Here is a 71,435-nt window from a genome sequence, read left to right as displayed (position 1 = left end):
GACTTAGATTGGGTTGGGTCCATTGGGATTGGCCGATGGGGATTTGGGAGGAAATATAATTTTTTAAAATTTTCACCTTCTATACTGACGGGCCGATTTGGGCCTGAAAGCCCGGCGGGCTTTGTGGCCCGCGGGCCGCATGGGCCGGGCCAGGGAGGCCCGGATTTTTTTGGGCCTTGAAAATCCTAGCCCAACCCGGCCAAAATTATGGGCGGGCCAAACGGGCCGGGCCATTCTCGGCCCATTTTGACAGCCCTACCTATAAAGCACCCCAAGGGGATATTATCAATTCGACGCATCAAGACATGATTTTATACAATAATATAACACCAATCCTCAATATTAAACTACCAATTTCCAAGACACCTGGTTTATTGGATTATGCTTTAATCTTCACCGTGGTAAGTTAAGATAGTGTATAATAAAATATTGCATGCACAATATTAGTAATATAAATTAAGAAATAATAATTTCTCGAGACTTCATTCTAATTCCTATTAGTTGTTTAGAACTTATCTCACTGTGAATCTATTTCAATATTATACCACAAAAGTAACAACAATTAGCCAAGACATGTTAATTTCACAACTTAATGTCTTTACCAATAGATAGCCCAATTCTATCTAGACTGTGAATTTAGTTTATTCCATAACAGATTATCCATGTGATCTGCTATTATCATCGATCACCACTTGATCTTTATATAGAGTCTGGACCTTTATTGCAATATAATTGTAATTCAAATTATGTGATAAAAAATGTTTATCCTCATTTATGAGGATATAGTGTTAGTACAAGCATACTAGCAGCACCTAGCATCCCATCCAGTAGGTATATATCCAAAGAGTTATCTTCCTCTTCATCAACCAAATATCGAATCCCAGTCGATGGCAGACGGATCCTCATTGATCACATGACATGGTAACTAAGCCCCCTAGAATAACAATGTCTAAGGCTATGTAAGTATAAAGACAGCCTCGACCCAATCAAGTAATGTAAAGCATAAAGAGAAAGCATACATATAAGGATGATTCACTTATGTGTACAGGTACGACTCTATTGCCCAATATCATTTATAAATTTAAAACCATACTTATTAGATCCCGGAAGGTCAGGATATGTGTATGGGGGGGAAGGAATACACCTATAGGCTATTTTTCAAAACACAAAACAGAACAACCTTTTCACTGTTGAAAGAGTTAAAGAAAACTTTAGTTACAAAGGTTGAAGACTGATACTAAATCTCTCTTCAGTAAAGAGATATCAGTTAGGCGCAAGGTTTTAACTAATGTTGGAAATCCTTGACATCATCTAATGATACGCAGCGGAAATAACAGTCAAGGAAAAGATCTAGATTTACAATTGAATCATGTGTAGAGATTACAAACACACAACAACAGTTAGAATAACTTACTTGTTGTGTTGCAAACAATCCTGTAGCAATTCTTCTAGCAATCCTGCAGTTGAATCCACTACTATGGTATCCACGCATATTGCAGATTCGATGCAGGAACAATTCCCGATGCACAATTCAATCTTCGAAAGCTAGGAAATCTCCGATTGAATTCTATAGTGCTCTAAGTGTTTTCTCTTTTGTGTTTTCACGTGTGCTTGGATCGCAGACAAAAGAAATATATTCCTATTCTTATAGAAATAAGACACGCCTGTAAACCCTAAGTTAAACAGGCCGGGCTTTTCTTTTGTCTCCAATTAATTAATCCAATAGTCAAACTATTTACTAATTAATTAAAGCTAATTAGAATATATCAAATATATCCTAATCTAGTCCATATGTCTTTCAATCTCCCACTTGGACTAGCATTAGATTAAACACCAAGCACTATATTTGCACCCTTGAGCGAATCAACAATACACATAAAGTGTGACCCAATAGGCCTCCATTATCGTCGATAATCAAATTAAAGTCTACACAAAACTCCTAGACTGCGTTGTGTAGCGAACTCGATATATGAAGAACGTTTACGTGGATTCTGTAAACAAAACCTTTATGCGAAGATATAGTAACATCCTTTCATTCACGAACCACTCGATAGAGCCTAGAATTTGCCATTGTGTCTTTCTAATAGCTCTATCAATTTATCTCATCTTTATTAAATGACCTCCATTGATCATGTTCAACTTTTAAAGTTCGAACATATCAATTGCACTGGCCAGTGACTTAACGGTCAAGTAATATAGAGAAACTGAGTGTTCTTCTCGAAATGTTAATCGAGGAATGAATCCTATCTTGGCACAACTACCACCTTCCCTTATATCCCGATATACCCAACACAAGCCGTATCTACCCCTTTGGTTGGAGTGCAAGCATTGTACTTGGTCAAAGTATACCATTCAATAAGTAAGATAAGTATTGCCCTCAAGTCAAAGGACTGTCACAATCTCCACACACCAATAATCATAGACACCAAAACAAATGATATATTGGTAGGGTATGCCAATACTCTCTAAAGTATCCATGCATCTATCACGAGTATCTAATATCTCATAGTCGTGAGAACAACTACATTCTCTAAGAATGTGATACAGATCGCATGCCAACTTATAACATATCATCAATATCCCAATCTTGATGATCCTTAGTTGGGGTGCTTTAAGAGTTATACTCTATTGCTAACCTCCCACTAAATTAGCAACAATATTAACTCATGGGAACATTTAATTGAATGAAAACAAATAATCAAAGTAATCAATCAAATAAATGCATAATGTCATTAGTGACATCAAATGTCATAAATGTGATCAAGTAATAAGTCTCAACACAGATTATTTCTAGACATATTACTTTTACTCCCACTGACTAAAGCCAGTCTCGAAGATATCCAATTCCCAAACACTCAAAGTGTTTGTTATGATTCACAATGCATAACAATTGGTCAAAAGGATTAGCAATGTCCTCTTATGTGGGAACATGCTCTAACATAATCTCTTGTTTCTAATATCTCTTAAAATCTGCCAACGATGCTAAGCACATACACTACACCCTGTGTAATGAAAATCATGACATTCATGACTATCCTATTGCCCTAGCGTTAGGATCATTCTTTGTGCATTAAATCTCATTGTCATTAGAAGGACAATCCTTCCTTGACAAAAAGATGCCATATTCCATTGGTAGATGTCCTTTCGGACTTCTTCATGGAATATCGCCTTAACATCTTGTCTATGTAAGTGGATTTTGATAGCCTAACAGTCTATTAGCTCAAACTCAATAGATCTGGATCCCAAGGATATAATAGGCTTTATTCAAATCCTTCACCATGAAGGAAATTAACAACTAGTCTTTCATGGATTGCATCATGAGTACAATAATTTTCATTTTCGATATGTCATACATAAATGATGATGAAAATTGTGTTCTCATTCTTGTGTTTCCTATAAACACAATACTTTCTTTACTTTTGACCAAAATCAAACGATTTGATTTCTTTGTCAAAACATTTGTTCCATATTCTAGAAGCTTGTTTTAGTTCATAACAACAAGTAACATCTCAATGGACTTGACTTTTGCAATTGGCGAAAAGATTTCATCATAATCAATGCTCTCGCACTGACTATAATCTTTTGCCACTAACCTTGCCTTGCAGGTTTGCACATTATCATTAGCATCAATTAGGTATTACCCCAAATGATATCTTATTTATGGTCTAACCGGTCCATTCAGATTTTATGGCTTCTTGCCACTTCTAAGAATCTATGACTATCATAGTTTCGCATAAATTCTAAGATCATTACCAGTTTCAAATTCTTTCTCGTATTGATCTTAGACCAATAGATTAATTCTTTGACTGGTTTACGTTCTCTAGAACTTATACGACGTTGCATTTGTGCAGGCTCTTCGTTATTCTGAACTTGAGGAAGTTGATCCGCTATATCATGATGAAGAATCTTCGACATCCAATGTCATATCTCCCCCCGTATTGAAGAATCTTGCATTTCTGCAAAATCTTCAATACTGGTCTTATTGGATGTAGATGACGCTCTAAGTAGTGCATCAATACCAATGAGATCATGAACAGCTCCCACTAAATCCTTGTTTAGACCGTCTAACAAGTTTTCTTCCTCCATGTTGACTTTGTGTCTCTCAAATCTTGTCAAGATCTAAGTCATATCGATCTTGTTCTCTATAGACCAAGTCTTTTCAAGAAACATCGCAATCCTAAAACTGAGAACTTATATTTTCCAAGAAAATAGCAGTATTCTCGTGTTTTCTTCGGATATCCCACAAAGTAACACTTCTCACTTTTGATTCCAACAAATCAGTGAACATTTTCTCTACATATGTAGTGTAACCCAAGGTTCACACATGTGTAAAACTATGCTTCTTTCAATATCACATTCATATGATATTTACTCAACTAATTCAATTGGAACTTGGTTCAGAATATAAGCAATAATAAACAAGGCATGGTCCCAAAGATGTACCGGAAGTTTTGATAAGTTCATTATGGATCGAACTATATCTAATGAAGTTCGATTTCTCCTTTTGGATGTCAAACTCAAATGAGGTATCCCTAGAGGAGTCCATTGTGAATGGATTCCATATGACTTCAAGCAATCGACGAACACATGGCTTAAGTATTTCTTTCTCGATCTAATCTTAGAGATTAAACACTTGTCCAAGTTGTTTCTTGACTTCTAACTTAAACTCCATAGATTTCTCAAAGTTTCTGATTTGTGTTTCATAAGATACACATTTCCATACCTTAAGAAATTGTCTGTGAAAGTTGTGAAGTACGAAAATCCACTTTGTGCTTGAGTTGAAAACGGTCCACATATCACTATGTGAATCAACTCAAGTACTTCTTTAGCTTGTATTCTTTTCCTAGAAAGTGGCTCGTTGGTCATTTTAACCTTGAGATGTGATTTCACAAGCACTTTAAGACTTTACGTCAAAAAGTGTGAGATAGTCTAACTTTCTCGATCTTGTTATTCATTTCTCATTAAGTGACCAAACCTACATGCCAAAGTTAAATCGGACTATTCGCATTGCTTGTGATAGTTTATTTTACATACTGAGGATATTTTGTTCGCATTGAGAAAATATAAAGTATTCTCAAGTGAAATATTTTCATCTCCATTAAGCAAAATAGAAAGAAAAACTTCAATGTCTAACACGAGAATGGAAATTATATTCCTCATAATTTCAAGAACAAAATAACAATCTAACATGTCCACAAACCCAAAGATAGATCAAATCCATAAGACCTTATGCATTTAGCAACAACTATTGCTCAAAACAAATGCGTAAGTCAAATTTCCTTGGTCTCACTCTCCTGTTTTAGTTAGACAATACACATTTTAAAATTGTGTGAACTATAACTCGTATCTAATACCCAGGAGCATGAGTTGTTAGTGGACATGTTCACCTCAATGATAAACATATCAAATCCTGCTATCAAAACATCCAATATTTTGAACATCAAGCAGTATCCCTTCCAGTGTCCTTTTCTTGACAAAAGGTATTTCATCTTTGGGTAACTTCTGCTTCTTTTGGTTTCCACTTTAGGATGCAAAATTTAGTTCTTTGATCCTTCTTCTACCTTTTCTTTCCTTTTGGGTTAGAATTGGCAGAAGCATTAATCATAAGAACTTATTTGTCATTAGTGGAAGACGATTCAAAATCGTTCTTAACATGTCATGAAACTCATGGCAGTGTCACTGTTCTATTGTTCATTTTGAATTCACTATGAAGTTCTCAAATGAGACAGATCATTACTGCAAGATTAAGTTGATTGAGACAAAAATCGAATAGTCTCGTTCCAATCGTGGCCAACCTCTCAATTAACTCAATCTTTTTCAAGACATCCATAGAGACTTTGTCTACTACATGTAGATTAATCCTGAAGAGATCCATGAGTATCTTATACTTTATGGTCTTTAGCTTCTAAAGCATTAACACTCTTCAAGTGTATCAACATCTCAATCGTAACATGTGATCATGTTGTTTATGTAGTTCCAAACTCATTGACACAAACATGACACATTTAGCAGAAGCTACATCATCCATATGTTTCTTATAACTTTCAATGTCGAACATTTTGAAAGTTTCTAAAGTCACATTAAGGATGATGTGGATTGATTTCTCTAAGACATAATCAATCATATCTAGCCTTAGCACCAAATGCAAATTGCATGGTCAATCCAGAAAGTTTGACCTAGTCAATGTACCGTATCCAACAAACATATCTATACAGTTGCAGATAAAACAGAGATAAAAGAAAGCAGAAAAAGGAATCAAATCAAATAAGATCACATTTATTTTACTAATCAAATAAGGCATTTTTGTTTTGATTAGCTCCCACTAATTTTAACATATCTTATGCCCCCAACATAAAATACGGATTTATAATCAATATAAATCTTAGTGGTCCAAGATCCAAGTCAATATTATGCAGCCTCTGCTTTGCTGATGACTACAATAATATCACTTAGTAGGCCTCTAAGCCAATTGCAACAACAATTTGCAATTCTTGGTTGATTAATCTAATTAATCTGCGTCCTTAAATCATTCTTGGTCGCTTTGCGTTCCAAAATAATTTAAGTAAGTCAACCCCATCACACGGTGCCAACCTATGAATGAGCCTTGGCCTTGTAGATTAGAGCATACAATTTTATGTAAATACTCTTGATCGAAAAGGATGGGTTGCTCAGACAATTATGATGGACGACGCGTTTTGTGCTTACACAAAGACTTATATTTAGTGAGGATTTTGTATGTGATTCTAATTGCTTATATTTAATATCAAATATTAAATAGCAAAAACAATTACTGGGTGCCGCCTACCCAGGCATACGAAATGCGGACCACACTTATTGGGTGCCGCCTACCCATACATAGTAACGCGGACTACATATACAGGGCGCCGCCTACCCAAGCATTAAAGCGGTCTCTAACTACTATAGTTAAAAATAAGCATAAAATCAAATAACATGCTTATCACAAAACAACATAAAATCTCTACGAATAAAATTCCTTAATCCAATTAAAATTTTATTCTCCAATTAAAATATGGGCTAATCAGTTTTGTATTAATTCCAAATTAATACAACATTATTATTTCAAAAATAATAATTTCATATATTAATTCAAAATTAATATAAAAACTCATCAAATATTATTATTTCAAAATAATAATAATTCATGGTTTAAATCCAATTAATGAATTAGTCAATATATATCAATTCCAAATTAATATAAATATACATTCAATATTATTATTTCAAAATAATAATACTAAATAAAATTCATTAATCTAATTAATTTATATTAATTCCAAATTAATATAAACACACAATGATTATTATTATTTCTAAAATAATAGTAATCAAGATTTATTAATCTAATTAATAATCTTAATTCTGAAATTGGGATTAATATTATTAATTCTAAATTAATAACAGATTTTTTTTTTTAATAAAACTGTTACAACCCTTGATGGGCTGTAATTAAATAAATTTCGCAGGAAACCAGCAAGAAGTCAACCAGTAGCAGCCCAACAGTCCAAAAGAAACAGGCCCAGCCTAGGGCCCAAGACCCAATCTTAGTAGCTAGGGTTTGGCAAAAAGGGGTTTGCAGCAACAGCCGCTGCCCCCTTTTCCTTCCCGTCGCCATGCCCGGAGCCCCGGAGCCACGCCGCCGCCGCTTGCATCTGCGACGCCGACGACATCGCGTCCTACCGGAGGTCTCCACGCCGGTAGCGGCTCGAAGCCGCGTCGGAGGGAAGCGCCTTACAGCGGAGGAAGCAGCGGAGTTCTTACCGCGACAGAGCAGTTCCGCCGCGCGAGAACTCCACCGGCAGTCGTCTTCCCGTCGCGCGCCGCTCGAAGCGATGTCGTCGTTGATACAGTGGTCGCGCGCCGCCGCCATTCAGCCACCATTCCCGCACCACTCCGGCGTTCGAGCTTTTGAAGTGGGAAACAGTTTCGAAGGGACAGAAGCACGCCGGCTCGAAGCCGCGACCCAACGCACGTGGCGGAAGACGGTCAGGAGACGCACAGCAGCGAGCCCCGAGCCGCCTGTCGCCGCCTCCAGCGGTGGTTGACTCAGATCCGGCGATAGGTTGGACAAAACCGATTATAGATATGCCCAGCAAGTTTTCACCCAAATTCAGAAAACCAATTCTCAAAATCAAATTTCGAAAATTTCTAATTCCAAATTAAATTTCAATTTCGAAATCAGATTTCAAAAATCAAATAATTAACCCATGATTAATTAGAACATAAAACAATTATAAATCGAGCCCCGGGCTCTGATACCACTGTTGGAAATCCTTGACATCATCTAATGATACGCAGCGGAAATAACAGTCAAGGAAAAGATCTAGATTTACAATTGAATCATGTGTAGAGATTACAAACACACAACAACAGTTAGAATAACTTACTTGTTGTGTTGCAAACAATCCTGTAGCAATTCTTCTAGCAATCCTGCAGTTGAATCCACTACTATGGTATCCACGCATATTGCAGATTCGATGCAGGAACAATTCCCGATGCACAATTCAATCTTAGAAAGCTAGGAAATCTCCGATTAAATTCTATAGTGCTCTAAGTGTTTTCTCTTTTGTGTTTTCACGTGTGCTTGGATCGCAGACAAAAGAAATATATTCCTATTCTTATAGAAATAAGACACGCCTGTAAACCCTAAGTTAAACAGGCCGGGCTTTTCTTTTGTCTCCAATTAATTAATCCAATAGTCAAACTATTTACTAATTAATTAAAGCTAATTAGAATATATCAAATATATCCTAATCTAGTCCATATATCTTTCAACTAATATATGTGAGGCTTCAGTCTTGTTGAAAAAAAGAGGAGTGTTATGAATCTTACTGACTATTCGAAGATTTATCAGTTAGACTAATAACACTAGCAGCGGAAAACTTTTCTTTTGAAATAGCCTTTGTGATTAACACGTTGTCAGGTTAAGGTTTCACTTTGCGATTAATCAGTTTTAGTTAAAGAGACGTTTGTGCACAAATAAGAAAGTAAAACTGAAAGCGATAAAAGACAAAGGATTTTTACGTGGTTCGGAACAAGTTCCTACATCCACAGTCAGTTGATCACACTGCCAAACACTCTGGACTTGTGCTTACGGGTGCACAGCAAACCTTACAAAAATCAAATTTTCAGTACCAACACACTGGGTTGGATTTCTCGCTCACTCTTAGCACGCTAAGACACTACAATGCCTTTGCTAACTCTAGCTAAGATCTCTTGGAGGAGTCAGAACACTGGTCTGAACTTCGCTCTACTCAAACACTCTTTTCGCTCAGTTGAAAGGAGGTTCGAAATACCAACTAGATCACAGAGAACATGCTCTCTGTAATCGGAACTTAGGCTTTGGATATTACAAATATTTGCCTAAGGATCTCAGAGAATGTAGGTAATCAGTAGTCTGATTTTGGCTTTGTGTATTCTCTTCTTCGATTCAAACTTTGATGGCTTTGAATGGCTGAGTTGCAATTTCGGCAGTGCTTCAGCTTGTGCTTTTGAATCGGTGAAGATTGAAGTGATCCTCGAGCTCTATTTATAGGAGAGGTCTTGAATATATCCATTGGTAGAGATGGTCTTCAAGAATTCATCCGTTTTGAGAGTAATTTGAATTTGGGCTGAGGCTTCAATCTTCGAGGTTCCTTGTTTGGTGAGAAACGGCATCTCGGGTACAAGAGGTAAGGCGCATCTGAAAAGGTAATCACCAAAAAAGAATGCTCTGCAGAGAAAGGACGATCCTTTGTATCTCTGCATTTAATGCGGCTGTACTTGGAATGCATGGCTTCCTTTAAACTTCTAGAGAATCAGTCCGATGAAGAATGTCAACTGATACTTGACTTTAGTATCAGTCCGCTAAATCCACGTAGCCAGCACTAATGAATCAGTTATGACTGATTCTTTAGTTGAGAAGCTCGCTCAGTCAAACATTCGTATTTGACTTTGCCTTTAATTGCAAACATCAGTTGAGTTCTTATTAACAATTTTCAAGTATACACAACTATCATGGGAAACCCTTGTGAACCCTATACTTAACATATGTTCATCAAACTTTTTGTACCATTGCCTACTAGACTATTTTAATCCATAAAGACTCTTCTTATGTAAGCATACTTTTCCTTCACAATCAGGAACCACAAAACCTTCAGGCTGACACATGTAAATGGACTCTTCTAAATCACCATTTAGAAATGCAGTTTTAACATCAAGTTGTTCTAAAATCATATCATACTGAGCTACCATTGCAAGTAATATTCTAATAGAACAATGCTTGACAACAGGTGAGAAAACTTCATTAAAATCTATACCTTCTTTCTGTGTATAGCCCTTTGCAACAATTCTTGCTTTAAATCTAATGTGTTCTTCTCCCTGCTCTGTCATTTCAATTTTCTTTTTATATATCCATTTTCATCCAACTGATTTCTGGTTGTTAGGTTTGTCCACAAGTACCCAAGTTTTATTCCTTATCAGAGAATCTATCTCCTCTTCCATAGCTGTGATCCAATGTTGCTTATCTGAGCTTCTGAATAGCTCTTTAGTTCACATTATTTTACTTCTTCTGCTAGGCTGAGATCATGAGCTATTTGGTTTGCTTCTCTATATCTTATAGGAGCAACATGGGTCCTTTTTACTCTATCTTTGGTAAGCCAATAACTCCCTTGATTATTCTCAGTCACATCTGGATTTTCTTCAGTATCAGAGGTTGAAGAATCACTTCTATCTTCATGAGAATCCTCCTGAAACTCCACTTGAACCTGAGTGTTTTCTCCACCTTGCCTCTGATTCATTTTCTTTGTTTGATCTGTAGTTTTTAGATAAGGTATAGTGTCTTCTCTGGAAACCACATCCCTGCTAATTAGCACCTTATTGAAACCTGGTTCATAGCACCAAAACTTATATCCCTTGACTCCTTTTGGGTATCCAATGAGTATACATTTGAGTGCTCTAGGATCAAGTTTGTCTTGCTTGATGTGAACATATGACAGACACCCAAAGACCTTTAGATTTGAGTAGTCTGCAGCCTTTCCATTCCACATTTCCTTTGGTATCTTGAACTTCCTCGCCTTCGTTGGACATCTATTAATCAAATAGCAAGCAGTAGCCATAACATCTCCCCGGAATTTCTTTGAAAGCCCTGAGCTACTAAGCATACACCTTGCTCTTTCCAACAAGGTTCTATTCATCCTTTCAATGACACCATTTTGTTGTGAGTTTGCTGGGACCGTTCTGTGTTTCTTGATTCCCTTTTCCTTATAGAAAGTATTGAATTCTTCACACACAAACTCCAATCCATTATCCGTCCTCAAGCATTTCACTGTCATATCCTTCTCATTCTCTACAGCCATGCACCATTCTTTGAAGTTCTGAAAAGCATCATTCTTATTCTTAATTATGTATAGTCATAATTTTCTTGAGTAATCATCAATGATACTCAGAAACCACCTTTCTCCTCCCATGTTATCAGTCCTAGATGGCCCCCATAAATCTGCATGAATATACTCTAAAGGTTTGCTTGCACTGTAGTTGCTTTTACCATAAGGAAGATATTGACTCTTACCCAGAATGCAGTCATCACAGGTGCTGATTTTTATTGCAGTAGAGTTCTTTAAAGCACCTTGTTTCTGAAGCTCTTGCAGAGATTTCTCCCCCACATGTCCTAACCTTCTGTGCCATAGGTCTGAATCATCCTTAGTACTAATTTCAGCGTTTCCAATTACAGTCTTTGCTTCAAGAAAATACAGCCCTCTACTTCTTTTGCCTTTCATAACCACCTTATTATTCATGCTGACTTCTAGTATTCCCTTTTCTAACTTCTATTGACAGTCTTTTTCTTCCAAAGTTCCCAATGAGATGAGATTTCTTTTAAGTGAGGGAATATACCTTACTTCTGTGAGGATTTTGGTGGATCCATCATGAACCTTTATCCTGATTGAACCTATTCCCATCACTTTGTAGAGATTATCATTCCCTAGCATAACTAAACCACTTTGCTTCATCTCCAACTCAGAAAACTAGTCCTTATGAGGACACATGTGGTAACTACATCCAGAGTCTAGAACCCATTCCTCTTCAATGTTGACATCTGTAACATTTAACAGTTGTGCATCATCACATCCCTCTGCTACATCAGCTGAGTCCTTCTTCTGACCCTCTTTGGATTGTAGTTTCTTCCATTCATAGCGATTTTTCTTGATGTGGCCAGTCTTATCAAAGTGAAAGCATTTCCTTGTTTCCTTGTTTCCATCCTTCTTCCACTTTGTCCGACCAACTTTCTTGTTTTCTGAGTTGCCCTTCTTTGATTTAGGCTTCTGATTTTGCGGTTTGCCTTTGACATTCAAACCTTCAGCCAACAGATCAGATCCACCCTTTTCATATGCCTTTTGTAATTCCTTTGATTTCAGTGCAACTTGAACTTCATCTATTGATATAGATTTCTCCCTTCCGAACAACATTGCATCCTTTAGATTTTCAAAGGATTTAGGCAGTGCGTTCAAGAGGATTATGGCCTTATCCTCTATTTCAACTTCAATATTTGCTAGATCATCCAGCAACTTATTGAACTCCTCCAGTTGATCTGTCATTGGCTTTTCATCAGTAATCTTATATGCGTTTAAGCGTTGCTTCATGTACAGGCAGTTGACTAAAGATTTAGCCATGTACAAGTCTTCCAATTTCTTCCATACATCTGCCGCAGTTTTGCATTTAGCAACTTCTCGCAAGACCTTATCACCCAAACACAGGATGATCGCACTGTGAGCCTTCTCCAGTATTTCTTCCCTCCTTCCCTTGTCTTCTTTCTTCACCGGCTTATCATCTTTGAGAGCATCGATCAGACCTTGTTGGGTTAAGATCGCCCTCATCTTGATTCGTCATAACCCAAATGGTTCTGCCCCGTGAACTTCTCAGTTTCGAACTTTGTCGTGGTCATCTTCTTCAATTGGCAGCTGAATTCAGCGGTGTTGATCATCGTGATTTCGATTCCCAGGGGACGGCGCCACTTGTTGGAACTTAGCACAGCAAGAATCACCAATAATGAACCAGCAAGAACAATCAAGAACTTCACTAAACAAAGCTTAAGCAATCAGCCAAGAACGGAAAAACAAGAAATCGACTTAAGGGGTTTACGTGGTTCGGTCTTGAATGACCTACTTCCACGGAGCGTCAACAATCTTCTATATTGATCATAAACCAGAGACTACAAATTTACAGCAAGAATTGGAAAAAACTCAGATGAGAAAATAGGAACAAAACTAGCCCTATCTCAATCACCTCTCATTTTCTTTCCTCTCTTTCTCGAGTAACTTCAGTAGTATTTTTCTCACACTCTAAGTATTCTAATCTTAGAGCTTATATTTCACTCATCAGAAACTAATCTCAACCTTTAAACTAAAAGAGCAAAAGGCCAGATTCAGCGCAAGCAGCAACAATGCAACAAAAATTAACAGAATAGATATTCTATTATTACTTTGCATATTAGTCCCTCTTTATTTGCTGAGAATTCCTTCTGAAATTCTTTACTTTACAATTATAACTCACAAGATCCATTTGCTGGAGAAACTCAGAGCTACACGGAGTTTGAGAAATGTAGTTTGAAGGAGAAGCTAGAAAGTAGTTATAGGAAATGTAAGGAGTTGGATAAAAGGATTCTCCAAATTTCTAGTGCAGTGCTTCTTTTTCTTCATCACTGAGAGGTAGAGAGAGAGAGAGAGAGAGAGAGAGAGAGAAGTAATGGATGATGGCAACAACTGGTTGTTGTTGATGATGGCGCCTATCCCTGGCGACTCGCGGATGTGAATCGAGTAGCGCTCTGGCGACTCCGCTCTCTAATCGAGCACGATGAGCTCGGTCGTGATGTCGCGCTCTGAATTTGTGAATTTCAAATAAAATAAAAAGGAAATTAATAGGCTGTAATTGGTGGGTTGAGAATCTTTTATGGATTTGTCTTCTGCGGATTTACATGAAAATTGAGGTGAGTTTGTCTTGTTAATATTCTAAATTTTGAATTCACAATTAGTACTAGTGTTGATTGTGAATTTGAATTTTAAACATTGAATTCACAACCAACAATATTTCTAGTTGTGAACTCAAGCTTTAAAACTTGAATTCACGACTATGACTAATTCTAGTTGTGAATTAAAACTTTAAAATTTACAACTAGTATTATTCCTCGAGTTTTGAAAGCTTGAATTCACAACTAGAAATATTCTTACTTATAAATTATAGCTCAAAAACTTGAATTCATAACTAAAAAATTGGTAGACAAGTTTTTAATTTTATGTATGAGGATAAAATGATAAATATGGCTAATTTTTAAATTTTTTATTTAAATTTTATTTTTACTATAGCAAAATTGATATTATCAAAATCCACTCTATATATTTACATATAATATGTGTATATTAAATGGTCCATTGAACATCGAAATTTCGGTAAAATCACAAATCATACTATCCAGCTCCCCTCTATGAGATTGGTATTGTATTTTTACATCAAATGGAACAAAATAGCTTTCTCATGGGATTCTCTGTATTTGCATGAATCGCCATCCGCAGTTAGCACCACCAAAATTTATCTCCTAATTTAGGGAGATTAGCAAAGGCACCATATGAAGCTCTCGTTGTACAATGCACCACTCAATCTTCCTCGCTGCCGCCTCTCGACCAAATCAATGCACAAGTATATGTGAATGTTTGGAGGCATCTTTTGGTTATGCCTAGTTCACAAGAGAAGGGCTGCTTGAGGAATTTGATGCAGGTGTCCAGAGATAAATCACTAGGCCCGCGACAAGGACAATAGCGCCTGTTACAAAGCCAGGAGGAAGGGACGAGGCGACCCCAAGATATGGCAGCGGCAATGTGAAAAAGTACACCGATATTGGCACTATCAGCAGAAAGTGCAAAACAATAATAAGATGTAGATAAAGAAACCATAGAAAGAAAGAAAATCATTTCAAGGTAAGATATCAGGCCTAGTGCAGATAATAAGGAGAATTTGTTAAAACTTAGTAGGCCAGTAATTTTTTTGCCGTTTCTTCTAAGAAAGGGATTTTGCAGAAACATGAGTTAAGTATCAGATTACCCAACATTTGGCCTTCCAAAGTTCAAAATGAATGCGTTGACTAACTACCGATGGATAGAAAGTTAACATGGATAGTCGCAGGTGTAGTTGAGGGTTAAAATGCTCAAGTTCGAATAATCAACCAACCTGAAACTGTTGATGCAAGACAAGATACCACAGCAGAAGAGATCTTGAGCAGATGCAACAATGATATGTTGAAACCCATATTGACAATGACAAATAGCAGCGGCAATAAAGGTGCACCATTACATCCTGTGACCAGAAGCAGTTAAACCTTTTAGAATAACACTTGACCAGCAAAACAGAATACACCTATGCATCATGTGCGTACGTATGTGTCCATATATCATCTTCATCTATTCCTTGTCATTCTATATTTCCAGGAAACAACATTTTTATCTTTGTAGTTTCCAGGTAATGGAGCAATATTTGAACTTTGGACTTGCTAAAACATTGAAAGGAGGGTTTTATTTGTTATTACTAGGCAAGGCAAACAACAGGCATATATATACATATGGCTCAGGAATTACTCTTGCATAATTAATCATGAGAAGACCATGACTTACGATTTAACATGGCACCGGTATTCAAAAAGCAGGCAGCACCATCTTTGAGATAACTCGGCAGTTGACTAAATGGAATGCCCCATAGGTTTGACAAGAATGGGAGGAGGAGGCAAATGAAAACAGCCTGTTCATGCACTTGAAAGTGTCAGGCTTGTGGTAAAATTGAAGTACATGTATCCACAACTTTATACGGCTCCAACTCTATAACACTTAAAAGCTAACCTGGTAAGCAGATCCAAAGGAATTTACAACAAATAGATCCATCGAACCTCCCTGCCATCAGCAACAAATGTCACATAGATTAACATTGAATGTTACATTAAGTAAAATCAGAAATCAGATTCTTGAATGCTTCTTATTTTGAAAGCATGTTAACTGGTTACTTTTTCTGATATTAAGCCTTCAGTTACTTGAATTCATCTACCAACAGTCACATCTTTTTGTCTTGTAATTTACAAATTTGTATTAGGTGAAGAACATACTGAAATGTGTACCTTTAATCTTTTGGCAGCATCCAAAAATATTATTTCCTGCAAAAAACGTGAACATCTTGAGTAAGAGAAATAACACAAAACAACAAAATAGGACAATGTTATTGCCCAAAAAGGAACGCTAAATTACCTTCATGACTGTATCAGCAGCTTGTAAGAAGAACGAAATAATCATTAAAATACTCCAAAATAATCCGGTTGTCATCAGGGATCCAGGCCCTGATCCACTGCAAATGCAAATAGTGATAATTTATAATTAATTGATGATACATAGACGTTAATAGTGTCGACTCCAGGACTATCAATGAATCTGTTAAAAGAGGTAAGTGGCCAACTCGTACCATAGTTTTAAGGCATCTAAGATATGAAGAGTGGTGATATATTAATTACTTCATACTATGGGTAAATTTAAAACAGAAAGGTGCAATCTATACACATAATGTGTGTAAGTACACCCAAAAATAGAAAGTTATAGTTTATATGCCTAAATGCACTTACTAATCTATACAAAGTATTATATAAAAATTACTATTATTTTATCTCCACGGACCATAAAATAATTTTAACTATTAACTCCAAGGTTTTTAATATACCATAATATTGTTTCCACTAATTTTTAAATATATTATTATATTTTCTTACTAAATATATGAATGTGCTCTATATATTTGTTTATAATATTATTATCATTTGTTTTGTGTATTAGATATGTTGACAAAGTACTTTTTGTACTTCACTTACTATATCTTACATACAATTTGATACTTCCGTTTAAATGTCCTATATCATTAACAACAAGATATGACATCATATTATATTAGAAAAAATAAATTGAATTTAAACACCTCAAGAAGTATTGGAAGTATGTTTATAAGCATGTTTTAAGTCTAACAATTTGTTACATTTTTCTTGTACAACTATAAGTTTTATGTTTGATTTTGTAGGTGTTATATGTTATAAGAATTAAATAATAATTATATCTATAGAAGTTATGAGATAAAATAAAATAAAATAAAATAAAATAAAATCTTATATTATATTATTTTATGAAAAAATCTAATTATAGAATACTAATTCAAGATTTGTTTCAAGTGATTATCATATCTTTCTGAAAAGAAACAATTAAGGTCCTCAGTAGACAGTAGTCAGTAATAGATGATATATAATACAATGATCTAAAGGTTTATAAGTATTTAAGAATTAAGAGAGCATTAAATAGACTGGATTTTGGGCTTCTAATATTTATAACCAAGTCTCCAGGAGCTTTCTGCAGTTACTTGCCTACATTTGTAAGTCTTATATACTTTCTGTAATCTGACAGAATAAAATGAAGTACCTTGCAACAGTTACTACTACTCCAGCTGCTACCAGAAAGCAACCGAACAACTGATTGAATCTATATTTCCTTTTGAGAAATATATACGACAGACCAAGTTGCCAGACAAGAAAACTCTGCAAAGATTACAGATTAAACAAAAAATCACATGCCATTCGACATTGTTCTGAAAATTGTGTCAAGCAAATCTCCACACTCCCCGCCCCACCCTAAGCACCAGAGGGAGGGGGGGGGGGGGGGGGGGGAAGGGAGCGAGAGAGAGAGAGAGCAACAATAACAAAATGTACAACATAAACATCCACACACACAACAAACACATGCATTGTTACCAATCGGTTTATCTGTCAACTGCGTACTATTGCCTAACCTAAATCGAGACTCAGATATTAATAAGAGCAACATCACCGTGGCTAATTTTAAATATGAGTGTGAAGTATATCAGGACTTCTATTTGGAGACTATTACTATGAAAGCAAAAAAGTTTCATTGATAATCCCTCCGTCCACGAAAGAACTTCCTAGGTGGGAGTGACACGGGTTTTAAGAAAAAAGTTGTTGAATGTATTAAGAGTGGAGAAAAGGTTGTTGAGTGTATTAAGAATGGTGAAAAAATGTTTTAATTAGTATTGAGAGTGGTGAAAAGGTGAAAAGTAAGTATAAATGAGATATTTATAAGTGGTGAAGTATAATCCAAAATAGGTGGGAAGTTCTTTTGTGGGTGTTCCAAAAAGAAAAAGTAGGAAGTTCTTTCGTGGACGGAGATAGTATTATAATTCTCACAGATCTCCATCGTTCAGTGTTGTATGCTAATTTCCTATTGTATCCACAAGGCTACAGTCAACAATCTGAGAGACCATTCAGCATGTAATGATCAATGCAGAGCACAGAACACTCACTTCATCAGTTATGCAACTTATATACTTGATGTCAACAGAAAATGAATAATCAATTTAGAGTTACCTGAGAAAGTATGGGAATCGCTGCCCCTGGAAGAACAGCTGTTGCAATAAGGAAAAACCATTAGTATGCACTAAGTCAGCACAAATTCACTTGCTAGTTGCTTTTAACGAAGAAAAACTCGAAACTATTAAAAAAATTCAAGGTAAAAATTTTTATATGAGCACACGATAGGAAGATTTTCATCTATTGATTACAATTTTTAGAGGAAAAGAGAAAACCATGTGCCTGATAAATCTAAGCATATGATCGTAACACTTGAATAAACTGCAGATTGCTCGAGGCAAGCAATCAGCTTTCATGCATAACCCATCTTTATATATGCATATGGATTGTGAAGAAAAATATATGAAGTTTAAACTGCCTAGTATGCATATTCTGAGGCATGTAAACAACAGAAATCAATGCACTAGGGTAAACCCAGAATAATTCAAGTCACGAAGCTGGCGACAGGTAAAAGAACTGCATTACACTACCAGAAGATGGACTATAAACCATTGAAAGCATCATTACATCACAACGGTTGCCGGAATAAGGATATATGATATCTCAAATTATCATAAAAGAATTACCTCCTGATGCCATCCCAGATGCTGCTGCTAGAGCCTCTAACAGGCCAATAGCAATTAATGGTAATTTCGGCAATGATAGCATTTCATCGGTAACCTTGCCAGCTTGATACCGGAGATACAAGATAGAGAAATATACAATTACATACCTGGAATGTGAATGGATCGCAATTAGTAAAACTACGATTTACATTGTCACAACTCACAAGTGCGAGAAAAATCATGAGTAGATTCTAGCATTCATCCATTAATTATTTATCCAGATTCTGTACAGGATCTTGTTTCTATAAAGCCAATAGTAAACAAAATATTCTGCGCCTAAAAATCAGTTCTGCCAGTTCCAGTTGGTAGAACAAAATGCTTAAAACAGAGAACGCTTAATCGATCCTCTAATGATATAATCGCAGTAATGGTGCAGATATTGCACCTTATTCCTAAAGTCTCCGGCTTGTCTTTAAGTATTAATAAGAAAGAATGCTACATGAGTGTCAATAATATTGTCTTATATACCATTAGTCAAAAAAGTAAAATATGCATTAGTTCTTCAAAACAAACATCTTATCACTTCTCAGCGTGGGAAGTCCGCCACTAATTATGATTGTCACTCAATAATATCCTTTCTTGACAAAGAGAAGTATGTGGACAAATCAACCAAAGCATATACCGCATATATAATGCCGTAATCAAAATTAGTATAACTAGTTAGATTGTGACATTCAATAACGAGATTGAGAGGCATGGAATTCGGAGAATGGAAAGAGCAAACATCTTTTTCAGGTACCACATGCCATAGAAGTATAGAGGCTGACTTTTAAGAAAATATGAAGCACATGGAGAGGAGAAAATGCACAGGGAATCTATGTAGCTGTGCTTTGTGGGGTTACACAACTCCAAATCCGACTCACCACCAACGGTCCTGCTTCAAAGGGGACCCCTATTCAGCACCATCCTCATATAGGCAAACTCTCGTATCCTTTTCAAATAAAAGTGCACGAAAACCAGACTTAGCCTTTGCTAAAGCGAAAAGGCCTTAATTGTATACCACAAATCAAAATTATACCCAACACGGCAACACCTACAAACAGCAACAGCAGCAGCGATATCAAACACCTATTATAACATAAGAGTTCAAGGATTCCTGAATCGCGGTGTAATAGAACAGCTCTACTTGATTAATCAAGAATACTAATAAATGACATTCCCACATGTCTAATCATTGTGATTATTATTAATTTAATCCAAAAACGAAGGGTTAGAACAATAGCATCCATAATTAAAGCCATCGGGCACGCCCACCACCTCTCTCTCTTTCTCTCTCTTGGTAATTGGGGGTGGGACTAGCGAGAGAGGCGCAATCATTCATAGCACTTGACAGCTGACAGTCGACACACTCCCTCCTCGCGTCAACCAAGAATTTCTTTTCGCTTGATTCCAAATATCATGAGTAGCAAAAAGACAAACATACCCTCACACGTGTTCTCAATTTTTCGAACTTCAATTTCACCGGCCGCGGTTTCATTTGTCACTTCTCATTCCCTTTCCTTATTCTCACGCGATTTACTTTTCATTTCCATTCCGATCCGATGCAACAATATTCCAATCTATCTGTTAATACTAAGTAATTTTTAAATACTTTCCAAAGTAAGCAATCAGATTCCGCAAAACATGTAATGTATACTGTAAATACACATTAAAATTAGAATACAGAGCCCAAACAAATTCAAGCTAACCAGATTTCCTGTCAAAATTCTGATACTCCCTCCGTCCACCAATTCAAGGCCTAGGGGCCTTGAATTGGTGGACCGAGGGAGTAGCATTTACTTTCATAATAAATTATTTGCTGAACTAAAATGAATGTGGACTCGGCTTTTCCAGAAAACACCGTGCACTTGACTCAACTCAACGATCAATTTCCGAAACAAAACTTGTTTAGAATCTTAAACTTAGAATTCGACGTTAAGAATTTTTTTTATTTAAAAAATATTGAGAACTGTAGAGTTACCCGAAAGTGGCGAGCTGAGCGAGAAAGAAGGGGTAATGCTTGAGAGGAACTAATGCGAGCTTGTAAAGCACGCGATTCCCCACACCGAGAACCACCGTCGCCACCGTCGCAATCACCACCTCCGTCCTCCGATCAACGCCTCCACCCGCGACCACCGCGTCTCGATCGAGTGAGCAGCACCGCGGTGGCGGCTTCCCCTTCTTCTTCAGTACATCCTCTTCCCGCCCTCCCGCCGCTGCCGCTTCGATCAGCAGCCGTCTTGACCGCAGCACCACCTCAACTGCGTCTCTCCTACGCCAGGATTTACGATGATTAACTTGTAAGCAGTTGGTGGACGACGACGACGAAGAAGTCCGCAGTGGAATGTGGTGAACCACGGCGGCGGCAGGGGAGGTCAGACGGCGGCAACATGCTGACATATTTTGGGTATGTAGAGTGAAATGATTAGCCAAGATCTGTGTGCCTATTTTATTTATAGAGGAAAGAGAGAGAAGACAAATTTGATTTTTGATACGTGACTGTGAACGTCACTTCCGCATTTTGGATTTTCTTTCAGGGATAATTTTAGTGGGAATGTTTAAAACTGCCCTCCTTCCAAAACAAACTGCACAAAATGTTCATCCGCACTTTCAATTTAGTAAAATTTTATTTTATTTTATTTTTTTCTCTCCTCTTTACTTTCTATTTGGGGGTTATAAATACACAAATTATTTTCAAATTTTAATTTTTAATTAAATCTATTTTTATTAAAAAAATACATAAATTTTAAAATTTTTAAAATGTGATATGACTCCAAATATTTATTGACCAATAACTTAATCAGCTAATTGTTTGAAATTCGATTGATAATTTAAAGATACCGTTGGAAACATTTTGATAATAGTTCGCTAATGATACACATATTGTTGAATTTTGATCATTTAAAATGGTCGAAGAAAAGAAAAAATATAGAGTTCCGTGATATCAGCTTTCATGCTATTTTTTTTTACCACTTTCGATGACCAAAACCCAACAATATAAGTATCTTTAGAAAGATAACGTCAATAACTTACCAACGGTACCTTCGGATAGTCCATTGAAATTCAAACAATCAAGATATTAGCCAACGAACTTTGGACTTGGGGATGTTAATCTAGCCCGAGACCCGTGGATTGGCCCGATTAACCCGCCAATCCAAGAAGGTTAGGGCTGAAAATTTTCAATCCGATAAAAATTACAACCTAATTAGCCTGTAACCGAATAGCCCGGCACCCGATAGGGTCGGCCCGAAATTAACGCGAAACTCTATAGGGTTGACCTGAAAATAATGTGTTCGCTTGATTATATAAAAAAAATCTCGTTATTTGATTTTTAGTTCATTACTTTGCTTATGAAAATTAGTATAATAGAAAAAATTCCAAAAGTTTGTGAAATGTATTTTGATTCAATATTAAACAGTTATATTCATCATTTCACTTCTTTGTAATTTTTTATCCAATACTTAACATAAAATATTTAGGTGTAAAAATTAAAAATGATACTTATTTAATAAAAATATTGCATCTTTATATTTCTAAGACTTGCATATTAGTTATTATGTAAGTCGATGTTGAAATGTTACTTATTTATACGTGTATTTATTTATTACAAATATAATATTGTCAAAAAAATATATTAGTTAATTTTTTGAGCTCGACTAGCCCGATGGTCTAGCCCGAAACCCAAACATTTAGAGTTAGGGTTGAAAATTTCTAACCCAAATTTTTTTTCAATCCGATTAACCCGCACCCGAATAACCCGTAACCCGACAGGGCTAACTCGAAACCCAATGAATTAGCCCGATTGACATCCCTATTTGGACTCGAGTCAAAAATTGATATCTAATAAAATAGAGAAAATGAAATAAAATAAATATAAAAAGGGTTAATTGCATGAAAATACACGAACTTTAGTCACTTTTTCATTCTGCACACCGACTTTGAAATTTACATTTTAAACCATGAACTTTGCATTCGTTCCATTTTTTCTTTAAAATTCACCTCCGGCCATCGAAAATCTGAGGTGACGCCTTTTGGCGCCACGCGTATGTGACACGTCATTAATGTGTGCTGACGTGTCTTTAATTTAATACTCTCTCTCTATCTACTTCTCTCTCTCTCTAATATTCACCTCCGTCCCCGCGCTTCCCTCGTCCCACACAACTCGAGGCCACCGCCGCCACTGCCGCCGCACGGACCGCCGCCGAGACCCGTCTCCACGTCGCCGTAGACGACGTCAAAGAAGCCCACAGAAGGACTCCAAACCCAAGCACCGACGCCAGCAGCAGCTTCGTTGTTCTGAAGATTTGTTTGCACGGAAAAAATCTGGTAGATTGTACTGAGGCTTACTGGGGTACTTTAGGAGCAGCAGAACAATGCTAAACTCCAAGGTTTGGATTGCGAGCATTAAGTATGCCTGTGCTGCAAAGAATCAGACGAGGTCAATCATATAAATATAAAGATCCGAATAAGGGAATACATCCTCATAATCATATTCCAAACTACGAAAGAAGTTTATTTGCTACTGACATGAAATTTGGGATCTGGATTTAGACTGTATGCTAAAAGAAGTTAGCCATTAGATTATCTGAACCACTAGAAGATTATTGTGCATGCATGTGTACTATTTTTAATATTACGGCGACGTTGATTTAAAGGGTTTTCGTTGAGAGTTAGTGCAGACGCTAGAATCCATGAAATGGTTACATTTTTCTGTTTCTGCTTGAGCTTTAAGAATGGCTAGCAAGATTGTTAAGTGTGTGATGAAGTCTGTGATTAAGAGTAAGGGAAATCGTTTAGAAGTGAGATGCTCGATAGAGGATGACTACATAATTGTGTCACGAACAAAATGGAGCATCAAAATAGCATCTATTGAGATAGTAGGGAATTTGCTCACTGTTCAAAGAATTGGTAAAATTGGTATTGGTAGTGAAATTTGGCTCAAAGTTATGAAACTCGCGATTATGTAAGGCTGTGTAATTTCACGTTGTAGATAGTTCTTGCTAGAGTCGATAGGGAAAGATATTGTACACTTGAAGAGACAATTTTTGTCATTCTTATTTTTTTGGTTGATTATAAATGGTGTTCATATTGTTGTTACAACGTGTGTTTTTACTCTCTTTTGATGGAATGAACTTTTTAATAATCTTTTTTGTGAAGTTGCTAAAATAATTAACTTTTTACCAGAGATGATATCTCTTAATCTATCATCTTTTTGTTTCTTCGTCAACTTTTATCTTTTGTTAATGATCTTATCCATAGCCTGCAGTTGCTACCTTCTTGTACGGAGCTGCACACGGTGAGGGGAGGTCGCTCGACACAATCAGGAGGGAGCTCGGCTACTTCAAGCGGAATGTAGATGGAAATCAGTGGGTAGGCAGCCTCCAATCCGAAACTCTGCAGCCGAAACCCGATGAGGGCCCTCCTCGTGCTGTTCCGAGGAAAGGGGTCGTTGTCGTTGGAGCCACACAGTGGGTCGAAAACTACAACGTCCCAATATTCTTGACTGACATGGCTGTTGTTCGGAGAATAGCAAAGAGAATCAGCGGCAAAGACGGCGGGCTTCCATCCGTGCAGTCTATGGCTCTTGCTCACGGTAAAGGTATGATCGAGGTGGATTGCAACCTGTTGGATACGAGTAAAGCTAGTGGCGAGGATGTGCAGCGAGCAGTCGAGTGCCTCGCCCGGGAAGAAGGTATGGACGTCGGAGAGGGATATTATACCGATCTTTCTCAGAACCAAACGAAGTTTATTTGCTTCTTTGACGTCGTCTATGGCGACGTGGAGGCGGGTCTCGAGCTGCGTGGGACGAGGGAAGCGCGGGGACGGAGGTGAATATTAGAAAGAGAGAGAGAAATGAAAAAGAGAGAAAAGTAGATAGAGAGAGAGAGTATTAGAGAGAGAATTAAATTAAAGACACGTCAGCACACATTAATGACGTGTCACATACGCGTGGCGCCAAAAGGCGCCACCTCAGATTTTCGATGGCCGGAGGTGAATTTTAAGGAAAAAATGGAACGAATGTAAAGTTCATGGTTTAAAATGTAAATTCTAAAGTCGGTGTGCAGAATGAAAAAGTGACTAAAGTTCGTGTATTTTCATGCAATTAACCCATATAAAAAATAAAAAGAAAAAAAATCGTATGTTGAACATTAATAGGAAGGAGAGAGAAAAAAATAACAAAGGAATAGAAAATAAATATTTTAAATTTTTCATCACTTATTCGTTTTAAATTCATGTTTGATGATTGTCATATCATATTATAGATCTTGTCACAAACATAAATTTAAAATTTATATTTATTTTTTTATATATTATATAAATTCATAATTCATTAAAAATAACTTTTGGCAGAATTTTTTTTTTGCTTAATTTGAATGCATAATGCTAGAACAGCAGTTTAAAATAAGAGGAAATTACATTTTAGATGTACACTGCAACCATCTAATCAAACTTTTATAATATTTAATTAAAATTTGTTAATCATTATCAAAATTTTAAAACGAATATATTCTAATAGCATCCGCAATGAGCTTACTTGATAGTGGGGGATCACATTGAGTAAGTAGTGCTGCATTGGAGTTACTTGATAGCCTACTTGATAACATTAGTTTTGATTTTTATGTTTTTCATTTAAATTTAATTGCTCAAATTTAAATAACACAATTTATTTCAAATTTAAATTGCATCAATTTTAAAATTCTAAATATTACATAAAACTTTAATAAAATAAAAATAATTTCTAAAAATTAACTACTCTGGTCCTAGAGGTCCGAAACGTGCCCAAAGGTGCTCCATCAAATCATTTCGGAGCTGAGCATGTAGATGTCTATCTCGGAGAATTGTATCCCTTCGCACATATTCCTCGAAAGACATCGGTGTTTGTCCAGCACTCTCCGTCGATGCACTGCTAGACGCCCCGTCATCATCTCTCCAGTTGAGAGCCGCTTCACCTTCGTGCTCCACAATCATATTGTGGAGAATGATGCAACACAACATGATGTCCTTAAGGTGCTCTACGTACCAATTGCGCGCCGGACTTCAAATGATTCCCCATCGAGTTGGAATCTTTCAGCAACTCTACCAACTCCATGAACCTTTCAGCTACTTCGTCGGAATCAGGTGAAGAATCATGTTGGGGTGACGCCATTTTTGGAAGAACAAAGATGATATTTTGCAAGAAAAATTGAAGGATGAAGAAGGAGTGAGTTGTGATGAATGAGGGAGGGAGAAGTATTATTTATAAAGAGAAAAGAAGAGAAAAAAAAATAAAAAATAAAAAAAAAGTTGTCAAAAGGCTAAAAGAGCCGTTGGAAAAAAAATCAAAAAAGCCATTGAAATATATATATTTTTTTAATTGAGGCACGTGCACAGCATGCGCCGCTCGAGTGCTACACGAGCACTCGAGTAATGCTCGAGTAGACCCCCCCCCCCCGCAATGCCCATACACGATGGCAACGCTCTACTCGAGTAAGCCATCGAGTAGAGCGTTGCGGATGCTCTAATTCCTACATTCAGATGCACCAAAATATGCCTCCCTAATTAATCATATGATCGAAACCAAAAATGTAAAATTATAAGGGCGTGTTTGCTTTTTATCCTTTTAAATGGATGGATGATAAAAATTTATGTCTTTAAATATCTTCTTTCTTATCCCATATTTTACGCAAAAGAGAAGTTCACCATTTTTTCTTCCTTATTTTCACTTCAAGGAAGAAAAAATGGTGAACTTCTCTTTTGTGTAAAATGTGAGATAAGAAATGAGACATTTAAAGACATAATTTTTTGTTATCCCTCCTTTTTCCATCCATCAAAGTGAACGCACCCTTATTTATAAGGGGTATTCATATGCCAAAAAAAAAAAAAAGAAGAAAATCGACTTCTAAAATTTAATAGTATGACTTTATAGAATTTTCTTTTTTGTTCGTCCTATAAAAATATGCATAGTTCATTTATAGTAATAATTATTCCACTAAACATCACAATTATTGTGGGACACTTTCTCCACTCATACAACCATATTACACTTTACAAAATTTCTTAAAATTCGTATCGTCTCATGCTATGCATATTTTTATGGGGTGAATGGAGTATCAAATTTCAGAAAAAAAATAAAAAAAATTATGTATTTACAGGCCAACACCCTATAATAAAATAGTAGGTCAAAGGATTTTAGTTACTAGAGAAAAGATACCGAATCACGGTGCAAATAAAAAAGGTCCACTTGATTACTTGTGTTAATCACACATGTCCAGCTTGTAACCATTGTGATTATTTATCATTTGAATCCAAGAGGTTAGACTTTAGAAGAATAGCATCCAAAATTGAAGGCATCCGCACAAACGACACTGCTCATGAGTCTTTCCTCTCTCCTTTTCTCAAAAGGTGAGAACGATTAAATTCTCAATTACTCTTCATATGATTAACAATGAACATGCTTTAAGATGATAAATGAATACAAAATATTTCTCCCAAAATCAGGCAACCTTATAACAAAGATCAGAAAACATAGATATAGCCTTTGTATTCTAAACTAGTGAGCTTGGAGTCTCCTTAGCAACTCGTCGCATGGGATGCTACTATCATCGACCTTCTCTCGACTAAAACTCGGTAGAAGATCCGCAATATAATGGCCTTCGGGTAAATCACATATGCACGTCAAGATAGTAGAAGTCAGCTCATCATCAAGAGCAACACCTGCTTCCTCCATTTTCCCAACCAAATTGATTATCTCTTCTGCATTGCCCTCTGCTCTCAAGCCCTTGAGCAAAGAATCATAAACAACAGAATGTGGCCGGAAGCCAGCAGCTTTCATCTTTTCAAGCATATCTTTGGCCTCTCCCATCATTCCCAATTTCGAATAGCTATTAATCAAAACTGAAAAGCTCAGAGCATCAGGTCGCAGACCCCTGCGCTGCATATCAACCACTAGCTCATTGGCAGACTGAATATCCCCTGCTTTTATGGTGGACTCGATCATTATGTTGAACGAGACAACATCCGGTTCACAACTGCCACTGACCATATCTGTGAACAAAGCTCCAGCTTGCTCCAAACTACCCTCCCTACATAAGGCGGCCATCAACACGTTGTAGTCAAACGCGGTAGGACTAGGACCCGAGGTCCTCATTCTGTTAAAGATACCTTTTGCAATGTTCATACAGCTACATTTGCATAAACCATTTATAAAAGCACTATAAGACCTTGAATCAGGAATGAACCCTAACCGTGGAATAGCCTTCCAAGTATTCAGCGCTTTCTTAACCTTTCCTTCCTTCAGATAAGCTCCAATCAGCACGGTGTATGGTGCAACGTCAGTCGACTTCTTTTGTTTAACCATTTCACGAATAATCTGTTCTGCCTTTCCAAGATGACCTTCCCTGCACAGCCCATTGACTAGGGTACAAATAGTCCGATAATCAGGCTCGACGTGGTTTGTGTTTGATACCATAGAATCATAAAGTTTCACGGCGGCATCAACCTTCCCAACTTCACAGAGGCCTCTTAATACAATATTGTAAGTTACAATATCAGGATTCTTTTGCTTCTCCAACATCACTTCCAGAATCTTGAAAGCATCATCGAAAAGTCCTGCCTTGCACAATCCATCAATTAGAATGTTATATATTGTATTAGTGGGCTCCTCTCCCTTGTCCAACATGAAATTGAACATCTCCACTGCTCTCTCCACCATCCCAACTTGGCAAAGCCCGCCAATTATACCTGCAAACGTAACAGCATCAGGACGGATGCCATTTTTCAACATTGCATTGAACAAGCGCTTCACTTCTTTAAGATTCCCCTTCTGGCAGAAACCACGCATCAAGCAAGTGTAAGAAACTCTATCCGGAGAAATTCCTTTATCCAACATCTCATTTAAAATCTCCCTCGCTCTACTAACATCTCCTTTACTACAAAAGCCATTTATAAGTGTGTCGTAGAAGAAAACATCGGGTTCCAACCCTGTTGTCCTCATCTCTTCCAACAACCTCATTGCTCCATCCACACGATCCTTCACAAAATGAGCATCCATGAGAATGTTATATGTGATCAAATTGGGAGCAATATTTGCAGACTCCATTATTCTTTTCACACTCATAGCTTCGTCTAATCTCTTCTCCCGGCACAGCCCTTTTATCAAAGTATTGAAACTAACTCTATCTGGAGACACATAATTCCTATCCATCTTACCTAAGAACTCCTCAGCATCGACCACAAATCCATTACAACAAAGGCCATTCAACAAGACATTGGCAATATATAGGTTAACGGTGTACCCTTGCTTCAACATCAACCCAATTGCTCCCAGAGCCAATTGGGGCACGGAGAAATGCACCAAGCACTCAACCAAAGACGATAACGACAAATATCGCGGCAAAGCCCCAGCACACACCATCTTCTTATAAATACGGAAAGCCAATCTGTGCTCCTTGTTCTTGACAAGGGTTTGCAAAAGAAGATCGCTGGAAGGCCCCGATGGAACGAGACCGGTTTTCACAGATTGCTCAAACAGAGAACACGCATTCTGCAAATTTACGATTGAATTGGGTTTTTGACATAGAGATGTGATTTTGGTTTCCACCCGGTCTAACTCTTGGAGTTTGGTGCAATTAGGGTTTACGAGTGGGTTTGTAGCGAAATGATTGATGCGTATGAGATTTTGTGGGTTCAAAAACAGGTTCTTTCGCATCATTGACAACGCCATGCCTAATTCCACACGGATTCACCATCTTCTGAATAAGGAAGAAGATATTCTAACGAGAGGAAGGAGGCAAGCCCCACCTCTATCGAAATTCCCATCGCTACTTTCTTCTGCACACCCTGACTATCAGGCAATCTGACCTGACTGATCACTGAAGCAACCTCAAGTCTATATATAGTCAACATTAAACCATAAATCATAAATCCTTTAAAAGCAAAAAATAATCCTAAATTCCTAATTAACAAATAAGAATCAATTTTTATTCGAGAACAATTTTCACCGAGAAATCAGATGTTGCAAATTTACACTATTTTTTCTACACAAATACCGTGCAACTGGTTTCTAGAATGACACTACTTCATTCGGGAAATGATACTTGAACATTTTTCAATGACGCTACTTCAACATACAAATGACACTTGAAGATCTTCAAGTGTCATTTGTATATTGAAGTAGTGTCATTTAGAAACTAGTTGCACGGTGCAACCGGTTGCACGGAAGAGTGCCTCTTTTTTCTATTGCCGTAACGGGTCGATAGACGACAACCCTAAACCTAGTTTAAATTGTATTCGAGATTCTAAACCCTAAAATACCTAGCGGCTGGCTGGTCTGGGGGCGGCGGTATGGTGCATTGGAGACCGACGGGCGACAGTGACCGAGCACTAGCAACGGCGGGAGGATCCACAACTTTTAAATTAGGGTTGGAAAAATATTTTCATAAACATGAATGTAAAAAATAATATAATTTTAAAAATAATACTCGATCCGTCCCATAAAAATATGCATAATTTTTTTTGGTTCGTCCCATAAAAATATGCATAATCTATTTATAGTAATAATTCTCCCACTAAACATCACAGTCACTGTGGAACCATTTCTCCACTCACACTACTTTTTTAAGATTTCTTAAAACTCGTGTCATCACATACTATGCATGTTTTTATGGAACAAAGAGAATATATTTTAAAATATTGTTCAAAAATATATAATAAAATTATGTAATTATTTATTTATCTTTGGACAAATTTTTATTTCTTTAAAACTAAACTATTCACAAACATAAACAAATTTTCATATTAAACATGCAAAAAATGTAATTTACAAATGAATTATTCATTGAATCAAATATATTATATGCACTATACAATTCTTTTAATTTAAACAAAAAAATTATATAATAATACCTTAAAATTGGATGAAAGAGTTGAATTCTAAAAACTTGTTTGATAGGTATGATATGACCATATTAGGTAGGTATCTTGGACTTTTTAGTTGTTTAGTAGGCTGGATAAATACTCCTTTCATCCCAATATTGTTGGCTCGTATTCTTTTTTGGATTGTCTCGTGTAATATGGCTCATTTCCTTTTTGAGTCATAACTAAGGGTGGATTAGTAACTTAATTAAAATATTATTAAAGCTTAAATTGAACCCTAATTTCTAACTCTACCGATTCACTCCCAATCTCTGCTCTTAGTTGTCCTTTCTAGGGGTGAGCATTCGGTTATATGGTTCGGTTTTTGCTAAAACCAAACCAAACCATATTTTAGTTCGGTTTTAAAAAAAACCGAACCAAACCGAAAAACCGAATTAATCCGAAGAAAACTGAAATTTTCGAAAAAAAAACCCGAAAAAACTGAAATTTTCGGGAAAAAAAAACCCCGAAAATTCCAAAAAAAACAACTATAAAATTAAAAAAATATTAGAAGTTAGATATTATAAAATTATAATTAAAATATTATATATATATATTTATATATATATATATTATAAATATAATTCGGTTTTTCGGTTTTGTTCGGTTTTAAAAAATCCGAACCGAACCGAACCGAAAAACCAAAATTTTATGAAAAAAAAACCGAACCAAACCGAAAAACCGAAAAAACCAAACCATATTTTAAAATTCCGGTTTGGATCGGTTCGGTTATTCGGTTTCGGATTTTTTATTTGAATTTGTTGATGTGTGTTGTTAATTGAGGAGGTGTCTCCTAATTAAATTTAAAACTCACTTAAACATGTAAACTTTCTTTTTTTTTTCTCCCTAATTTAACTTTCCTAAATACTTGTGCCTAAAAGAAACGAGTCATTAATATTAGACGGAAGGAGTAACATTAAATGCAGAACCGCAGCTCGACCTCAGATACAGATTCAGAACGGCTACAGTGTTCCTAGTTATATTGTTAGGTTACAATTTTATCCACAATTCCAATTAAAATATTTTTAGGTTGGGTGAAGAATGCATTATTCTAGAGTGAGCTCGTCGATGTCCGGTTTGAAGAATATTGTTCGTCCTGAAATCTGAACAAGGTAAAATTATTTTTTGGCTGTCATATTTCTTATATGTATCTCTTACTGCGAGAAATCTGAAGAAGGTACAAATTTCTATCATGCGCACTCCAATCCTCGAGAAGTTTCTAGGGTTTTTTCGTGTGCACTACATTTTGTGGAATCTCGAATTAAAATTCATCTCATTGCTCTAACAACATTGTTTTATCGAAACTAATTGAATTTTTATTTGAATATCGAGACCCAATTTTGAAGGTATCAAGCTGCTTCTAGGGACTGTTCTCGAAATTCTTTGGCTGCTTCTCCAAAGATATCCAATTTTAATGGGCAAGTATGAGGTATAATTGGTTGATATACATACGTGGATATACTTCCGTTTCTCATTTGATGATATTGTCGCTCATGTGAATGTGTGCATCCGCTGGTGTTTGTGTGAATCATGCATTCTTATGTTGTAAATGTTCTTTTCAAAAATGTGTATATATCATGTTGTGGTGAATGATGAAGAGTTTTTAAATCGGACATATGTCGATTTTCTATTCATCTAATCTACATATCTGTTAATGCACATAATGAAAACTTTAGGGGGTGTGCAACTGGAAAAATTTCATGTCTGCCAAAACAATCCATTTTTGACATCATTTAATTTTCCTTTGCCTTAAGTAAGGCACCATCTCATAGAACAACACCATGTAGATTCGCAGTTGTAACTCTATTTGTAAAGTTTTAATAGAGCACATGTGAGTGGTTTGGTGTGAATTTTTTTTGGTGAATCGTTTCCCATTATAATGCAGATAAAATCATATTGAAATCACTCAGAGAAGAGATGTCGAGTTCTAGTTATAGAAATGTTGCAGTTAACCTGTTTATACAAGAGATTTTACATCTGCAATTACTCCAACTTAGTGATGTCCAGTTCAAACCGGACCCAACAGTTTCGGCCCGAACCAGCCCGGGGTCAACGGTTTTGGCTTGGCCCGTTGACCACACGCCTAAACCGAAATTGGAACCGACAGAAGGGGTGGTCCATTTACGGGACCAACTTTTCAGAACCGAGAACCGACGATTAATCGCCGGTCTCGGCCCGCGGTTAACCGTCGGTTCCCTTTATGGCAGACGAGGCAGCAGGCTAGGCGCGGACCGGCGCGATCTTTCAGGCAAAAATCACGGGTTTTGGGCGGTTAACTTATAAACATGCATTTTAACCTCTTGGTGTTTCATATTTGATGTTTAGTTATGAGGATTTTGTGTGTTTGATGGTTTATTTGAGCTTATATTGGTTTATGGTCAAGAACTTGTCACTTGCTTGTTGTTTGAACGAATTTTCAGAAATAATGAAGCAAAATTTGGAAGAATTGGATAAAATACAAGTTGTAGTTCATCTCGAGAGGAGTTCGTTAGCGCAAATGAATCGTAAATCGGAGTTCAGAGGAGAGAGAACGAGCAAAAAAAATCACTGCGCAAAGCTATCAGGAGTCCGACGAATTTTCTGTTTCGCCATGCGGGCTGGGCGCGCGGCCGCGCCTTGGGCCGCGTGCCAGCTTAGATTTTGCGCGATTTTGGAGTTATTTCATCTATTTTTCGATCCTACACGGTTTTGACCTATATTTTGAGTCCTATGGCATATAAATACTCCCCAAAAACATATTGAAAATGGTTTTTTAATCATATTTTATTTTTCCTAAGAGCTGTGAGAGACGGAGGACGGAGCCAGAGCAAGAACTGAAGAATCTCGATTTTACTACGGTTTTATTGTTGAATATTTTTCTATTTTATTGAGATATTGATTCTAGTTCATATGTCTATGTGTGGCTAGAATTCTTTTTTCCCAACAATAATAAGTTAAAAAAAATAGATTTATTCAAAAACAAAGATGAGAGAGGAGAGAGAATTTTTAAAAATTTTAATTTTTAAATTTCACACATTAGAATCCAGTCATCGGAAAAATTAAATGGAAGAAACAATAATAAAAAAACGGCCATTACATTTGACTGATTACATATGTCTCCACTTCAATATTATACTTGTAAATATTAAATTAATTAGGATTAATTGTAAGATATATATATATATATATATATATATATATATATATATATATATATATATATATAGGGGAGGGCTAGAATAAAAACACTCTTAAGTGTATAAAATATAAATGATTTTCAGCCCTTAGATTCGTAACCATGTTGGATGAATTCGTGGTCCCGGGTTCGAATCCCAAAGGTAGCAAAAATTTATTTTTCGCAATTCGTAACCATGTTAGATGAATTCGTAACCCTATTGAATAAAATTCGTACATTAAAAAACGTTTATATTTATATTTTAAGAAGTGTTTTTACTGTAGCTCTCCCATATATATATATATATATATATATATATATATATATATATATATATATATATATATATATATATATATATATATATATGTGTGTGTGTGTGTGTGTGTGTGTCTATGAAGTACCCACTTTCATAAGATGTCTATGAAAAATACCCACCTATATAATATATATCTTACAAAACACAATTGATGTTGATAGGTTTGCATGAATTTTTGTAAAAGTTCTTACACTTTTCTTACACAAGTACAATTGTGTAAGAAAATGTGTAAGATAGGTAGTTAAAAATGCACAAAATCTGATAAATGTGCAATTATTGTAAAGCCACGTGACCTTGTAAGCCTAAAATGCCCTAAGTTTGAAAATAATGAAGATACGTTTGTGTATAATAAAATAGTAATACGAGGGCCTAAAAATTCTAATTTAAGTATATTTGGAATCACAAAAAAATTCTGAACCTAATTCATAAAATAGCCGCCTGTAAACCATAGCCGCTCACAATAGCCGCGGGTGTTTTATCCCGACGGCTATTGTGAGCGGTTATGTTTTACTGGCGGCTATTTTATCCATTAGGTGCAGAATTTGTTTTTGATTCACAATATACTTAAATTTGAAATTTTCAGCCCTCTTATTACTGTTTTATTATACACAAACGTATCCTCATTTTGTATTTATTTTTTTAAAATATATTTTCTGAAGTAGAAATACATAATAGAGAAGGAGATTGACAAATTTGGATTATAGTGGGGTAATAAGTCTCAATTTTTTGATTTTATTTCATTTAACATGAATTAATATAGCGTAACACATAAAATAATAGAAAATGTTGGATAAAAAAAATTCTAAACTCATATATTATGAAACAATAAAACATTAGATAGCTTACCACCTACGTAGCCGCCAGAAATTAGTATCCGAAAGCAGTAGTCGCGTGTAAGAAACCCTTAGCGGCTACAGCCAGCGGCAAATTTTTACTGGCGGCTTCGTATACCATTTCATTCATAATTGTTTTTTATATCACAATATACATAAATTTTATTTATTTGACTTCATATTAATGTTTGTTGTATTTTTTTCAAATTTGAAGACCTAAGTCTAAGTCATGCGTGATTGGACAATTCAAACGGCTAGGGGGAAGCTTTATAGGGTGGGAATTAGGGATGACAGTGGATCTTGGACCCGATCTAGATCCATAGATCCAGATCCGTTTTTCAGGGTCTGGATCTCAATTTTTTGGATCCGACGGATCTGGATCTCAATTTTAAAAACGGATCTGGATCTGAATCTGAAAATTTTAGATCCGAATCCGACCCAGATCCGACCCATGGATCCGTTTTATTTAATATATATATTTTATATTTTATATTTATTTTATTAATAATATTAAATATATTAAAAATTATAAACAATACGCTATCATTTAGAATTAGAACTAAGAACTAAAAATTTATTTTTATCTTTGTATAGCATGAATGTATTTTGTGCAATATTTTTCATGATGAAAATTAAATGTTGATTTTGTTACTTTTTTTTAATTTAATTTAAAAATAGTAGGTCCATGGATCTGGACCCGTAGATCCGTGGATCTGACGGATCTGGATCTGGATCCAAAATTTTCAGATCCGCGGATCTGGATCTGGTATTGATGAGATCCGATCCAGATTCGGCCCGTTGCCATCCCTAGTGGGAATCTATAGGCTTTGCAGCAAATTCACGGGTATTGGAATTTGGAAGCATGAATTGAGCGGGCACGACTTTTGTAGAATTTCTTTTACCACAAAATGAAGATTTGATAAGGCCTAAATTGGGTATGGCCCATTAACACTATATTTTATGTTAAATTAGGGTGTTGGGGTCTCATGAAGCCGCACTATCAAAGGAAACGGCTACAATTTGAGAGAGAGAGAGGAAGGAATAGACGACAATTGAGGGAGAAAGGAATAGACACCATTTTCGCCGACAAGGTAAGGTATCGTGTTTTTCTATGCAATTTTTTGTCGAAAACAATAGTCATGTTCTAACTTCTAATATTGTGTTATGAAATTTGAAGTGTTTTTGGGACAATTCACGGCTATTGTTTGTTCTTCTTCAAAACCATTCACGCCATGGCTTCTTCTTCAAACCAAGTAAGTATACTACATTTTAAAGTATTATTTGGTATATGTTTAGTGAATACATCGGTGTATATGTTAGATGGGTTTATTTGTTATTTGTTTTGTATATGTTAGATTTTGATTTAGATATAGTATTGAATTTTTATATGTTTTGTATAGTATTGAATTTTGATTTAGATATATAGTATTTATTTTTTATTTCGTATATGTTAGATTTATTTATATGTTTCGAATTTTTATATGTTTTGTATAGCATTGAATTTTGATTTAGATATATAGTATTTAATTTTTATTTCGTATATGTTAGATTTATTTATATGTTTCGTATATGTTAGATATAGTGTAGTTGAGTGTTTTTAGAATTTTTATTTCGTATTGTATTGTGTATAGATTTTTTATTTAGATATATGTTCTCCAGTGTTAGATATAGTGTAGTTGAGTATAGTTTGAGTGTTGTTAGAATTTTTATTTAGTTGAAGCATATTTAGATATATTTAATCATTTATTTAGATCATTAGGTGGTTATTACTGTATTACATAAAATAATAACGTTTTTTTAGGTTATTCAGAATTTAAAAATTTATTACATATTAATAAAAATTATAGAACCACAATTAACCCAGTAGTCGTCAGTAATTAATTGTTTTAAGCAGTAGCCGCTGGGTATCATGTTTATAGTGATTTAATAATTAATTATGCATTATTATTAGTTGATGTTTGTTAATTAATTATGTTTTGTAAATTGAGTTATTTTTTTGTATTGAATAGGTCCTTTATTCGAGGCCCGAGACGATCAATCGTCCAACTACTTAGATCAGTACGTACTACAATATTAAGTACCTGTCGACAGTAGCGGGGAGACTAAAGGACATTGGGGGTGTTGCACTGGAGAACACTTTCAGGCAGGGGTGCTTTGGTATGTTGTTGGATTGGGCGCCGGGCCAGAAGTGCAACATTGCATTGCACCATATTGTCTCTCGTCATCTTAAGATTAGAGCCGACGACACGGATGAGGACATGTGGTTCTACATCAACGGGAGGAGGGTTTGCTTTACTCCGAGAGATTTCACTCGGATTGCCCTTTGGGGATGATCCTTTTGATACTTTGGGTGAGCACGATCTGAGCCTGGCTGTAGCATTTAAACGATTTTGCCACGGGCAGCATATGACAGTGCAGGCGTTCAGCGATAAATATTTCGACCCGGTCCATCGAGTGGTGGACTCCGACAGCGAGTTCTACCTCTGTGTGGCCCACTTGTTGGTGCTACACGCATTTGTTTTGAGAGTGGACTTGCGACGACCCGTGCAGTCCTGGACTTGGGCTTTAGTGGAGGACTTGACGGCTTTTTCCAGATTTCTTTGGGGATCATGCGCGTATAGGTGCTTGAACTTAGGGCTGTAAATAAACAGAGCTATTCGCAAGCTATTCGAGATTCGGCTCGAAAAAAGCTCGTTCGGAGCTCGATTTGATAATAAACGAGCCGAGCTCGAGCCTAATTTCGAGCTCAAAAATTTTATCGAGCCGAGCTCGAGCCTGACAGTGCTCGGCTCGTTGAGTTCGCGAACATGTTCGAATTCGATTGTTCGCGAACATGTTCGCGAGCCTGTTCACGAACCTTCAGTCGAGCCTTCAATCGAGTTAGTACACGAGCCTTAAACGAGTCAAACTCGAACTCAAGTAACATATTAATTAAGAAGATTTTCTTAAATTTATAACAAATTCGAGCTTGAACATCATATATACGAACATCTAACGAGCTGAGCTCGAGCTCGATTTTGAATTCGACATTATCGAGCATCACCCGAGCCGAACTCGAATCGAGCTCGAGCTTAGTAAGTGGGTGACGAGCCAAGCTCGATCATCAAGATAAAAGCTCGAATCGAGCTCGAGCCGAGCTCGAACACCCGAATATTTAAACGAGCCGAGCTCGAGCCTGCTAGTATTCGGCTCGGCTCGGCTCGTTTACAGCCCTACTTGAACTACATGTTGAAGAAAATCGTAGTTAAAATTGAAAGAATCAAGTACCACTTCTATGGTTCTTCTTGGGCCCTATTCGTTTGGGGTCTTGAGGTTATTCCCGACTTAGCCAAAGCCGTAGCCATATGTAATGCGGGGATATACCCTAGATTCAAGAGGTGGACGTTCGTGAAGAGCAACATAGAACAGTTACAACCTTTATTTGAGACAAAGGTAATAATTTACGTGTTTATTTGTTAATATTATTTTATTTTATGAATATTAATGTTTAACTACATATTTTTTATTCTAGGCCAACGGGATTTGGGAGATGAGGCCCGATGAGTACGAGGCCACGACGCATTACTGGCTATTGGTGGCAGGCGTCAATGATGATTTAGGGGTTCAATTTGCAGGTCCGGGAGTCTTCGGTCATAGGCAGGCTCGTGCGCGCTATAGTGGTGGGGACCACAACGAGCCTTCTATTGAGCATGTCGAATGGCGTCGCAGTTCGAGGCAGGATCATGGCAAGCGCCCGAGAGGACAAGTAGTGGACACCTCATCGAGCAGCAGCCATCACGATCAGAGCGGGGGAGATCACCCCGTAGATTCTGGTCGAAGGTCTCACAGTCACAGAGCCCCGAGGCCTAGGTACGGGGATGAGAGTAGTGCTCCTGCGCCATCACAGTGGAGCGAGCAGGATTGGCAGCGCATGCAGCACATGATGCGCGAGAGTGAGGGCCGGATAGCGAGGAATGTGGAGGAGAGCCTATTCACGAGGATTAAGAATTGGTTCGAGGAGAAGTTGGATGTTATGCGTTGTCGATGCTCGCATAGCACTGATGTTCATGTGCCCAGACCTGCTCCACGATCTCACTCAGAGAGGAGACGCGAGCCCGAGCCCGAGTCCGAGCCGGCGCAGTGTGTATCCTCAGAGGCCCCATCGCATCACGGATCCCCTACACACGGATCCCCTGCACACGAGTCCCCTGCACGAGAGGTGGGACATCCTACTGGTGATGGTATGCACACCCCGCAGTGGCAGCATGATCCGTTTGGTAGCCCGACTACTTTTGGGGATGTGCAGACTCCACACATGGGTGTCTAACTGATAACACTCATATTTCCATGGTTTTTATTATTCATATAATGTTAATTTTATAGGAAATTGAGTGTTGGATGATTGTTTTGTGCTTAATCTGCTTTATCTTGTGAAACATGATTCTTACTCGAACTTTGAAGGAATTTGCAGATTTATTGAGTTCGAATTTGGAACAATGTTCTGAAATAGAAGTTGTAGATCGTCTCGATACGAGTTCGTGAGCGCAAACGGATCATAAATCGGAGTTCGGACGAGAAAGTTATGGCTGAAACAAAAACGTCGCGCGCAGCAGTAAAAATTCGGCGACCCAGACGGCGACCGCCGGCCAGGTCGCCGAATTCCCTGTTTCAATTTTTGGCCTCCGGTGGAAAATTCGGCGGTCGCCGAATCCATGAAGAAATTGGCCATTTTTCGGCGACCCAGACGGCGATCGCCGAACGGGTCGCCGTTTTTAGGCGTGTTTCCGTTTCCTTCCGCGTTTTTATGATTTTCCAAGTTATTTTCGAGCTCAAACTCTGTATTTTACCCTGACACTATAAATAGGTCTTCTTTTGACCTATTTTGGGTTCCTTTTTCAGTTCCCAACTTTATTTTCTCAGTTTCATAGCTTTAGATTATTATTGCTTTCCAGTTTTTACAGCTTGGATTGGATTTCCACAAGATTGAAGATTCAAGCCGCTACAATTTTTTTTATTCAGAGTTTTATTTAATTCAGTTCTTCCAATTGCTTTCTTATTAATTATGTTTATGTTTTATTTTAGCATGTCTGGCTAGTTTCTTTTAGCTGATTCTAGGGTTTGTAAATAGTTGATTGAATTTATGTGATTTATTTGTTAATACTTTTGTGCCTTCCAGTTTATGATTCATAATTCCTGGTGCTTAATTTCTTGTGAATTATTTGGCCAATAGTTTGCATGTTTAGCTATTCGGTTTGAGACCTAGCGGAGATAACTGTTTAGCGGATTCAGGAATGTATGATATGATTTTAACCTTGAGACCTAGCGGAGATAGGTGGATCATAGGGAGCTATTCTTAGGAGCTATTGGGAGTTAGTAGATTTTCTTGAGACCTAACGGAGATAGATAATTTACTAATCTACGATCGTTGCTGCTCTAGCGAGAGTAATTGATTAATTAAGTGATCTCTCATCATAGCTGGATTAAACTGGTACATAGGATTGATAGATTAATTGCATAGATTTAGTTAATGAATTTACTACCCTAGGATCAGTTGTCTTTATTATTTGATATTTCCTACGTGTTTAGATTTATTGCTATTTGCGCTTTAGTTTAAGTTAATTAAATCTTCTTCATAATCGTTTACCTGCATACTGTTATAGTCTGTTTAGGAGATAGCTAGAGTGATTTCAGTTTTTCAGTCCCTGTGGATACGATACTCGATTACTTGTTGCTTGCTACAATTACCTGTGTTAGTTGCAGTCATTTTTGTTGCTAATAAAATAGTGATCAACTTTTTGGCGCCGTTGCCGGGGACTGATTAGAAGTTTCTTTAATATCTTCGATAGGACTTAGTAGTACTTCAGGCTTTTATTTTTATTTTTTTATTTTTTTTCTAATTCTCTTTTTTTTTTTTTTTTTTTTTTTTTTTTTTTTTTTTTTTTTTTCAGGCACTGGATACGATGGCTACTGATGAACAAATTCGTGCTCTACAGGAGCAGCTGCAACAGCTGTTGGACGCTCAAGCTGCTAAAGAAGCTCAGAATCAGCCTTCGATTGCAGAGATGTTCGTTCCTCAGTATATTTACCAGGAACCTCCACGAGTCAATGTCAATAATTTTGAGCTGAAGACTGGTTTGATCACGATGGTCCAGCAGAACCAGTATGGAGGACACGCCATAGAGGATCCTAATGCGCATCTGGCGCAATTTCTGGAGCTTTGCAGCACTGTAAAGATGAATGGAGTATCTGATGATATTATCCGTCTTCGTCTTTTCCCTTTCTCACTGCGGGATAAAGCGAAGTCATGGTATCATACATTGAATTTGAGTGCAACTACTACGTGGGAAGATGTAGCTCAAGCTTTCCTATGCAAGTTCCATCCTCCTGGCCTGACCCTGAAATTAAAGATGGACATCGTGCAGTTTCAGCAGTATGAGGGGGAAAAGCTGGCGGATACTTGGGAGCGATATCAGGAAAAGCTCAGAAAGTGTCCGAGCCATGGATTTGATGAAAGCACACTTGTGATCATGTTCTACAATGCCTGTGGGGAGAGAACACGGATGCATATGGATACAGCTGCAGGTGGTTCTCTGCTTCAGAAATGCAGTTCCGAGGCGTGGAGCATCATTGAGAGTATGGCTGCTACAAGTTTTCAATGGCCATCAGAGAGAGTACAATTGAAAAGGGTGGCAGCTGCTTCCAGCTCTGATCCTATGGCAGTGATGGTTACACAGCAAGCAGCGATTGCTACGCAGCTGGCAGAGCTGACTACTAAGATTAATGCGTTGACCATTGGAAATCAGGAGCAAGCTGTGAGAGATCCCATATGCATAGAAGATGTAAATTTTGTCAATGGCCAAAACTATGAAAATTTTCAGAAGGTACAGCCAGGAATGTACAACAGAGGGCAGCAGTTTCAGCAGCAGTATCAGCCAGGAGGGCGCCCACACCCAAATCTAGCCTATAACAATCCCAACAATGCTTTGCAACCTCCACCGGGATTTTCTTTGTCTAGCGGAGGAGTTATAAATGAGCCAAAGAAGGTATCAATGGAGGATATGATGCAGCAGATGTTAATGAAGATGACTGGGATGGAGACAACTGTTAGTTCAAGGATGACCAATTTGGAGTCTCAAGTGGGTCATATTGGAAATAATTTTTCAGCACTCTCCAAGCAAGTGCAGATGTTGGAGACTCAAGTCGGTCAGATGGCCAACCAAGCAGCTGCGCAGAACAAGCCAGGCCAATTTCCTAGCAACACTCAGTTCAATCCGAAGAGCCAATATCAACAACCTCAGCAAAATCAGCAATGTCATTCCATCCGGGTGGTTGATAATTCAGTTGAGGATGAAGAGCAGCGGAATCATCCAAAGCAGCGGGATCATCCAGAGCTGCAGAATGACAAGGGAAAAGGCAAAGTAGTGGAGGAAGACGATGATGATTTGGAGGAGCTTGCAGCGAAACAGACGCGTCCCCCTAAGAAGGATTCGAGCTCTTCTGCTGTTAAGGAGCCTGTTCCTACCCCTTCGTTCCCTAGACCGGAGTACAAGCCTGTAGCGCCCTTCCCGAATAGCCTGGCAAAGCCGAAGATGGATGAGAAGTTTTTGGAGACATTTAAGAAGTTGGCTGTGAATATTCCTTCCGTGGAGATCTTGAGAAACAAGCCAAATGAGGTACAAATTGTGAAGGCTGTGATGGAAAAGAAGAAAGCATTCAATGAATTTGAGGAGGTGCTCGCAGTGAAGGAGTATCAGTTGGCTCCAAAGAGAGAAGATCCAGGCAGCTTCAATATTCCTGTGAAGATTGGAAAGTCACTGTTTGAGAAAGTCATGTGTGACACCGGAGCAAGCATAAATGTCATGCCTCTCAAAGTGTATAGGAAGTTGCAACTGGGGGATTTGAAGCCAACTAACAAGACAATTCAGCTTATTGATAAGTCTTGCTCTAAAACTCTAGGAGTAGCGGAAGATGTGCTTGTGAAAGTGAGTGATTTTTTCTTCCCAGTCGACTTTGTAGTGTTGGATATTCCGGAGGATCCAAAGATGCCTATGTTGTTAGGAAGACCTTTCCTTGCCACATGTGGAGCAAAGCTAGATATGCAAAGGGGGACGATGACATTGGGAGCCTATGGGGAAACTGTGATTTTCAAGAAACCTCCACCAAAGGAAGTTCCCCAGAATGAAGTGATAAATTTGGCTGACAGTTTTCTAGAAAATTCGGAGGATGAAGAGGTTGAGAAGAATGAGCTGCCCAAGTATGAAGCCAAGAAAAAAAACGCCAAAACCAAAAGAAGTTCTGACTTTTGAGATGTGTTTGTTTTTGGAGTATGATGGGGGGGTCTTTGAAAACCCATACCCCCAAGAAGAAGAAAGTGAAATTCCGGATTTTTCGGAACAAGAATGAGAAGGGGGCAATGCTTGTGGAGGATGTCCGAGCCAAGAGAAGTGTTTTGGTGGAGAGGGCACCCAAGAGTAGAAAAGCTTTCCAATGGTTAGAGTGCTGTTTCCGACCTCCATGAGTTTTTGAGGTATCGTCGAGCTCTAGACGTTAAATTAAGCACTTGTTGGGAGGTAACCCAACCGTTTTCTTTGTTTTGTTTTCCTTTCGTTTTGTTTCTTTTTGTTTTGTTGTTTTTTTGGGAGTTTAGTGCAGTGTTGAGCTTGGAAGATGAGGGAACTCGCGCTTTGTTCATACCACCACCATGGAGCATGTTTTTCTGTGAGTAGTGACACACATATCATCATCCCTCCAAACTTATTTTCTGTAATAAGTTTGGGGGAGGGGGGTGAGAGTAGATATGTGTATCACTTTTATCTTTTTGTTAGCTTTATTGTTTTATCCTGCTTGGTTGGTGGTGTGTGTTTGTTTTGTTTTTGAGTTGGTTATTACTCCATTAGATTTCTGGTGAGATGCCAATGATGATTTCTGTGAAAAAAAAATTGAATTTGATTTTCTTTGATGATTTAAGCATAATTGGAACTAATTTGCATAATTCTAGAGTGATTTTAACCTTGACTTTTGGACGTTGAATAAACCTGTGAGATTTTGAGCCATAACTGTTTTTCATGCACAGTTTATTCTTTATTGTGAGTTTTGTCATGCATGTGGTGATCTTCTAGAACTTGCCATGGTTTCTGTGTCGAGGTTGCTGTTGTGCCCAGGATTAGGAGATGATTTTAGGCCATCTTTTGTTAGCCACATTATTTTCCCAAACACTGTCCTTATTGAAAAAAATTATCCTTTGTTATCCACTTTGAGCCTATTTAGCTTTTATTCTTTAGCCGGATGATAGGGGTGATGTAGTATATGGGAATCTTTGCGTGGTGAATATTCATGGTGGGTTGTGAAAAAGAAGGGATGATTTTGTGCTACTATTTACTCTTATAAGCTCTAGAAAAGTTGTGGAAAGAAAAGAAAAAAAAAAAAAAAAAAAAAGAAAAAAAAAAGAAAAGAAAAAGAAAGAGAAAAAAAGTATAAAGTCGAGTGTATATTGAGATATTTGTTTGAAAATCGACTTCGTGTGTTGGAAATAAATAGAGAGCATAAAAGAGTGTTTAGTTCTGTTTTGCGATGATTAAATCCCTTGAGATGTGTTGATTATGGTGACATAGTTGGGTGGAAGATGGAATTTATTCCATACTTGATTTGTGAAGTTATAAGGTTGGTGTTCTTGATCTATTTGAAGTCACTTAACCTATATTTCCCTACCTTAACCAATGTCCCTACATTATAACCCAAAAAAAATAAAGACCTATTTGATCTTAGTCTTGGCACACTTTTAGCGATGGAGATTGTAGACGATTGGCAAGCTTATGGTAAGTGATCTATATTGCATTGAATTCGATGAGAGTATACACGTCCCGTTCCATCAAATTGAGAGTTGAGTGATACACATACCTTGTGAGATTCAATTGTTTGGAATGTCAAGGTTGATTTTGCTATAGGTTGTGTTTATTAGTGAATTTTGTGCTAAATTGTTAAGGATTTGAGAATTCTATTATCCTTTATTTTTCGGAGGCATCGATGAGCTAGATTTCTTACCCATTCGTGTTATTGATTGTGTTCTTCTCATTATTCGAGGACGAACAATGGCTTAAGTTTGGGGGAGTTGATAACACTCATATTTCCATGGTTTTTATTATTCATATAATGTTAATTTTATAGGAAATTGAGTGTTGGATGATTGTTTTGTGCTTAATCTGCTTTATCTTGTGAAACATGATTCTTACTCGAACTTTGAAGGAATTTGCAGATTTATTGAGTTCGAATTTGGAACAATGTTCTGAAATAGAAGTTGTAGATCGTCTCGATACGAGTTCGTGAGCGCAAACGGATCATAAATCGGAGTTCGGACGAGAAAGTTATGGCTGAAACAAAAATCACCTATTTAGCTTGTAACAATGTTCTGAAATAGAAGTTGTAGATCGTCTCGATACGAGTTCGTGAGCGCAAACGGATCATAAATAGGATGTCCGAGCCAAGAGAAGTGTTTTGGTGGAGAGGGCACCCAAGAGTAGAAAAGCTTTCCAATGGTTAGAGTGCTGTTTCCGACCTCCATGAGTTTTTGAGGTATCGTCGAGCTCTAGACGTTAAATTAAGCACTTGTTGGGAGGTAACCCAACCGTTTTCTTTGTTTTGTTTTCCTTTCGTTTTGTTTCTTTTTGTTTTGTTGTTTTTTTTGGGAGTTTAGTGCAGTGTTGAGCTTGGAAGATGAGGGAACTCGCGCTTTGTTCATACCACCACCATGGAGCATGTTTTTCTGTGAGTAGTGACACACATATCATCATCCCTCCAAACTTATTTTCTGTAATAAGTTTGGGGGAGGGGGGTGAGAGTAGATATGTGTATCACTTTTATCTTTTTGTTAGCTTTATTGTTTTATCCTGCTTGGTTGGTGGTGTGTGTTTGTTTTGTTTTTGAGTTGGTTATTACTCCATTAGATTTCTGGTGAGATGCCAATGATGATTTCTGTGAAAAAAAAAAATTGAATTTGATTTTCTTTGATGATTTAAGCATAATTGGAACTAATTTGCATAATTCTAGAGTGATTTTAACCTTGACTTTTGGACGTTGAATAAACCTGTGAGATTTTGAGCCATAACTGTTTTTCATGCACAGTTTATTCTTTATTGTGAGTTTTGTCATGCATGTGGTGATCTTCTAGAACTTGCCATGGTTTCTGTGTCGAGGTTGCTGTTGTGCCCAGGATTAGGAGATGATTTTAGGCCATCTTTTGTTAGCCACATTATTTTCCCAAACACTGTCCTTATTGAAAAAAATTATCCTTTGTTATCCACTTTGAGCCTATTTAGCTTTTATTCTTTAGCCGGATGATAGGGGTGATGTAGTATATGGGAATCTTTGCGTGGTGAATATTCATGGTGGGTTGTGAAAAAGAAGGGATGATTTTGTGCTACTATTTACTCTTATAAGCTCTAGAAAAGTTGTGGAAAGAAAAGAAAAAAAAAAAAAAAAAAAAAGAAAAAAAAAGAAAAGAAAAAGAAAGAGAAAAAAAGTATAAAGTCGAGTGTATATTGAGATATTTGTTTGAAAATCGACTTCGTGTGTTGGAAATAAATAGAGAGCATAAAAGAGTGTTTAGTTCTGTTTTGCGATGATTAAATCCCTTGAGATGTGTTGATTATGGTGACATAGTTGGGTGGAAGATGGAATTTATTCCATACTTGATTTGTGAAGTTATAAGGTTGGTGTTCTTGATCTATTTGAAGTCACTTAACCTATATTTCCCTACCTTAACCAATGTCCCTACATTATAACCCAAAAAAAATAAAGACCTATTTGATCTTAGTCTTGGCACACTTTTAGCGATGGAGATTGTAGACGATTGGCAAGCTTATGGTAAGTGATCTATATTGCATTGAATTCGATGAGAGTATACACGTCCCGTTCCATCAAATTGAGAGTTGAGTGATACACATACCTTGTGAGATTCAATTGTTTGGAATGTCAAGGTTGATTTTGCTATAGGTTGTGTTTATTAGTGAATTTTGTGCTAAATTGTTAAGGATTTGAGAATTCTATTATCCTTTATTTTTCGGAGGCATCGATGAGCTAGATTTCTTACCCATTCGTGTTATTGATTGTGTTCTTCTCATTATTCGAGGACGAACAATGGCTTAAGTTTGGGGGAGTTGATAACACTCATATTTCCATGGTTTTTATTATTCATATAATGTTAATTTTATAGGAAATTGAGTGTTGGATGATTGTTTTGTGCTTAATCTGCTTTATCTTGTGAAACATGATTCTTACTCGAACTTTGAAGGAATTTGCAGATTTATTGAGTTCGAATTTGGAACAATGTTCTGAAATAGAAGTTGTAGATCGTCTCGATACGAGTTCGTGAGCGCAAACGGATCATAAATCGGAGTTCGGACGAGAAAGTTATGGCTGAAACAAAAACGTCGCGCGCAGCAGTAAAAATTCGGCGACCCAGACGGCGACCGCCGGCCAGGTCGCCGAATTCCCTGTTTCAATTTTTGGCCTCCGGTGGAAAATTCGGCGGTCGCCGAATCCATGAAGAAATTGGCCATTTTTCGGCGACCCAGACGGCGATCGCCGAACGGGTCGCCGTTTTTAGGCGTGTTTCCGTTTCCTTCCGCGTTTTTATGATTTTCCAAGTTATTTTCGAGCTCAAACTCTGTATTTTACCCTGACACTATAAATAGGTCTTCTTTTGACCTATTTTGGGTTCCTTTTTCAGTTCCCAACTTTATTTTCTCAGTTTCATAGCTTTAGATTATTATTGCTTTCCAGTTTTTACAGCTTGGATTGGATTTCCACAAGATTGAAGATTCAAGCCGCTACAATTTTTTTATTCAGAGTTTTATTTAATTCAGTTCTTCCAATTGCTTTCTTATTAATTATGTTTATGTTTTATTTTAGCATGTCTGGCTAGTTTCTTTTAGCTGATTCTAGGGTTTGTAAATAGTTGATTGAATTTATGTGATTTATTTGTTAATACTTTTGTGCCTTCCAGTTTATGATTCATAATTCCTGGTGCTTAATTTCTTGTGAATTATTTGGCCAATAGTTTGCATGTTTAGCTATTCGGTTTGAGACCTAGCGGAGATAACTGTTTAGCGGATTCAGGAATGTATGATATGATTTTAACCTTGAGACCTAGCGGAGATAGGTGGATCATAGGGAGCTATTCTTAGGAGCTATTGGGAGTTAGTAGATTTTCTTGAGACCTAACGGAGATAGATAATTTACTAATCTACGATCGTTGCTGCTCTAGCGAGAGTAATTGATTAATTAAGTGATCTCTCATCATAGCTGGATTAAACTGGTACATAGGATTGATAGATTAATTGCATAGATTTAGTTAATGAATTTACTACCCTAGGATCAGTTGTCTTTATTATTTGATATTTCCTACGTGTTTAGATTTATTGCTATTTGCGCTTTAGTTTAAGTTAATTAAATCTTCTTCATAATCGTTTACCTGCATACTGTTATAGTCTGTTTAGGAGATAGCTAGAGTGATTTCAGTTTTTCAGTCCCTGTGGATACGATACTCGATTACTTGTTGCTTGCTACAATTACCTGTGTTAGTTGCAGTCATTTTTGTTGCTAATAAAATAGTGATCACTAACACTTGCCGTCATTCGGTGAGTCGAGTTCTTATGGTGGGCCACGCTACTCGTGGGCTAAGCAGGGCACTAGTTCAGCATACCCACTTGAGCCGCCTCGTTCTTCGATGCCGGTCCTTAGAGACGCTGGATATTCTCAGGCCGGAATGCACGAGTATTGGAAGCAATATAGTGGGGTATGTTGTCGTTGCATTAAATTGACAAGTCATTTACATCCTGTCAAGCATTGTTTAACTTGTGCTGTTTTAAGTGAATTATATGGAGTTTCTGAGGCGGTAGCTGTTGTTCCCCTAAGTATTTGTGCACCAGAGATTGCACAACCACGTAAAAGCCACCGACAACGGCTGCCGTCGGCTGCACTTCGATCACCATACGTTCACAACGCCGTGCCAAAACCCGTCGAGCAACAGTATGTTGACGGGTTTGAGCGTATGATGGAAGATGGCCGCCGTGGATGCTACCAGACGGTGTTGGTGGCAGAGAGCAGGCACCCTCTCTCATTTAAGTTTTGGAGCATGATGCAAAACACGAGGACTGACCTCACTACCAATGTTGGTTAATTTCTGAAGCAGTTGTTATTATGTAATGTGTGTTTACTTATTACTAACATTTAAGTACGTGCAGGCTGTTGATATGTACATGATGACGATGAGGCATAGGTTGATCGCGCGTGCTGACTTGATAGACGGTGTTGATCACAGGACCACTGTCATATTAGATACAGAATTCTTCGTAAGCATTTAATTAAATATTATGCAGTTATAATCAAATATACTATTAATGTAATGTTTATTTGCTACAGAAATATTTGGATGATGAACTCAAGGACTTGATGGCAGTTGCGCGCACTATGTTTCCCTCGAAGGAAGAAGCACGGCTTGTGAGCTCCGACATTACTTTTTCTTCGTGGATACCACATGCCAAGAAGATGTATCTGGTGTATGGCCATGAAATATCTTCGACTCATAACGATTGGATGCATGCCACAACGGTACACATATATATCTATGTTATAAATACTAGTGGGTAACCCGTCGAAATTCGACGGGAATCATTTGATATTATAATTTATAAGAAAAAAAAAAACATAAAATCATTTCATAATATATTTATATATAAATTTTAGAGATTTTTCACTCAAAAAAAGTGTTAATATGAGATGTCAAACTTTATAATAGAAATCGAAATTCGACGGGAAATTTGATGTTATAGTATATAAAAAAAAAGAGTGAACCTCCCTTTCATAATATATTTATAAATGATGAATATTATTCAATAAAATAAGTGTTAACATGACATATGTCTACGTTGCGAAATGTATTTTTAAAAAAATTATTTGACATACACTACTATTTGCCACCCATATCCGTGACCCGCGGATACCCGCCACCCGTCGAATATTCGTCACCCGTTACCCGTCGAATACGCGCCACCGACTATCCGTTGGATACCCGCCGAGGCTTGAGAGATAGGGGCACTGCTGCTTCTCGGCGTAGACATCATGCAACCAACCACCCAACAAATGCAATTAACCACTCAAAAAATGTAATAAACTATCCAACAAATAAATCACCACGAAACTACGGCAAATTTTAGAGAAAATTTCAACTTCTTGTACACTACTATTTGCTACCCATACCCACGACATGTGGATATCCGCCACCCGTCGAGTATCCACCAACCCACTACCCATCAAATACCCGTCAACCGTTACTCGTCGGATACCTGCCACCAACTACGTCGGATACCCGCCGAGGCTTGAGAGATTTATAACTCATACTAATTTAAGATAGGAATATTAAATAACAACATAATAACAAACTAAAAAAGAAGTGAAAATAATATAGAGCAATGCGAAAACATAACAAATGTTCGATTTATTATAATCATGTATGGCTAATAATAATACCAAAACAAAACATCCTAATTAATAATAATATCACGAATTATTATAGCTATAATTCTTATTATTATTATCACCAATTAAATAGGATGACCCACTTGATCTTTGATTGTGTTCGAGGAGTTGTCACTTTCCCACTTATTGTTGTGTTTCTTTTTTCCAAAATAACTTGGAAGAATTATAAAAATGATGTTTTCTCTAGCAGGACTAATTATGAGATAGATGCATGATATAAATTGAAATTTTACTATTTTTTTAGCAGCCCATAACTCATCGAACACTGCAATATACTTAAAATATATACTGAATCACAAATATTTAGTAAAATAGCGATAAATATTAATTGAATAATAGAATAATTGAGGAATCAAAGTAATAATCAACTACATTAAAAAGCAAAAGAAAAAAACACAGCTTAAATTAAAAAATTCTCATTTGCGATTCTAGAGAATGTTAAAATCACCCTAGCAAAGTTGTCTTTCTGCATCAAAGAAAAACAATCATTAGTAGTATAATTTAGTCTACATGAATTAATTGTATAACTCAGAACTTTTATAAACATAGATGCCAACCAACAGATTGATAAATCAATCTAATGCAAAAAAAATTCAATCATCTCTAACTGCCAACTACTGTTGATACGTTCTCATTTATTGTGAGATAGAAGCAGATAACCAACTAAACATTAACCAACACAGCTTTGTTCTTACGCTAATGGAATAAATGACCAAACCCAGCAACATAAAAAGAAGCTAATTGAATAATTGCACATAAGCTTTACAGAAAAGGTTCAAAACCAGGGGCACGCCTGTCCATTAGGAGACGTACAATGTATTCTCTCGGCATATTAGGAAGTTGCCTGGCAAAGATGTTTTTCAATCCTATCAGCCTGTAAAAGTACACACAAGGTTATTGAATCAAGCTCTGATTTCCTTGTGAGAAAACACACAACAATTCGAGTTTAGCAGATGCCACAACCTAAAGGAACATAGACCAAATTTTCAATTCCATCAAACATAAACATAATAAGGTTTGAGAGAGAGAGAGATAGTAGCAGAAGTAATTACCAGATCATGTGTTTATCAACACCATCATTGGACATGCATACAAATTTGAGGCCCCCTGCTTCTTCCTACAAATTTTGGGAAAATGTCCCCCACATAAATTGCACACTTGGTTTGGATGGGGAAGGGGGATGCATGAAGAAATTAAAGAAGACCATCTATAAATAAGAAAAACATAAATTTAAAGTACAGACCATGGTCCAACCTATCAAGAAAATCAGTAGTGAGTAGAGCATAGTTATGCTAACTGAAACTGTTGAAACTTGAAAGAATCAAAATTCACATCATCACTATAACATCACCTCAAAATCCAAATCATATGCTACATCCAAGATCTGATCAAACACCCACAATAATAATCCAACAAAAATTAACACTAATTCTTGCATTCATTTGGACAACAATCTTATACTATTAAAACAACGATCATACACCTTAAAGCACAGAAAAATTAATCAAAACAGAAAATCCAAACTGAAGAACTAATCACAACTGATATCAAGATCTACGCATCCAAATCCACAATTCGACCTTATCCACAATTAAAAAAATTCAAACTTTTTGATACAAACGATGACGAATCAATTGCCTTCCCCCAATTAAGAGCCAACAGTCCTTGTTGGTGCTGTGCTTTGGACAAACTTGTTTGAGTTTAAAATGTCATGGATTGCGGTAAAACAAAACAATGTCTCATTATATTCCTCTCCAAATGTAGAGCACACAGATGCATCATTTGCAACAAAACGAAAACTTACACCGTCATTTCATAAATTATGATCAAAACACAAATGCAACAAATAAGGGATTAGATTAAAATTGTGGTGATTAATGCAGCGAAAGTTTTTAGCTTACACCATACAGATGCCCATTTACTGATGCACCTAATTAGTTAATCTCCAACAGAAATATCGATAAATTCAGTAGCTATAACAGTAGAGCCAATAAAGGATTTGAACCCATCCAACTCAGTAACATAAAGAAAAGGGAATATGAAGTGGAAACACCAGAAAACAATCTGTTGACATAACTGAAAATGGGGGTGAGAGAATTCAGAGAACTTACAGTTGAAGTGAGAATAGTAGTGGGCGACTGCAACACAGCGGCTGGCGAGCGGCGGTTCTGGACCAGGCACCTAGAACCAAAAATCTGGAAAAAGAAGAAAAATAAGAAGGTATTGCCGCGTTAATGCAAAAGAAAAGAAAGACAACAAAAGAAGAAGAAGGTTACCTTGTGATTGCTGCATTGTTAATTATTCAAACTAATGAATTTATAGATGAAAATTTAGGGTTTAAGTTTCCTTTGATAAAATTCTTTCCAAAAAAAATTCTTTCTAAAGTTTATAACCATTCTATATTTACATAATTTGCAGCAAGCGAAAATTAATTAACATAAAAATCTAGGGTTTAAGTTTCCATTGTTAAACATCTTTCCAAAATTTGTTCTATCTAAAATAATAATCATTCCATATTTAAAATAGTCAAACATTTAATACTTACCATAGGGGGAAGGGAGGTGGCATATCAATTTCTGGTTTTCTGGTGGTGGGAGGGGCAGATCGGCGGCCATGGCTGCCGTGGTCGCTGAAAATCGCAAAGAGGCGGTGAGGATTTGGGGATCTAGGGGCGTGGCGATTCGCGCCGAAAATCGCAAAGAGCCGCCCTTTGCCGGACCTTGAATCAGAAGGTAGAAATGTGGAAGGGGCAGATCTCATCGCTGCGAATCGCGGTGGAATGCAGCCGGTGAGTCGAATCGCCGGGGGAGGGAAGGGAAAATGGAGGTGGCATCGGAGAAGGTGGAAGAGCAGATCTCTAGCGGGCGCGCCCTTCGCCGGACCTCGAATCAGAAGGTGGAACTGTGGAAGGGGCAGATCTCATCATTGCGAATCGCGGTGGAATGCGGCCGGTGAGTCGAATCGCCGGGGGAGGGAGGGGAAAATGGAGGCGGCATTGGAGAAGGTGGAAGAGCAGATCTCTAGCGGGCGGCGAAAGGTGGCAGATCGCGGTTGCGGCCGGTGAGTCGAATCGCCGGCAGAGGGAGGGAAAAATGGAGGTGGCATCGGCCGGTGGGTCGAATCGTCGCGGAGAGGGAAATTGAGGTGTTGGTCGACGCAGAGAAAGGAAGAGAAGACAATATGATTTTACAATGTTTAACTTAATTAAATAATATATATAAAATAATAATAACTGATGTGGAATTATATTGCCACGTCAGTGATAGAGAATTGAGCTAGAGGCTCTAGAATTGTAGGGATTTTGAATCTTGAATTCTCAGATATGCCACGTAGGAGAGTGAATTAAGGAGAGGCCAGGAATCGCTAATCGTATTATATATTGATGTTCGAGTATTTCATTTTAATTTTTTCTTCACCAATTGTGTTTGCGTGTGCAGGTCATTGTGCCTATATTTGTGCTCGGACGTTTCATTACATGTCGAGTGGATTTGCTGACGGGTTACTACAACATCTTCGATTCATAGTTGTTCAAGACCCTGGCGTAGAAGCGCTACGATGTGATAATCGCTCTACATCCGCTGCAGTGCCTTTTGGGTAGGCTACTTGAGGTGTCTCAGTGGTTCGAAAGGACACAGATTGTCCAGAACCCGTTGGAAAACATCTCATGGCGTAAATTGATATTCCGCTATGCCGAGGAGAATGAGCAGTTTCAGTAGCCAGATCAATGCAGCTCTGGTGTTTATGCGTGCATGTATGTGGAACGTCTAATATCAAGCTCACTGAGCATTGCGTGGGGCAATGGTCACGGAGCCGACTATAGGCGCAAGATAGGCAGTAGCATCTACGAGTTTTGCATCCCCCCGGAGTAATAGATTATGTATTTCTACTTTTTAATGATAATTATGCACATCGACGTTTTGATTAGATGTTGGAGTATCTGTTCAAGTATATTTCTATTCATTTTCAATTGCAACCTACATAAAATTATGAAATAAGATGAAATATACAATAAGCTGCCAGTAAATCACTAGCCGCTTGTAAAAATCTCAGAGGCTAATGACGGCGGGTAATGAATTTCTGGCGGCTAATTGGATATTTCATCTTATTTTATAGTTTAGTGCATAACCAAACTATCTCAGGTTATGTTATGCTATTTACTCAACTTTTATATAAAACATTGATCACTTCTTCAAAGTCTCATTCATAATTTCAACTCATAGTTGTTATGATATGTCAATGTTGGCCATTACTAAAGGCGTGTGTTTTCTGCTTCAAATATTTCAAATCAAACACTCTAATAGCTTCTAAAACATCAAAAAAATGCTTAAAACCGAAGTAGCCGCCAGAAAATGATTAGCCACAGGGTTTTTTTGGGGCGGCTAGTGCTTCTAAAAAATGAATTTCTGGCGGCTACTGAAAAATTTGTTGTTTTTGTTATTTGCTAGAGATTATGCAAGTGATATCTAATCGAAAACAATGAATCCAATGCCAACTTGAGCACATCAATTACTGCAATGAAAAAACATCAGTACTCATCGAATATAACAAGAAATTCAACTATTGCTCCCATCCCGTACCCTTGCATACTCTACGTGTGTGGCCAAGCGAGCCACATAGACCACACCTTTTAGGTTTTCATTTTTTTCGACTACTTTATGCATCCGTTGTAGTAGTCCTCTGAGTCAGCCTCTCACCAGTTGAAGGAATTCTAGATTCTCTTGGTCGACCAGCTTGTCGCCGAGAAAGATTTGACAAAACAATATCAGTTGCAATTTCAAAAGGAATTTCCCAATGCTCTTAGGGAGGCAAGTGATTTACTGAACCGAAGTATGTTTGAACTAGTGAACTCCGCTTGTAGTAAACGTCCACGTAATCTTCCACTGGCTCGTTCGCCTCACTGCAAAAAGAATGATTATATTTAGTAGGCATCTAATAACTGTAATTTTATAATAAAATAGATTTAGCATACGTAATGGCTACGATCGCATGAGAACACGGTATACTGTCCAGGTTGAATTCATTGCATTCACAGCTTTGCACTTAAAGGTCAACCATGAAACGACGATCACCAGCACGAACCATGTATATTCTCTCGGAGGTCCTCTTCGCAGTGTAATGACGACTCTTTAAAATCTCCGCACTTATCTTCTGTGTTGCCTCTGGAGTAAGAAGATCCTCGCTCTCTTGCACATATGCAAGTCTATCATTGAACCACTGCTCCAGAACCATCTTGATTGCCTCCAGCATGGAGCATATAGGAAGGCGTCTGGCCTACAACAAACGGGTATTCAAAGCTTCGGCAGCATTAGATGTAAGAAAACTATAACGGGTCACCAGACATTGTGATCGTGCCCACTTCTCAGGTCATATGCGCATCAACTTTCAGTACGCCACCGGCTTCAATTGAGCCATAGCCGACATTGCACGTGAAAATTTTGAGTGCTCGTAGACGTATGTAGCCTGGCGGAAAAGCTCAACAACAGCTTACTCGTTGCCCTTAATTTTGTTCTGCAAGTGGTAGTAGCAAAGACCGTGAATAGCATTTGGTAACTCGCTCTTCACAGCATTAGCAATGGAGATATGCGCATCGGAGACAACTAGTAAGTTGGCGGGCTGACCGAAAGCTTGTCTTACATGTAACAGGAACCACTTCCAGGACTCATCATTCTCGATCGGCCCGACACCAAATGCCAAGGGAAAAACTTGCTCGTTTCCGTCTTTTGTCACGGCGACGAACAAAATACCATTGTTCTTTTCCTTCAAGTGTGTACCGTCGACCACAATCATTGGTCGAAGAAAAAAGTAGAAAGGTGAGATGGAAGCCGCAAGAGCAACAAACAGATGTTTGAACCGGTTGTTTTCGTCTATTTCTAAACCCATCAAGGTGCCTGGATTCGCTTGCCTTAGGGCATACAAATATTTTGGCAGAAGAAGGAATGAATCATCAATTCGACCGTATATCTTCTCTAAGCTGAGATTTCTTGCACGCAACGCGGCATCATATCTGATTCTGACGCCAAATTCACGTAATAACTCCGCCATAATAGATTTCGGCTTAATGACCTCTCCATCATCGCGTATTCTTTTCTACATAAACTGCAACCACATTCGAGTGTACCTTTAATCGTTTCAAAATGCCCAATTCCCCTTCGCAAGAATGCTCTTTGAACTTATGCACTCCCCACATCCCTCCGTCGTGACAAGATGCACGCACATCGAACTTGCACTTGTCAGAGTGCTTGCACTTGTAATAGAAGCGTCCCTGATCTGAGCGGCCAACTTTTGCCTCAGCCCCTTGCTTCATATTCCACAAGCCAACAGCAAGTACCAATTCTTCTTTACTGTTGCAAAAAGAATTCTTCCCCAGATCAGCAACTCTGGACAGGTCACTCTCGCGAGCAACGAGCGAAGCTGTGGCGTCCACTGGAATCAACGAAACTATCCAATTAGATAGATCACAGATCTCGTCCGTCGGATTTCCGTGACGGGTTCTACTTTGTCGGATCCAACCTGCTCGCTCGGTCGCCGTGAACACTATCAGATCATCGTCTAATAAATTCTCAGAGGCGGCAGAATCTGTGCCCGACTCGTTCGTTGGATCGTATTCTTCATCTTCTTCATCAAAATCATCATCAGGTTCTTCGGCTTCATCTTCAGGTTGTACGGCTTCATCCGTCTGCACCTGGTTGAATCTCCCACATATTTGATTTAGGCTTTCCGTTTGATTCCATGCGGATTCGTCCAACGGTTGCCCATCCCATCAAAAGTATTATGTTGGAGGCGCGCTCTCGCGACCATGATACGACGTCTCATACTGACTAGATTGTGCTTCATCTCCGTATCCTGATGCCTGGGCAAAATCAAAAGTAGGGATGTACGCTTCTTCGATCGGGTCGTTGTTGTGCTCAACGTACACCATGGGATATCCGGCAGTTGCCAACAAGCCTTGCACATCATCGTCGTCGGTAGAGCCACATTTCGTCTCCCTTCCAAATCGATTGGTCGCCAAATAATACAATTGATAGTTCGGGCTCAACGAATGCGTTGTCATAATATTGTTGATACTGTATATCAGGCTCGCAACAGTTTCATTGGCCAGGGGAAGGACCTCCGTAGCCCCGCCAACATAATATGTACCATCGACGACTCCGTTGTATCTCACATATATATATCTCACGAATTCCATCTATAAAACCATATAAAATATAGTATTAAAATACGCTTAAATGAGTACAAACATCACAATAAGCATGAAAAATGAACTAGCTGCCAGAATTTCGTTAGCCGTCGGCACTAGCCGCTGACCTTGTGGGGTCGGCGGCTAGTGTCGCCGGCTAACGAGATTTTGGCGGCTAGTTCATTTTTCGTATTTAAAACATTCAATTCGATTAGAAACAAGTTTAATATCTCCCTAAAATGCTTGTAAATTTCAAATAATAACTAAATTCATTAAAATAACGTAAAACATGCTCTCAACGTTAAAAACAACATACGATTAAACATGCAAACTATAATTTATACGAAGAATACAGGAGAATCGCCTTTTCAGGCTGAAATTCAACACAAATTGCACCACCTCTCGCACAAAACCACTCCTCAAATCTTTAGGGTTTCTATTCTTAAATTTCTTCTCTAAAATCACGAAGTAGATATGAGTATTTCAATTTGTGTTTTGCTCATTCACAAATACAGCCTTATAAGGACTAAACTTGATTCCTTAGTACAAGTTCACGTGAAATGTATTGTTCATTCAGTACAATTCAATCTATTATTTCATGTGTAATGAATGCATGCATAAAATGAGCATTAATGCCTCACTACAACCAAAATTTTTGCAGAGTCACCTTTTCAGTATGTATTTTTTTACTGAAAAATTAACAAAAAAAATAACAAATACAAAATAAGGATACGTATGTTACATTGAAACATTCATAACAAGCCGAAAAATTAAATAATTATACATATTTTGACACAAAATAATATTTCCTACCTAACAGACCCATTAGCCGCCAGAAAAGCGTTCAACGGAGGCACTAGCCGCACTCTATTTTTTCACATGGCTAGTGATGCCGAAAAATAGTTTTCTGGCGGCTAGTTTACTTTTTAGCTAGAGAATATTATTTCATTTCCAAATATATGAATTTCCAAATTTTTAATCGATAATTTCTTATTATTTTATGTGTAAGTCTATTATTTTATGTGTAATCAAATCATGCATAAAGTGAGTGTTATTACCCCCTACTATAACCCAAATTTTAGCAGATTCACCGTCTCTCATCTTTCACATCCATGTGTACTTCTTGTACTCTAAAAAAATTAAATTTAAAATTAAATAGAAATCTAAAAATAACGGTATATATGTTATAATAAAAATTCACGAAGGATTATTATTAAATTGAGGTTTATTATAAAAGAAAAAGAAAAAAAAATCCCTTGAGAGCACAAAACGCAGACTAAGGGCACGAAGCTCGCATAGAGATCGTTAAGCAAAGAAACCTGAAGACACTAGCAATCCCATAAATCAGGATAGTCGTCCATCTCATCTGACCAACGTCTATGAACTATATTATTCATTGCCCTCATGCTATCACTATTGCTACAATCAACTACAAAGTCCCTCGGCTTGTAGCCCATTTCCCCCACATTTCTGAGACGACCTTTTATGCTATCTTCCGGAACCGCTTGCATCGGCTCCCTTCCCATGCCCTTTCCCGTGCCCTTTGGGCGGCCACGTCCTCGCTTAGTCGTCTTGTCCGAGAGCATTTTCATCCCCTGACTAACCTGCTCTTCTAACTGACTAATGCGACTAGCAATATTGTCCGGGCCAAGAGCGGACAAATCCTTGTTACCTTCATGCGAAACACCCCCTCTTTTGTCCAAAGTTGGGTCACGTTCGAGAGCAGCAACTGTGTCGTCAATAATCGGGCTGTTCAAACCCGCGCCATCCGGAGCTTCCATCTCCAAAGTTTCCTCCACATCCGAGTCCCCCTCGTTAATGACCAAGTCACTATCTTTAATAATCACATCTTTATCCCCCTGAACCGGAACCAAGATTTTTTCCAAAAAATTCGGCCCTAATAAATGAACCCCGAAAGACGTTCCAGAAATAGGATCAACACCCATATCCAAAACAGTCTCCGCATTATTCTCCAAGTCAAGAGCCTGAAATGCGTTCCGCGTCTCAACAGCCTCTTTCTCAAGAACCGGAACAGCAATCTGTTTTTTTACCGCCTGTTCGGTAATCTTTGACCAAGCCGCAAATCTTGGCGCTGAAGAATTACGGTGCCTAACATCACCGGCCCCTCGAGTAAAATCATCATCTATCTCAGGCCCTTCCACCACAATTTCCCCAACCTCATTGTCCTCCAAAACTCGAAGTCTGTTAGCAGCATCATCCATGCTCACAACATTATTGTCCCTAGCCTTGGCCTGGCATGACGGCTTTTTCGACACAGAAACTCCAGGATGAGTAGCATCCTTTGATTCCAGCTTCTCAGCCTCATCCCGAGGCTGTTTCTTGACCTTATTACATTTATCAACACTATGCCCAGTGATCCTACAGTGGATACAATAAAGAGGCAACTTCTCATAAAAAAACTCAACGTGATAGGAAGTATCGTCACCTTGAACGTGCATCGACTCTTGAAGCGGAAGGGATAAATCAACTTCAACGAGCAATCTAACAAAATGCCCAACGTCTGCATGGGCAGACGCCCCATCAATCTTAATAGAAGTGCCTATGACGTTGCCAATGGCCGTGATAACTTCCAGGTGCCAAAACTCCACCGGGAGGCAATAAATTCTAACCCAAATTTGGCTCAGCGAGGACACTTCCTTATAAGGATTAAAACCTTTCACCCAATCTCTTATACGGAGAGAGCCCTTAGATAACTCCCATAAAGATCGTGCTTTCACTAGATTTTTCTTCTCCATTGTTTGAAACTTTAAGATAAAAAAACCTTTGCACATAGGAATCAGCTTCCATGTCGAAGAAAGTTTCCAAAGTGATTGGAGTTCCTGCTTAAGATCAGCTGTCGAACGAGGCTTATCACCTTTCTTCAAAAGCAATCTTCCAATAATCGAGAATTGAAATTCCTCAAATCGTTCCTTGCAAAATTCAGAAGGCAAGGTAAGAGTGAAGCCATGACCAGATTCTTGGGCTTGAAGCGCCGTGAATTTATGAGTGAAAATGTCCGGACGTCGTAAAACTTGAGGGGCAACAACCCCCGCATAAGAGCCACGCTGAACACCATTACTCACAAAAATGTTTTTCGGGAGAAATTCTCCTTTGTCGCCAGAGGCCTGTATATCATTCCCTGAATTTTCCATCGATCCTCCCTTTGCGCTAGAGACAAGTGCCTGCCCAACGGCGTCTGGCCGCTGCCTGTCAGCCGAACCAGTAGCAAGCAAATACTTACCCGGAGGCAACAAGGACTGCTGCGTGAGGACGCCCGCAGTCGCAGCCGCCTTCCCAGAACTAGAAATACTCGAAGCTATGAAATTATTGGAGACCTTCGGCAGATTCAGGCCGGATCTGTCCGTGACGGGCGAGGGAGTGCCGGAACCATTCTGCGGCTCTTTGCGAGAAGCCGAAGAAAGGGCCGCCTCCGAGACCGAGTGAGAATCCGAATCAAGGGCCGCTTTCACGAAAGTCGTCTGTGGATCCATGACCGGCGAGGAGGCTGCCGGCAAAATCTGGACAGATCTTACTGTGGACGGAAGCGCTCGAGTGACAGGCCGGAGATGATTGAAAACAAGATCGCCGTTGAATCGAAGAGAGAGTGCCGCTGTTCCTTTGTTCGAGATTTAGGTGGCCGGATCTGAACTCGGGGAGCCTCTTCGATCTGAAGCTCGTCGCCGCGTTTGAGCCGGAGAGGAGATCGCGAATCGAGGAAGAGATCGACGAAATACCGCCCTCGAAGATGCGGGGATCGATCAAGCGCCAGATCCGCTGACCGAATTCGAGGAAAGGTGCTCGCCGGGAGGGAGCGTCACCGTCGTGCTCTGGATAGGCGACTGCTGGGCTGTGCTGCTGTCGGTGCTGCGATGGCGGCGATGGCGGTGCTGCTGCGAGCAGTCTGCTGCTGCTGCTGGGCGATGGCGGCGATGGCGGCGATGGCGGTGCTGCTGCTGCGATGGCGGTGCTGCTGTTGGGCGGTGCTGCTGGCGGTGGTTGGCGGTGGCTGGCGGAAGTTTCACCGGAGGAGGTGGCGCGCGGTGGCGCTGAATTTTCAAAGCATAGAGAGAGAGAGTCTCTCATAAACATTTGTATGTTGAAATTGGACAAATATCAACTCAAATCTATGAATGAAAAATTCACGAAGGATAAAAATTCACAATTATGTTAATTATGAACAAAAAAATAATTAAGGAGCGAATAACCCAAGTAGCCGCCAGAAATTCGTAGCCGGCGAACACTAGCCGCCGGTCAAAAATGTAAGCGGCTACTGCTGCCGGCTACGAATTTCTGGCGGCTACTTTGGTCATTCGTTTAAAAAAAATTGCTTAATAGTACACATAATTGTGAATTTTGTGGCCTTCGTATTAATGTTTTTAACACACAAACGTCCCCTAATTTATTCAAAATTTTCAAACCTACCCACCCTTATAATGCAGGAAAGTGACGTGAGTTGGCATTTATTGTCTCTTTCTCACATTTTGTACCAATTTTAACTACCCATGTTACACAACTCTTACACAATTGTACTTGTGTAAGAACTTTTACTAAAAACCAAGCATGCCATCATCATCAATTTTGCTTTTCGGTACTCTTACAAGAGGGTGGGTATTTTTCATAAACACATTATAAGGGTGGGTAGATTCCCTATTAACACTATATATATATATATATATATATATATATATATAGGGGAAGGCTAAAATAAGAACGCTTCTTAAAATATAAATTAGGAACCATTTTCAGCCCTTAGATCATCAAGATCTACGGTTGATTCATGACCTTGTTGGATAAATTTATGGTCCTGAGTTCGAATCCCAAAGGTAGCAAAAAATTATTTTTCGCAATTCATACCTTTATATAGTTTATTCATTCATGCATTTTTGCTAGTTCGTAATTCTTAAAATAAGGGTGGTTTATTGAATAACCACCCCTATATATATATATATATATTCATATATATATATGAATATATATATATATATATATATATATATATATATTCATATATATATATATATATCTTAAAATAAGAAATAAGAGCAATTTTTAATGTATGAATTTTATGTAGAACACGTATGAATTCGCTGTATAAAGGTATGAATTGTGAAAAATAAATTTTTGCTACCTTTGGGATTCGAACTCAGGACCATAAATCCATCCAACAAGACTACGAATCAACCGTAAATCTTGATGATCTAAGGGCTAAAAATGATTCTTATTTATATCTTAAGAAATACTCTTATTTTAGCCATTCCCTATATATATATAAAGATTTTATTAAGAAAGAAAAAAAGAAAAACCTACGGAACCCTTGAAAGCACAGAGAAGCAGACTAAAGGCTTAGCCTCATTACAATTTTTTTAAAGAAAACCCAATGAGAAAAACCTTAAAAAGTAAAAAGAGTACTCGTCTAAAGAACAAACCCTAAGGCCAAGAAAAAACAAGAAGAAAAAGAAACCACACACATGAGAAGGGAAATTTACTTCGGAAGCTCCGGCCTAACCATCGCCCCCAATTAAATCCGGAACCATCCTCATGCAGAAAACCAAAACTATAACAATAGGCCAGAAAGACCAAGCAACCAAAACAGTCGTGAAAAACTGAGGGAAGACCAAAGACGAGCAATACGGTACAAAGCACTCCCACAAAAAGAAAGCCACTGATCCCAGAAGCCAAAACGGCGAAGATAAATATCTCGACACCAGAGGCTAGAGAGAGTAAATCTCAACCAATGACGGAGCTGCCAAATGAGTCCGACTCTCTGGGCCCCAGCTACTAGCGCACCAGTAAACTGAAAAAGACCCCAAATAATACTCCACCCAGCAACCACCAAAAGACCACCACCAAAACACCAGAATGAGAAGCAAGCAAACCATGGTGAAATAAGGAACGCCAGTGAGTAGGGCTATCAAACCTAGCGGGCCGGGCCAGCCCGGCCCAACCCGACGTGCCTAGGCAATTTTTTGGGCCGGGTCGGGCCGGCCCAAAATTTCAGCGGGCCTCTAATATTGAAGCCCAGCCCAGCCCAGCACGGGCCGCCGAATGGGCCGGGCCAAAACGGGCCAATTTCTTATAAGTAAAATTTTAACTTATTATATTTTCAATAATCGCGTATTCACGTTCCCATCTTGAATATTGATAAATGATAAGCAAGTTTAAAAAACATTTATATTTAAAACAAAATGCTTTTGGAAAGCAAAAGGTGAATCATCATTCATCACCTATTCACGTTTAAATCAGTAAGTTTTGCTTTTCTTGTTCATCTTTATTCTGTAGGTTGATAGCTAAATTAGAAATTATTTTAATATTAAGTAATATAATATTAAATGATTAAGTGAGGATTTAAATCCTAATTTCAATTTGCAATCAGACGACTTGGACAAACTTTTTTTGGACTTGGACTCTTGGAGGAATAATGATTAATGAATTTAAAATAGCTTACAACTGACGGGCCAATTTAGGCCCGAAAGCCCAGCGGGTTTTTCAGCCCACGGGCTGCGTAGGTCGGGCCTGGGAGGCCCAGTTTTTCTTGGGCCTTAGAAATCCTAACCCAGCCCGACCAAAACTACGGGCGGGCCCAGCGGGCCGGGCCAATTTCGGCCCATTTTGACAGCTCTAGCAGTGAGTAATCAAGTCATCATACGAAGATGGCTATGGGTAGCCATCCTCATGCAGAAAACCAAAACTAACAATAGGCTAGAAAGACCAAGCAACCAAAACAGTCGTGAAAAATCGAGGGAAGACCACCCGAAGACGAGCACTACGGTATGAAGCATTCCCGTGGAAAGAAAGTCGTTGATCCCAGAAGCCAAAACGGCGAAGATAAATATCTCGACACCAAAGGCCAGAGAGAGTAAATCTCGACCAATGACGGAGCTGCCAAAGGAGTCCGACTCTCTGGGGCCCAGCTACTAGCGCACCAGTAAATTGAAATAGACCCCAAAGAACACTCCACCCAGCAACCACCAAAATACCACCACCAAAACACCAGAATGAGAAGCAAGCAAACCATGGCGAAACAAGGAACGCCAAAGGTGACAGCATGCAGTGAGTAATCAAGTCACCATACGGAGATGGATATGGGTAGCCATATCAAGCCGAACAACAAGCTTAATAATCTCAATCTCATGAGGCCACCAGCCCTCCTTACGGGAATGATTGGCCATAATGTCAGCAACACTGTTGCCTTCACGAAAAATATGGGTTACCTGAAGATGAAAACTCTGTAGAAGACGGAGAACATTTTTCCATAAGACCATGAATCTCCAAGGCACCACCTCAAACCTAGAATGAAGCAAATGCACAACATAAGTAGAATCAGACTCGACCCATAAGTGCGTCCACCCGCAGGAGAAAGCGATCTGAATAACCACAATAATAGCCAATAATTTCGCTTCAAAAGCACAACCTATACCACCTTTATAATGGAAACAACCTTTGACCCAGCTCCAATGATCTCTAAACACACCACCCGCAACAATATGACCAGGCGAACCAAGAGCAGAGCCGTCGGTATTCACCTTAATCCAACGGACCACAGGAGGCCACCAATGAACAGAAATGAATTCCGAAAGAGGAGCGGCTCTAACCGGGACTCCAATATTCTGAAGAATCATATAATCAGACAAGGTGTTATGCATGTGATCCAGCTTGCGGAAATTGGTATTCATCTCTTGGAAAGCAACTTTGACAGTATGAAGAAGATGACTAGCGGTGAAGTTCTTACTGTCAAAGATGCATTTATTGCGCTGGTTCCAAATAGCCCAGATCATGGTGATGACTCCCGTTTTCCAGAGATTGTTCAGCTGAGAACTAAGCTCATAATTCCAGGCCGCGACCAGGAAACTATGAATGCCCGCACTAAGAAGAGCTTGAGAAAAATCAAACATTGAAGGAAATCCTGCCAAACAGGGCGCACGCGACTACATTCCCATAAAATATGATCCATACTTTCCTCAACCGCAAAGCAGAAAGGGCAATAGTTCGGCATAATAAGACTCTGCCTAATAAGACAATCACAAGTAGGCATCCGGCTATGAAGAACCCGCCAGCAAACCAACGATCTACGCACCGGAATGAAAGGCACCCAGATCCAGGAACCCCAGGGAACTCTGGGAAAACGCTCGTGTCAGAGCCTGATCCAATAGGGAAGAGTAAGATATCACATACCAGGAGAGGATAGGAATTAACAAAGTCCTGAGTAAAATGTCACACCCCATCGAAAAAATAATCAGCCACCGTCTGAGTCAAAAAGTATATCAACCTTTCAACATTATATTGCAAATTAAACTTAATTTTCAAATAAAAGTGTTAATAGCTGTAAATAACCACTTAACTTAGTAAAAGATTAATAATAACCATAAAAAGAAAAATATATTAACTGTAATCATATTTTGTGTAAATGGACTAATTTATCCTTTATAAAATTATAGTAAAAATAAATAATGAATAAAAATAAAAGTATAAGAGAACTAAAAAATGAAAAGAAATCACCCCCAACTTTGACGATGCATCAATCCCCATCCCCCCGGTCAATTACCTTCATCCCCACTAATCCACCATTATTCTCTGCAAATTCCTTCACCCCCTCGCTTCCCCCCCCCCCCCCCCCCCCCCCAACCTCATCTCCCCCACTTTCTTTGTCAATTACCTTCGTCCCCATCACTATCCCCCAACCACCGTTCCCTTTAGCTAATTGTTGGCATTGTAAGGCGGCGTGATTTTGGCCTTGTCGAAGATGCGGCGTCGGCGTCGAAGAGGAAGAAGCTTATTAGTTTGAGGTTTCACTTCTTGGGCTTCATGCCAGGGGTATCCAGAAGAGTTGTTGGGTAGCGATGGTACAGGCGAAAACTCAGCGACACACGTTTGTCCGGCGGCTCAAGCTGGTCGAAAATGAATGGGATTGGGCTGGGGTGACCGTCGGAGAAGAGGGAAGAGAAGGGGATGGAAATTTGAGGGTTGTTTTTCCTTTGTATTTGTTAGATTTTAAATTCTTTTAAAATAAAATTTAAATTTTAAATTATTACTCCTTTCGTCCCATTACAAATGTCCCATTATTTTTGGGCACGAAGTTTAAGAAATGTGTAAAAGGTAGATAAAGTGGGTTAATGAAAATTATTTAAATATTAAGTATAGGAAAAGAATATATTGTCAAAATAGGAATGAGACATTTGTAATAGGACATCCCATTATAGAAAGTGAGACATTTGTAATGAGACGGAAGGACTAGTAAATACTAAATTAAAATAACAAAAGGGTATTTTGGTAAGAGTGTTCATAATTGATATATTTGTACTTTTATGGTTATAATTAATTTTTACCTAAGTAAAATGATTATTTTAATATTTACCACTTTTTAAAACACTGTTAATATCTTAAATTTTTAATTTTTTGATTTGTTCCAAATCCGTCATCTTTAAAACTTCTGTACGAATTTTAAGTTGAAATTTAAATTTCTATTCAACATTGAAACTTAAAATTTATTGAGAATTTTTCAAGCCCATTATCTAATATGTCCTCTTTTATTGTTAATTTTGCCGTCATAATTCATGCAAGGTTTAGAAGATGACGAAATTACAATAAATTGAAGGTTGAGATATTATTACAACTTTTTAAACATTGAAGTTTAAATTTTAATTTACAATTAATCCAATTAATTATTTTGACTATATTGAACCCAACTGAGGTATAGTAATGCGCATATCAAGCTCCAAATAAGATATTGATAATATTATTAAAAAAATCAAATGATTATTAAACTAATGACGTTTAAATCAAGTGGTAAAAAGAAGCTTACTCTCTAATTATTAAATTAATTCAAATTATTATGGAGGAAAATGAAGAACCATTATTGATCATGATGCTAAATTGTCATTTTTATTAAATGACGATTTTATATAAAAAGAAAAGGAAAAAACCAAAAAAAACCCTTGAAAGCACAGAAAGAGCAGACTAAGGGCCGAGTCTCATTAAAACCTTTTCACGGAAAATCCAGTGGGAAAAACCGTGAAAAGGAAAAAGAGTACTCGTCTAGACCCAAGACGAAAGTAGGGAAAAGCGAAAGGAGATACAACTCCGAGATTCAGAATAACAACGAAAAAAACAACCACACATCAGTCCCAACTACCGTTTCTTACGCAGATGGCTATGCGAAGCCATGTCAAGGCGAACCGCAGCCCTAATCTCCTCAATCTCGTGCGGCCACCACCCTTCTGAACGTTGTTGGTTAGCCATAATATCTCCAAATAAAAAAAAAAAAAAAAAATAGTGATATTAGATAATCTATTCCGCATTTTTAATCTATTTCTTATTTCATAATCATAAGTACACTAACTTAATAAATATCGAGCAACCTTAAATCCACATATTATTCCTCATAAAAATACTAAAGAAACTCATTAATGGAGTAATATTCTTCCTCTTTTTCCAAAAAAAATATTCTTCCTCTCAATTGATAAACACTCAAATAAAGAAAAAGAGAAAAAAAAGGTAGGTGATAATCAAAGAGTCGCGGCCAAAAAGTAGGTAAAAAGCAACAAATAGGGTCGAGTACAATAAAAACCAAATTAAACTAGTCGTTATTATTATGGTTTCTTTTTCTTTCGTATGAAATCAAAACATTTCTGGTAGATATGGCCCATGAACTAAAAGTGGATCATACTTTATGTATATAATAATAGTAGGTAAATTACATAAATGAATTTATTACAGTTGCTTAGATTTGAAATGAGGTTTTGAAGGATTATGAATTTTGTAAGAGTGGATTTTTAAAATGGCCACTTTCATATTGTAAAGATAAAAAATGTCCACTAAAATAAAAAACTTAAAAAATGTCCACTGTTACCAAAATACCCTTCACATTAAAAATTAAAAAAATGTCCACTTTACATCACCCCTTTAAAAAATCCCGCAATTCACAACCAGTGTGAATTCACAACCAAAAATTTTTTGTTGTGAATTCACACTGGTTGTGAATTCACAATTCACAACCAATCGAATTCACAACCAGAATTTTTTGTTTGTGAATTCACAACCAGTCGAATTCACAATCAAAATTTAATTCACAACCTAAATTTAATTCACAATAAAAAAAATTTGGTTGTGAATTCAAAACCAGTCGAATTCACAACGAAAATTTAATTCACAACCAGATTTTTTTGGTTGTGAATTCACAACCAGTCGAATTCACAACCTAAATTTAATTCACAATAAGAATTTTTTGATTGTGAATTCACAACTAGTCAAATTCACAACCAAAATTTAATTCACAATCAGAATTTTTTGGTTGTCAATTCACAATCAGTCAAATTCACAACCAGAATTTAATTCACAACAAGAATTTATTTTGGTTGTGAATTTGAATGTTTAAAGTTTGAATTCACGACTAAAACTAGAATTTATTTTGGTTGTGAATTCGAGTTTTAGTTGTGAATTCATAGATTTGATTGTGAATTCAACAATATTAAGTTGTGAATTTATCGAGGTGGTTGTGAATTCAAGAAAATTAAGTTGTAAATTCATAAATCTGGTTGTGAATTCAAGAACATTAAATTGTGAATTCATAAATGTGATTGTGAATTCAAGAATAATACGAAGAAATACAAGATATTCAGTTTGTTTCTCATAAAAAAATCTACCAATGAGCATAAGAGAAAGAGAAAGAGAAAGAGATCTAAGCTACATAAATTCTACATATCTAAGCTATTAGAAACATTCACCCAAAAATAATTTCAAAATCAATTGCTTCCAATTCGGCCCCCAAAATTGGAGGATAGATCAAGTAACCAAAAAACACTAAATTAACAAATAAATAACAAAACTCCATAACCAGCTCTACAACAAAGAAATTAGTAGTAATGTCAAATCTGCGTGGATTAAAGATAACTCGAGAATGTAAACTTAAATACATAATCAGTGCAGTAGCAACTTCAGAGTGGCAATTAATTTGATGCCAAGAGAAGTGAGTAGCGGCCTCTCTCAAGTGTCGAAGGGCGCAGTGTCGTTATAGCAGGTACTCCAAATAGCTTTCATGGCATCCTCCGCTTTTATTCCCGAACAATATGGGTTTCCTCTCATTGCTTTCATTGCTCTAGCAGAAAATCTAACACATTCAACAACACAGCCAAATATTCATTACCAGAAGACGAGCACGTTGTGATCAATCCGAATTTCCCCCTACTTTTACAAAGTATCAATATCTCGGAGAGAATTCAATCAATGAACAATCTCAAACTTAAATGACTAATCAGGGAAGTATTCCATATCATTTACACAACCTAACATATTTCAAAGGAGTATAAGAATGAAGAATTATATATAAAAGATTGCCTAACACTGAAGATATACAAGGCCAAAATCATGTACCTCATGCCATCTACAAAAATGAGTTGAAGGTTTACCACCGAATTTGTCGAAAACCGCGTCCCACAATAAGCATGGAAAACAAAACTCAAGAATCATTGACAAGAAACATGATTCGAACCATAACTAATGGCTTGGAGGCTCACATCCGACATATTAGCTGCCCAAGGGCGTGGACCATTTAATTCACCTTCTAAATTGTAGGCATATGAAGGCCATCTAACATCTAACCCGCACTGTTGTGTAAGACCCTTGCTGATCATCAATTGAGTTCTGTCAAGAACAATAAGGCTGGAGAAAGTCGAGAAGGTGTTCCCCACAAACACATCAGATCTCAAGCAAACTTCATAGTCTATAGCCGATTGAATCAGATAGGGGTGCTTCTTGTACGTGTCAAGAACACCCAACTTCTTCTTCTCCCAACTTCTTCTTCTCGAAAGGAAGCAAACCTTTGCCCCACCCCTCGAGTACGGAGTTATCTTCAAGGAGGTCATCAGCAACAGCAAGGTATATAACAATAGGAGTTTCTAATCCAACAATGTTACCTACTCTTTGCATGATTTGCTCATTGCTGCTACAAATTTCACTAACATTCAGTCTCTGCTCCAGTTTATTGCAGTGTATCATCCAGTCCTAATACTGTGAGAGTATTTTCTTTATCTTCAAATGCCCACGAAGAAGCTCTTGTTTCAAGTGGCAATAACCGCTGAGATGATTAGCTCGAATATGCTCTAACAAATACTATGCATAACCAAGAATTACAAAAGCATGATGAAGCATTAAACAATGCTTAGATTTCTTAATGATAGTTAGTTAACCTCATTGCAAGCGTGATGAGCGCAGTTAGTCCAGTCGAGATTAGCAGCACGACACTCATCATAAGCACGAACGAGCTCATGAATCACCACTTGCACCACCTGATCATCTTCACATCGCAAGTTATTGCTACATACTTGAATCTAATGCACAATTACAAATTATATGATGAAGAAACAAACAGTGGCAGTCATATGATCAAATCGTATTCTTTTTTTTCTTTCTACATAGACAAAGTTAGCATCCCAACTGTATGCATCACCTATAGCCCAACGACATCTCGAGACAGAGCCATCGCATGGATCCAAGATCACGTCTACGCCTTTATTCATGCCAGCAGGA

At 37.8% G+C, this 71,435-nt stretch overlaps 7 protein-coding genes and 2 long non-coding RNA genes across 37 annotated transcripts in view; 4 read left to right on the top strand and 5 right to left on the bottom strand.

Moving 5' to 3' along the window:
• Window positions 1-11,408: 11,408 nt before the first annotated feature.
• LOC131005082 (uncharacterized mitochondrial protein AtMg00300-like) lies at window positions 11,409-11,792 on the bottom strand. Its single transcript, XM_057931892.1, has one exon. The coding sequence runs from the start codon at window positions 11,790-11,792 to the stop codon at window positions 11,409-11,411; it is 384 nt and encodes a 127-aa protein (XP_057787875.1).
• A 2,573-nt stretch (window positions 11,793-14,365) lies between these two features.
• Window positions 14,366-21,608, bottom strand: LOC131016614 (protein CLT1, chloroplastic). 2 transcript variants are annotated; one of them, XM_057945324.1, is made up of 10 exons: window positions 21,008-21,608; window positions 19,009-19,154; window positions 18,440-18,477; window positions 17,481-17,596; window positions 16,275-16,371; window positions 16,148-16,183; window positions 15,876-15,926; window positions 15,654-15,777; window positions 15,214-15,339; window positions 14,366-14,889 (listed from the first exon to the last, which is right to left on the bottom strand). In XM_057945324.1, exons 1-10 carry the CDS (start codon window positions 21,424-21,426, stop codon window positions 14,723-14,725), a joined length of 1,320 nt encoding a protein of 439 aa, XP_057801307.1. In that variant the 5' UTR covers window positions 21,427-21,608; the 3' UTR covers window positions 14,366-14,722. The 2 variants fall into 2 exon arrangements, with proteins under 2 accessions (XP_057801307.1, XP_057801315.1); XM_057945332.1 differs by lacking the exon at window positions 21,008-21,608 and adding an exon at window positions 19,911-20,064.
• Window positions 21,609-23,759: 2,151 nt separating this feature from the next.
• On the top strand, window positions 23,760-24,858 carry LOC131005074 (uncharacterized). The gene is made up of 2 exons (XM_057931881.1): window positions 23,760-23,969; window positions 24,286-24,858. The coding sequence occupies exons 1-2, from the start codon at window positions 23,760-23,762 to the stop codon at window positions 24,856-24,858; spliced, it is 783 nt and encodes a 260-aa protein (XP_057787864.1).
• A 2,617-nt stretch (window positions 24,859-27,475) lies between these two features.
• On the bottom strand, window positions 27,476-29,849 carry LOC131006429 (pentatricopeptide repeat-containing protein At4g28010-like). The gene has a single exon (XM_057933598.1). It carries the CDS (start codon window positions 29,726-29,728, stop codon window positions 27,557-27,559), a length of 2,172 nt encoding a protein of 723 aa, XP_057789581.1. The 5' UTR covers window positions 29,729-29,849; the 3' UTR covers window positions 27,476-27,556.
• Window positions 29,850-31,832: 1,983 nt separating this feature from the next.
• On the top strand, window positions 31,833-33,806 carry LOC131006419 (uncharacterized). 3 transcript variants are annotated; one of them, XR_009095522.1, is made up of 3 exons: window positions 31,833-32,030; window positions 32,265-32,347; window positions 32,804-33,806. It is a non-coding gene; the product is annotated as an uncharacterized LOC131006419 (long non-coding RNA). The 3 variants fall into 3 exon arrangements; XR_009095521.1 differs by having other exon boundaries at window positions 32,251-32,347; XR_009095520.1 differs by lacking the exon at window positions 31,833-32,030 and having other exon boundaries at window positions 32,037-32,347.
• A 4,643-nt stretch (window positions 33,807-38,449) lies between these two features.
• On the top strand, window positions 38,450-39,530 carry LOC131005069 (uncharacterized). Its single transcript, XM_057931868.1, has 2 exons — window positions 38,450-38,656; window positions 38,736-39,530. The coding sequence occupies exons 1-2, from the start codon at window positions 38,450-38,452 to the stop codon at window positions 39,528-39,530; spliced, it is 1,002 nt and encodes a 333-aa protein (XP_057787851.1).
• A 10,507-nt stretch (window positions 39,531-50,037) lies between these two features.
• On the bottom strand, window positions 50,038-53,851 carry LOC131006424 (uncharacterized). The gene is made up of 5 exons (XM_057933593.1): window positions 53,620-53,851; window positions 53,283-53,456; window positions 52,849-52,918; window positions 51,790-51,854; window positions 50,038-51,611 (listed from the first exon to the last, which is right to left on the bottom strand). Exons 1-5 carry the CDS (start codon window positions 53,661-53,663, stop codon window positions 51,500-51,502), a joined length of 465 nt encoding a protein of 154 aa, XP_057789576.1. The 5' UTR covers window positions 53,664-53,851; the 3' UTR covers window positions 50,038-51,499.
• On the top strand, window positions 53,490-53,882 carry LOC131006425 (uncharacterized). Its single transcript, XR_009095523.1, has 2 exons — window positions 53,490-53,578; window positions 53,742-53,882. It is a non-coding gene; the product is annotated as an uncharacterized LOC131006425 (long non-coding RNA).
• Window positions 53,883-69,629: 15,747 nt separating this feature from the next.
• Window positions 69,630-71,435, bottom strand: part of LOC131024389 (mitochondrial inner membrane protease ATP23-like) — a 2,917-nt gene continuing 1,111 nt past the window's right edge. For 4 of the 26 annotated variants that reach the window (XM_057953900.1, XM_057953892.1, XM_057953912.1 and 1 more), the window contains exons 3-5: window positions 71,356-71,435; window positions 71,096-71,202; window positions 69,630-71,018 (exon numbers count right to left, since the gene is read on the bottom strand). The exon at window positions 71,356-71,435 is cut by the window's right edge and continues 112 nt beyond it. In XM_057953900.1, the coding sequence (XP_057809883.1) occupies window positions 70,911-71,018; window positions 71,096-71,202; window positions 71,356-71,435 (295 nt within the window). In that variant the 3' untranslated portion in view covers window positions 69,630-70,910. The other 22 variants (XR_009101823.1, XR_009101832.1, XR_009101836.1 and 19 more) reach the window with 13 other exon arrangements.

This window comes from Salvia miltiorrhiza, chromosome 1 (genome assembly GCF_028751815.1).
Source record: "Salvia miltiorrhiza cultivar Shanhuang (shh) chromosome 1, IMPLAD_Smil_shh, whole genome shotgun sequence".
Taxonomy (NCBI): Eukaryota; Viridiplantae; Streptophyta; class Magnoliopsida; order Lamiales; family Lamiaceae; genus Salvia; species Salvia miltiorrhiza.
The sequence above is the reverse complement of the archived record's forward strand: the minus strand, read 5'-3'. Positions and strand labels throughout refer to the sequence as shown.

Bases quoted from the DNA above. Each gene is read 5' to 3' on its own strand.
- LOC131005074 (XM_057931881.1), top strand. From the start codon at position 23,760: ATGGCTAGCAAGATTGTTAAGTGTGTGATGAAGTCTGTGATTAAGAGT. The intron at 23,970-24,285 runs GTTATGAAACTC...TCTTATCCATAG, and splicing joins GTAGTGAAATTTGGCTCAAA to CCTGCAGTTGCTACCTTCTT.
- LOC131005082 (XM_057931892.1), bottom strand. From the start codon at position 11,792: ATGAATAATAAGGTGGTTATGAAAGGCAAAAGAAGTAGAGGGCTGTAT.
- LOC131016614 (XM_057945324.1), bottom strand. From the start codon at position 21,426: ATGTCAGCATGTTGCCGCCGTCTGACCTCCCCTGCCGCCGCCGTGGTT. The intron at 19,155-21,007 runs GTAACTCTACAG...TTCACATTCCAG, and splicing joins GCTCAGCTCGCCACTTTCGG to GTATGTAATTGTATATTTCT. The intron at 15,927-16,147 runs GTACACATTTCA...TGCTGATGGCAG, and splicing joins ATGCTGCCAAAAGATTAAAG to GGAGGTTCGATGGATCTATT.
- LOC131006429 (XM_057933598.1), bottom strand. From the start codon at position 29,728: ATGGCGTTGTCAATGATGCGAAAGAACCTGTTTTTGAACCCACAAAAT.
- LOC131005069 (XM_057931868.1), top strand. From the start codon at position 38,450: ATGTTGAAGAAAATCGTAGTTAAAATTGAAAGAATCAAGTACCACTTC. The intron at 38,657-38,735 runs GTAATAATTTAC...TTTTTATTCTAG, and splicing joins AACCTTTATTTGAGACAAAG to GCCAACGGGATTTGGGAGAT.
- LOC131006424 (XM_057933593.1), bottom strand. From the start codon at position 53,663: ATGATGAGATCTGCCCCTTCCACAGTTCCACCTTCTGATTCGAG. The intron at 52,919-53,282 runs GTAAGTATTAAA...TTTTGGTTCTAG, and splicing joins CCACCTCCCTTCCCCCTATG to GTGCCTGGTCCAGAACCGCC. The intron at 51,855-52,848 runs GTAAGTTCTCTG...CAAAATTTGTAG, and splicing joins CTACTATTCTCACTTCAACT to GAAGAAGCAGGGGGCCTCAA.